Source organism: Lampris incognitus, chromosome 3 (genome assembly GCF_029633865.1).
Source record: "Lampris incognitus isolate fLamInc1 chromosome 3, fLamInc1.hap2, whole genome shotgun sequence".
Classification (NCBI taxonomy): domain Eukaryota; kingdom Metazoa; phylum Chordata; class Actinopteri; order Lampriformes; family Lampridae; genus Lampris; species Lampris incognitus.
Genome location: NC_079213.1, coordinates 86,386,300 through 86,456,618, shown reverse-complemented (window position 1 = coordinate 86,456,618; position 70,319 = coordinate 86,386,300). Strand labels below are relative to the sequence as shown.

Genomic DNA, 70,319 nt, shown 5'->3' with positions numbered 1-70,319 from the left:
AGCACAGCCAGCTCCAACTCTGTGAACTGGTCTCCACACAGCTAACTGGCTGATGCTCTTGCTGTCAACATGTAAGGCAAGACAAACAATGTGTGTGATGAGCACTTAATGATACTGACAGGGGACCAAAAGTCAATCTAGGTGGAAAAAGAGGAGAAAGATTCAACGCGGCTTAAAATCAAACATTTAAAAATCTTGAAGCCCATGAAACAGAATTTTCATGGGCATTCCCTGAATACTCTGGTTCTCATTCAATAGTCCAAAGACAGGAGTGTTAGTTGAGTTGAAGACTCTAAATTGCCCAGAAGTGTGAATTCGATGATTGATTGTTTTCCTGTTGGGAACATCCTCCTGTTTGTGCTCGCTCAGTGCCCCTTGTGACTCTGTGTACTATGTCTTTACATCAAATGTTATGGATACTGTTATTGCTGTGGACAACAATAATGATGCACATGCACATAAACACACTGTCTTTGCGGTGTTCAGTAACACTGGCATCTTGCAATTTCCTCTGGTGGGACGGCAAAGATATTAATTTAAAGATCTGGCTAGAGATTAATTCAGAAAACTCAGTACTTTATACAGGAAACGTACAGAATAGAAATCTCAAATGCACAGACATCAACATATACGAACATACCTGACAAGACTCACCTTGTTCAGGGTTTCTGGTGAGGTATGCAAATTGTACTATTAGCTAAACCCAGAAGCACCATCAGGGAGCGCACCCTTCACACACACACACACACACACACACACACACACACACACACACACACACACACATATATATATATATATATATATATATACACACACACACACACACACATACACACACACACATATGCTTCTCGGGCTGTGAACATTGAACATGGAGCTGGTGTCCATTTGCATGGCCCAGGGTCATCTGACAGCTCTAAACTAGTCTCTCATTAACACCAGGCCATAAACAGCACCTACTGAAAGGGTGTGTGTGTGTGTGTGTGTGTGTGTGTGTGTGTGTGTGTGTGTGTGTGTATATGTGTGACCTTCTTGGCCACGGACTCAGGGGTCCAGGTTGACACTGAGGAGGGCAGACAAGTGTCAGTTCGGTCCTCAGCCACATGGTTCCCTTTGGACATCACCACTGCATAAGGCAGATCCACGAAGATATACAGTGACCTTGGGTGTGAAAGTTGCCATCTACCAAATTAGACTTTAAATGGAGTGCACAATGTTTTGGCCCACGGAGGCCACAAAGGCTGTTTAGACCTGATTTCATGTATCCAGATGTACCAAGACTGTGTCTGAGATGTATTCCATTCACACTTGGTATCAAAATGGGTCTCCAGCGACCACTTACAATCAGATTTTGTTTTCTCGTTCAATATGCAAATAACACTGTGCTGCTCTGGTTGCGGTTACTGGACAGTTTGCTCTTTGTGGTTGTTTGCTCTTTATTGAAGATGTATGATCTCATGAAATGTAGAAAAAATTGCTTTTGAACATTACTTTCAAATTTCCAAATTTATTAATACTCCATCTTAATTTATGGCTGCTGATGTTACGTTAGTGAATGAGTGCAAAGGACTGCACTGACATTAGTTGTGTAGTTATGCCATGGTAGCGGTAGGCTGCCTCCGTGCATAAAGAAAGTGTTTCTAAGCAGTTAGGAAATGCATATATGCATATGCACTCTCTATTTGGAGCATGGTGCGGACTAGTTAGCCTCATATCAACAGCACCATAGTTGAGTATCACCGAGTTCCGAGTACATGGATGAAGAAGTGTTACTGGTCTTCTCACTGCACAGTAGGGATTCACAAACAGGACATGTGAGATTAGAGTATGCAGATGCATATATTCTCTTATCTCAAAGTAATGTGTCCGGACCTGTATTCCCAGTGCTGCTTTCTTTCCTTCGCTAATTTCATTGGGATTGCTGGGATGGGCTCCAGCATCACTGTGACCCTGAGTAAGGAGAACCAGTTTGGATAATGGATGTATGAATGGATGGATGGATATGCTGTTGTGCATTCCAAGACGCACTAAGGGTCTGGCATGTTTTTTTTTTTGTTTTTTGTTTTTACTGGTGTGAGGTTGAAATGATGTTTACGTTTCAACTTTTAGCAAGAGCGCATTTTTTCAATAGTCACTTAGCAACTGCAGCAACGATGAGCAGCCCTTCTTCCAAATGTCTGTTGAGGGCTGCTAGCTAATGGAGATATGCATGGTGGGGAAAGAGGCTGAGGCCATGAGAGGAAGAGGCGCTGATACCTGGGATGCTGTGAGAGGCCACTGTGATTCTCACAGGTCACTCAGGACATTTATCATACTTTGCCACTGGCATCAAAGACCACGGCCCAGCATCTGAGATTGAGATGGCATTGAAGACACGCTGTGACAGTTAATTCATGCCGTTTATCTATTTCCACGATGAGCTCTGACCAGCGGAGAAACATAACACGTGGAAGATTGGGAGGACTGGAAGCCTATGATAAACGAATCAAGAAGCGATGCTAATATTGTGTACCTATATGTGTGTGTGTGAGAGCGAGATATAGGGGAAAAGTGTGTGAATAAGTGAAAGTGTGGCGTATGGGAGTGTCTGGATGTGTTTAACTGCATCCTTGTGTGAAAAACGCTGCTGGTTCTACAGATATTAGCTAAGCATGGTAATAACGTCTCATCTAATTAATTATAGCCAGAGACACAGAGAGGAGTCATCATCTGTGCTCGGTCAGCTCGCAGCCCTGCATCTCTGTCAGAAGATGGGAGAGAGGACGCAGATAAAGCCACACAGCCGTGAAGCACCGCGGCTTTACTTGAAGCCGCACTGTCTCTTCTCAGACTGATTAGCCATGCCTGTTTAGCTGGCTTCGCATTACCATTTAAATAAAGAGGCTGATGACCACTGGTGGAACTTACAAAGAGAAATTAAATTGTTTTTTTCCTGTCTCGCGGCACTCCATCCCTCTTTCCCACGGCTCACGCCGGCCACACGTTTCCTTTATTTGTTTGGATGGTGGCAAACAGTTGATATCGCATGCAAGAGAATTCAAAGGAAAAGTGAGCCACTAAATCTCTGATTGAACGGTAAATCTAATCTCTTAAACGAATAAAAATGACACACAAAGCTACGAAGACTTGAAAACAAACCCTGATATGTTAATCTCTTGAAAATTTAAAGGGAGATTATTATAAACAAACCCGACAACAGTCACGCTGGGCATCAAGTTCATAAAAGACCTTGTGCATAAATAAAAAGGGTAACGACAACATCAAACTACTAGGTATAGCCTCCTAACTTATCCTATAAAATACAATAATACCAAACTCAGACGTGCTGGTATGGGGCCACCTTCACAAATATGGAAATCCAGCTTCAAATGAAGATATTTATACGAATACTTTTAACATTTAGATAAAAAAAAGTTTAAACAAATGAATAAATACATTTTTTTGAAATATCTATTTACTTTCTCTGAACTTAATTTGTTATAATTTGTTACATATTCCTATTTAGCACCCTTTGTGTTGAAAAAAAAGGTAAATTTATAGGATGGAAAACGATTTCATTCATTGTATTCCGATTTGGTATTTTCCTTCTGTGATTCAAAAAAGAATGGAACACAAAAAAAAGAAAAAACGCAACAAGAACGTCAAGAAGCAATAACAAAGCAAGAACGACTATTTGGCTCAGCATTAGCGCGGGAAAGGAGGGGGGCAGCGGGGGCTGCAGCCGCCCCAGTAAAGTGGCAGGTGGCTGTGTAACATCTTCGACCCAACAGTATGCCTAACTTTTCCTAACGTACAAACGCTAAATAAAGAAATAAATAAAACGTACCTTTATCTTAAACAGTGGGTTGGGGCTGCGTGGAATGTACATTTTTAATAATGAAGTGAGTAAACACTCCATTCCAAATCTGTTACACACGCGCTTTACAAAGAAAACAATGACGTCATACTGTAGCGACCGGGGGAGGCGGTCGCCCTAACTGTCCGCAGTTCTGCGCTGGGGGAGCGCCATGGCTGATGGGACTGTTAATGTTAGCTTTAAAATTGTGTTTTAATGATGTGGTGTTCATGTTGTGGTTATTCTTGTGTTATTGTCTTGGGGGTTCCACTCAGGAGACCGTTTACTGACTATCTGACTATAGCACCGTGACTTGGACTGACGTCGCCATTTGTTGTTGTCAGTTCTGGTCCGTTCTGGCCGGTGTGATTGAAAGAGCATTCCCGAGTCGTGCGGCGTATGGGGGCACGGGAATTGTGATTAAAAGAGATCTCTGCCTCTCGACTCATTCTTCCACGCCGGCTCGCCACAATACGTTTCGTTTTAGTTGACAGTTTCCTACTTAAAACATATTCCCGCGCGCCTGATCGCCAGCAGCGTTGAACGTTTTGTTAAAAGAAAAAAATTTTTTTTTTCCATTTCTTAAATTTCAGTTGCATTATTAGATGTTGATTGCACAGGGAAGTCTGTGAAAACCCCAGCCACTGAGGATGCACAAGCCAGTGCATTCTTAGTGCCGGTCCCAAGCCTGGATAAATGGGAAGGGTTGCGTCAGGAAGGGCATCCGGCGTAAAATCTTTGCCAAATCAAATATGCGGATCATAAATAAGATTTCGATACAGGATAGGTCGAGGCCTGGGTTACCAACGACCACCACCGGTACTGTTAACCAGCAGGGTGCTGGTGGAAACTACTGTTGGGCGAAGGAGACGGAGATGGGGAAGGCATGTCCAGAGGCAGCTAGAGAGGGGGAAAGGTAGGCGTATGGAGGTGAGAGTTGGAACTTTGAATGTTGGCACTATGATTGGTAAAGGGAGAGAGCTGGCTGACATGATGGAAAGCAGAAAGGTAGGCATACTGTGTGTGCAAGAGACCAGGTGGAAGGGGAGTAAGGCCAGGAGTATTGGAGGTGGGTTCCAACTCTTCTACCATGGTGCGAATGGGAGGAGAAATGGGGTAGGGGTAATTCTGAAGGAAGACTATGTATGTCAAGAGCATGCTGGAGGTGAAGAGAGTGTCAGACAGAGTGATGAGTATGAAGCTGGAAATCAAAGGTGTATTGCTCAATGTTATCAGCGCATATGCCCCGCAAGTTGGGTGTGAGATGGAAGGGAAAGAATAATTCTGGAGTGAGTTGGATGACGTGGTGGGGAGGGTACCCAAGGAGGAGAGAGTGGTGATTGGAGTGGACTTCAATGGACATGTTGGTGAAGGGAACAGAGATGATGAGGAGATGATGGGAAGGTATGGAGTCAAGGAGAGAATGTGGAAGGATGGTGGTCGATTTTGCGAAAAAGATGGAAATGGCTGTGGTGAATACATATTTCAAGAAGAGGGAGGAACACAGGGTGACGTACAAGAGTGGAGGAAAGTGCACACAGGTGGGCTATATCTTATGTAGAAGGTGCGATCTAAAAGGGATTGGAGACTGCAAGGTTGTGATAGGGGAGAATGTAGCTAGGCAGCATCGGATGGTGATCTGTAGGATGACTTTGGAGACCAAGAAGAGGAAGCGAGTGAAGACACAGCCGAAGATCAAATGGTGGAAGTTGAAGAAGGAAGACTGTTGTGTGGAGTTCAGGGAGGAGTTAAGACAGGCACTGGGTGGTAGTGAAGAGTTGCCGGATGGCTGGGCAAGCACTGCAGAAATAGTGAGGGAGACAGCTAGGAAGGTACTCAGTGTGTCATCAGGACAGAGGAAGGAAGACAAGGAGACTTGGTGGTGGAATGAGGAAGTACAGCTAAGTATACAGAGGAAGAGGTAAAGAAGAAGTGGGATAGTCAGAGAGATGAAGAAAGCGAAGAGAGAGGTGGCAAAGGCAAAAGAAAAGGCGTATGGTGAGTTGTATGACAGGTTAGACACTAAGGAAGGAGAAAAGGATCTGTACCGATTGGCTAGACAGAGGGACCGAGCTGCAAAGGATGTGCAGCAAGTTAGGGCGATCAAGGATAGAGATGGAAAGGTGCTGACAAGCGAGGAGAGTGTGCTGAGAAGGTGGAAGAAGTACTTGAGGGGCTGATGAATGAAGAAAATGAGAGAGAGAGAAGGTTGGATGATGTAGGGATAGTGAATCAGGAAGTTCAGTGGATTAGCAAGGAGGAAGTGAGGGCAGCTATGAAGAGGACGAAGAGTGGAAAGGCCGCTGGTCCTGATGACATACCTGTGGAGGCATGGAGATATGTAGGAGAGATGGCAGTGGAATTTTTAGCTAGATTGTTTAACACAATCTTGGAAAGTGAGAGGATGCCTGAGGAGTGGAGAAGAAGCATACTGGTACCGATTTTCGAGAACAAGGGCGATGTGCAGAACTGTAGCAACTACAGATGTATAAAGTTGATCAGCCACAGCATGAAGATATGGGAAAGAGTAATAGAAGCTAGGTTAAGAGGAGAGGTGATGATTAGCGAGCAGCAGTATGGTTTCATGCAACGAAAGAGCACGACAGATGCGACGTTTGCTTTGAGAATTTTGATTGAGAAGTATAGAGAAGGCCAGAAAGAGTTGAATTGTGTCTTTGCAGATTTAGAGCAAGCATATGACAGGGTGCCGAGAGAGGAGGTGTGGTATTGTATGAGGAAGTCAGGGGTTGCAGAGAAGTATGTAGGAGTAGTGCAGGATATGTATGAGGGAACTGTGACAATGGTGAGGTGTGCGGTTGGAATGACAGATGGGTTCAAGGTGGAGGTGGGATTACATCAAGGATTGGCTCTGAGCCCTTTCTAGTTTGTAATGGTGACTGACAGGTTGACGGACAAGATCAGGCAGGACTCTCCATGGATGATGATGTTTGCGGATGACATTGTGATCTGTAGCAAGAGTAGGGTGCAGGTTGAGGAGAGCCTGGAGAGGTGGAGGTATGCACTGGTGAGAAGAGGAATGAAAGTCAGTAGGAGCAAGACGGAATACCTATGCGTTAAAGAGAGGGAGGACAGTGGAATGGTCAGGATGCAAGGAGTGGAGGTGACAAAGGCATATGAGTTTAAATACTTGGGGTCAACTGTCCAAAGTAACGGGGAGTGCAGTAGAGACGCAAAGAAGAGAGTGCAGGCAGGGTGGAGTGGGTGGAGAAGAGTGTCAGGAGTGATTTGCAACAGAAGGGTACCAGCAAGAGTTAAAGGGAAGGTTTACAAGATGGTTGTGAGACCAGCTATGTTATATGGTTTGGAGACAGTGGCACTGACAAAAAGACAGGAGGCAGAGCTGGAGGTGGCAGAGTTGAATATGCTAAGATTTTCACTGTGAGTAACAAAGAAGGACAGGATTAGGAATGATTATATTAGAGGGACCGCTCCGGTTGGACGGTTTGGAGACAAAGCAAGAGAGGCAAGATTGAGATGGCTTGGACATGTGTGGAAGAGAGATGTTGGGTATATTGGGAGAAGGATACTGAATATGGAGCTGCCAGGAAAGAGGAAAAGAGGAAGTCCAAAGAGGAGGTTTATGGATGTGGTGAGGGAAGACATGCAGGTGGCTGGTGTGACAGAGGAAGATGCAGAAGACAGGAAGAAATGGAAACGGATGATCCGCTGTGGTGACCCCTAACGGGAGCAGCCGAAAGTAGAAGTAGTAGTAGTAGTTGTAGGTGAACAATTCGATGTTAAATAACACTGAAACAATTAATTAGTCTCAAAATACACCATTGTGTTGTAACTTGTCTTTAGTTAGAATGATTACACATTTTTGAGATGCAGCATTACTTTTTATTATTAACTTATTAGTTCACATGTCGAAGCTACCATTAACGTGACATCTCGTGTGCCAGGTCTTCACAGGAGAGAGAGAGAGAAGAGAACCGATAACAGGTAAGTATATAGCTCATCACTTAGGGTCGTACCCCCACCTGTGGCGTTGGGTGGTACTGCAGGTAAGTGTGTCAGGATATCACAATTGTTTTTGACCGCGACAGAGCGCACACAATTGACGTGGTCTATTATCCCCGAGCGACAATGTAGCATAGCTAGTTAGCTTTCTGTTTTGCTTTATGTCAAGGGGCTCCGATGGCAGAAGCAAAAAATAAAAAATAAAATACATAGGTTGTCTAATATTCGCCTATTTCAGCCGTCTTGGACGAATGAATTCGGATTTATTTCACGAAAGGACCGAGCTGTGTGCACTCTGCTGCGAAAATGTTGTGTGTCGAACTTCAAGTGTAAAACGCCATTTTGAAATAAGGCCTAAGAACTTTAAAGATAAGGCTGATAAAGCTGACTCAATCCAGAGGGCAGTGGCCCAGTACGGGAAGCAAAGCAGCGTGTTTACAACCCGATATGCCACCCAAAACCAAGCTACAGAGGGCAGCTATAACGTCGTACAGTGCATTGCTAAACACGGGAAGCCATTCTCTGATGGAGAGTATATAAAGGAGGCTTTCCTCAGCTCGAAATTCATATTTGATGGATTCCCAAACAAAGACACAATCATCAACAGGATCAAAGAAATGCCCGTTTCTGTGAGAACTGTAGAGGGGCATTACAGACATGGCTGAAAAGAAGACACCAGCAAACTCATGCAATGAAAGATGCATCAGTGTTCAGCGCAGCTCTTGACAAGAGTGTGTATGTCAATGACGTCCTACATCTAGCAGTGGTTACCAGATATCGCGACAAACCGGGGTCGCACTTAATCGGTGAGACTGAATTAATCTTCTGTTGTGTCCTAGTAATTTGCACAAATAGGAACGTGTGTGTGTGTGCAGCGCAGATCTTTTGGCATGCATAATCGAGATGGGGAGACAAGCAGCAGCAGTAAATAAATAAACAGATAAATGCTCATTATGAAAATGAACTGGCACTCGGGTCTGTGATTTCTTTTTTCTTTTTTTTAAGTGGCATGGGACATCCAAAAGGTTGTCGACCCCTGATCTATACTCTATAATCTCGTTGGCATAATAGTGCTTGGTAAATTCATTGAGACAGAAACTGACCAGCCATGCAGCACAGGTCATTAAGTATTCATTTAGTATTCAATTTAAAAGCAACTAATTATAGGTTAGGGGCAAAAAAAGTTTTAAGTTTGGATTTAAATGACTCAACAGACTCTGATTGTCTGATGACAGCAGGCAGGTTATTCCACAAGAACAGGTCCTGATAGAAAAAGACACTGCCACTAGCTGATTCTCTTTAACTTTGGGCACACACAGGAGCCCTGTATTTTGAGACCGAAGAGCTCGAGATGGAATGTACGGTTTAAGAAGATCAGACAGGTAAAATGGGGCAAGCCCATTTAGGATTTTATAAGTCAGCAGAAGCACCTTGAAGTCTGATCTAACATGGATTGGAAGCCAATGAAGGGAGGCAATAATTAGTGTAATATGATCAAATTTTCTAGTTTTAGTTAGGATTCTAGCTGCAGCACTTTGAACCATCTGAAGACTTTTAGTACTAGCATGTGGCAGACCTGAAAACAGAACATTACAGTAATAGATTCTAGACGAAACAAATGCATGTATTAGATAGAGTCTCTGCATTAGCCATGGACAGGAAAACCTGAACTTTAGTTATGTTACATTAGTGAAAAAAGGTAGTCTTGTGATTTCTTTAATGTGCTTATCAAGGGAAAAGCTGGGATCAAATTTAATACCAAGATTTTTGGCTACCACACTTAGTGAAATTACAAAGTTGTCGATTGTTATTGTTACTTGGATCAAAGTGGTGTCTGTGTCTAGCAGGGCCAACGTCCAGCATCTCAGTTTCATCCGAATTTAAAAGCAGGAAATTTAGCGATATCCAGTTTTCACAGTAGCCAAGCAGGCGTCTAAATTAGTCACTGATCATCAGCCTTTATAGGCACAAACAGCTGAGTATCATCCACATAGCAATGGAAATGTATTCCATGACTGTGTATAATTTGTCCAAGAGGTGAAATATAAAGAGAAAAAAGTTGAGGGCCAAGGACAGAGCCCTGAGGTATGCCATATTTAACGTCAAATAATTTTGATGTAATATTATAGCAGACACAATAGGTTCTTCCAGATAAGTAGGACTTGAGCTAAGTGAGAGCTAATCCTGAGACACAAAAAATTACAATTTATTCTGTCTAATAGTACAGTGATCAATGGTGTCAAAGGCTGCACTGAGGTTCAGTAGTGGAAGCACAGAGTGGTAATCAGAGTCCATAGCTAGTAGAATGAGTAACAAGACATGGGATACATTCTCCACATTCTTCAAGAAATAGTGAGTAAGGGCCAGGAGGTCGACAGAGTATCGCTTCCTGGAATTTAGATTCAGGTTTAGCAGTTAAATTGAAAATAGACTTAAATATTAAGGGGACTGTTATGTATGCACACATCGACAGTGCTGCATTTGATTTGGTGCTGTTCTATTGTGCTGGGATCGATTGGTGATGCCTGCGGGCTCTGGGTTGTTTGATCGGGTCTGCCTTTGATGCTGTGTCAGTCTAAATAAAGAATGCCACGGAGAGGTTGTGTCGAGCGACAGCGCTGTGTCCTGACGTGATTTCTAAATACAATATTGGCGACGAGGATGGCTGATATCTCTCTCCCACCACCTGCCCCCTTCCTGGCATTACCTGGCGAGCCTCCGGTACCATGGACTCGCTGGCTACATAGTTTTGAAAATTACATCATCGCCTCAGGGCTCGACGACGTGAGCCAGGCTAGGAAGACGGCTCTGTTGCTTCACTGCTTGGGAGCAGAGGGTCATCGTGTGCTCGGGACTCTGGGGAACGTCACAAGCTTTGCCGATGCTGTGGGACTTATGAGCACCCATTTCGCTGCTCCACAGAGTGCCCTCCTTCGGCGATTTATATTCCGTCAGCGACACCAACTGCCTGGTGAGTCTGTGCGGCAGTACGTAGCTAATTTGCGAGGGCTAGCTAGCTCATGCAAGTTTGGCGCGCTTCAGGACGAGATGGTTCGCGACCAGCTAATCGAACACACCAACAACGCAAAGGTGCGTGAGACTCTCCTGCTGGAAAAAGATGATCTGCTGCTGTCCAGAGCAATTACCATCGCACTACAGGTTGAGGGAGCAGCGGAGTATGCTGCTATGCTAAATACACAGCAAGTGGCTACCTCCAGTCAAGCTGCCAACGACTCCTCCCTCTACTCACGGCTGCCCCTCGGGACGCAACCCAGCCAGAGCGAGGCGGGCGCCGACTCCACTGGGGACGTCTTGCAACTGCAACGACGGCGTTCTCGGCCCCGCCCTCAACAGTCCTGTGGTAACTGTGGGTCTCGGTCTCATGTTTCAAGGGCTCAGAACTGCCCTGCCCGTGGCCAGACATGCCGTAGCTGCGGTAAGCACAATCACTTTGCCAACGTCTGTCGATCTTCCCCGGCTGGGTCAGAGGGCCACACCCCCCAGTCTTCAACCGCCGTCATTCACAAGGTGAGCTCTGGGCCAGTGTCATTCAAATCATGCACAGTCAACATTAATGATGTGTGCATCCCCCTGCTGTTGGACACCGGTGCAAGTGTGTCTCTCCTGAATGTTGATACCTACAGTCAATTTTTCGGTTCACTGCCACTGTCCGCAGCCTCAGCTGTCCTCTGTGGGTATGGTGACTCCAAAATCGATCTGGTTGGCTCTCTCCAACTGACTGTCTGCTATGGAACCAAGCTGGTGCCCAATGCAGTTTTTCATGTGGCACGCCGTGGGGCCAACCTGATGGGCCTGGACCTGTTCTCCGCTCTGGGGTTTTCCCTCTTAGACACAAGGGGGGCAGCAATCCTGACTGTCGCCACACCTTGGCAGCAGAAGTGGCCATCGCTGTTTATGGGGCTGGGCTGCCTCTCTGCCTTCACCCATCAACCTCTCCTCAACCCTGCTGTGAAATCTGTCATCCAACCACTGCGCCGCATCCCGTTGGCTCTCCGTGATGGGGTCTCCGCCGAGCTGCAACAACTACTGGAAGCTGGCATCATTGAACCGGTGGACGCGTCACCTTGGGTCTCAAACCTCGTGGTGGCTAAGAAGAAGTCGGGGGGCCTGCGTGTCTGCGTCGATCTACGTGCAGTAAATAAGGCAGTGGTCCCTGATAAGTATCCACTGCCCACCTCAGAAGAACTCACTGCTCAGTTCTATGGCTCTGGGGTGTTCTCCAAGCTCGACCTCAGACAGGGGTACTTACAGGTGCCCCTCCACCCCAGCAGCCGAAACCTCACAGCCTTTGTGACACATGCAGGAGTGTTTCGCTACACCAGGATGCCTTTCGGTCTCAGCTCCGCCCCTAGCTGCTTCCAGAAAATCATGGTCTCCGTGCTGGCTGGCATACTGGGCGTGGCCATTTATCTGGACGATATAGTGGTACACGGGCCCACCAGTGAAATCCACGACAAGCGCCTTAACATGGTCTTCGCAGCCCTGTCCAAGCACAAGCTAACTCTCAGTGCTGAGAAATGTGTCCTCTCTGTACCAGCCATCGACTTCGTTGGGTTCCGGCTGTCAGCGAGCGGTGTAACTCCACTACAATCCAACGTGGACGCCATTCAGGCCATCCCTGAGCCCAGCTCGGCCGCCCAGGTCGCCTCCTTCCTGGGTATGACAAGTTACTACCTGAGGTTTCTTCCCCAGTACTCTGCGACCACAGCCCCCCTGCGCCAGCTGCTGCGTAAGGACGAGCCATGGGTGTGGTCAAAGGCATGCAGTGACGCTGTGCGTGATCTTAAGACTCAACTGACTTCACCACCAGTGTTGGCTCACTTCGACATCTCCAGCTCCACCTTTGTGACCTGTGACGCATCAGCCACAGCGATAGGGGCCGTGCTGTCTCAAACCCAGAACGGTGTGGAGAAGCCCATTGCCTTCGCCTCCCGTGCCCTCAACCTGACCGAGCAGCGGTACTCCGTGGGTGAGCGTGAGGCGTTAGCCTGTATCTGGGCTTGTGAAAGGTGGCACCTCTACCTCTATGGCCGCTCCTTCACCCTCAGGACAGATCACCAGGCCCTGACAGCGCTGCTGTCCACATCTGGGACAGGCCACAAACCCCTGAGGCTGCACCGCTGGTCTGACCGCCTCCGCCAGTACAACTTCAGCCTGCAGTTCACCCCAGGCAGAGACAATGTTGTCGCCGACCTGCTCTCTCGCTCTGTCTCCACCCCAGCTCCACAGACGGACACTGACTGTGTGGAAAAGGACATTGTCCAAATGCTACACACACCCCTCCAGGCCACTGTCTCTCTGCAGGAGCTGAGGGCAGCCTCCGAACAGGACCCTGTCCTCTCCCAGCTCCGCACCTACATCCAGAACGGCTGGCCTCACAAGGTCCCAGAGGAGCTGGCTGCGTTCGCCCGAGTCAGACAGGAGCTCTCCTGCTGGAACGACACCTGCGTGGCACGTGGGTTTTGCACAGTGGTCCCAGCTGCTCTCCGTGCACGTGTTTTGAATACGGCGCATGAAGGCCACCTGGGCATTGTGAAACTGAAACAGCGCTGCCGAGACCTGGTGTGGTGGCCGGGGATAGACAGAGATATTGAGGCTCTGGTGAAGGACTGTTCTGCCTGCCTTGTGAGTGGCAAGACTGGCCACCAGGCTCCCCCACCCCTGCAACCTCTCGCCTGGCCCTCTCAGCCCTGGGAACACCTGCAGTTGGACATTTGTGGTGAGATCCATGGAGTTCCCCACCACCAACGCTTCATGGTGGTCGCCTACGATCTACACTCAAAATGGCCTGAACTCACCACTTCCGGCACTGTGACCTCACAGATCATCATCGACTTCCTGGACTCCCTTTTCTCTCGCTGGGGCCTCCCAAAGGCCATCACCACTGACAACGGCCCTCAGCTGGTCTCTGCTGAGTTCACTGCTTATCTCGACAGCAAGGGCATCCGTCATATACGCACTGCGTACTACCACCCCCAGGCCAATGGCGGCGTTGAACGTTTTCACCAGTCACTGAAGAACGGCCTCAGAGCACACATGGCCCAAGGGTGCTCTTTCACGCAGGCCATCCGTCACACTCTGCTGCACTATCGGGCCACACAGCACTCGACCACAGGCGTCTCCCCAGCCTCTCTCATGCTAGGCCGGGAACTGTGCATGCCCCTTGACAGGCTCCGCCCCTCCACACCTCAGGCACCTCCCTCTGGGGTCAGAGCCTCAGTCACTCGTCAGCAGACGCGGATGAAGCAACGGTTTGACCAGTCAAAACGAACCAGGGTGCCAGACATCAATGTGTCAGACTGGGTCAGGGTCCGCAGGCCCCACAGGGACAATAAAATGGCTTCATACTGGTCCTCTCCTCTCCAAGTCACCCGTCAGCTGGGCCCAGCCACTTACCTCCTCAGCGATGGCACTCGGTGGCACTCCAGTCGTCTACGGAAGGTGTCAGCTCCGCCACACACAGCTGGTGACACAACCATAGCCATTCCCTCAGCATGGCGAGACGCCCCGGGGCTTCATGCAGCTCCTACACGGGCCCCAGACATTCCTGGGCCTCAGCTTTCCCTGCCATCTCCCTCCCCACCTCGGCCTGACCAGCCTCAGGCCGCCCCGCGACCTGTTCGCACACGTTTACGCCCTGGCCACCTAGAGGACTTTGTGTCAACCTTTCATGTTTGAAATCCTGCCGGGGGGGGGGGGGAAATGTTATGTATGCACACATCGACAGTGCTGCATTTGATTTGGTGCTGTTCTATTGTGCTGGGATCGATTGGTGATGCCTGCGGGCTCTGGGTTGTTTGATCGGGTCTGCCTTTGATGCTGTGTCAGTCTAAATAAAGAATGCCACGGAGAGGTTGTGTCGAGCGACAGCGCTGTGTCCTGACGTGATTTCTAAATACAATAGGGACACCCCCACCTTGTTTATTTGCCTGATCTACATGGACATAAGTATAGTCAGGTGGGGAAGCTTCATTTAAAGGAAAACAGATGGATAACATTTTTTTTTAAAAATCATGGAGAAATGTTATGCATTGCAGCTTTAAGCACACCCACAGATACTGTTGTAGTGATGATTAGCATTAGGCATTGGCAAAAGCTAGCACATCCCCCCAAAAATAAAAGAACACAATGTTGACAGGACACTCCCACATGAAGGAGAAGACATAAGATTGATTACCCTTGAAATAGAACAAAATCGCTTGGCTTGTAACAAGCTTTATTTACTGCATTCGATTATCATTAAAATGCTATTAGAGCAATAAGATGGGTCCAATGCTAAACACCACAACACCACAACACAGCACAACACAACACAACACAACACAACACAACATACACAGAGAGAGAGAGAGAGAGAGAGAGAGAGAGAGAGAGAGAGAGAGAGAGAGAGAGAGAGAGAGCGAGCCACGACAGTAGATGGGAAAGACGAGAGGAGACCCAAAGATGCGACAGGAGAGGGGAGGGGAGGGGAGCAGACCAAGAGGAGCAGTGGGAGATGAATATGAACTAGCTGTAGTGATTTGGGTGGCGGTGGGGAGTGATGGTGTGACAGCATGACCGTGACATTGGTCGCAATTGTCAGCCCTCGCAATGGCGACTCACTGGAACCTGCTTCCTTTGGGTCATAATTAGCTGTAAATGCTCTGAGAATGTAAAATTCATCATCACCTTAAATCTTATTCATTGGGGGAGCCATCTGCATTAACAGAAGCCATTTGGAGGCTGTGTGTGTGTGTGTGTGTGTGTGTGTGTGTGTGTGTGTGGGTGTGTGGGTGTGTGTGTGTGTGGGTGTGGGTGTGTGTGTGTGGGTGGGTGTGTGTCTGAGAAAGACAGTGTGTGTGTGTGTGTGTGTGTGTGAGAGAGAGAGAGAGAGAGAGAGAGAGAGAGAGAGAGAGAGAGAGAGAGAGAGAGAGAGAGAGAGAGAGAGAGAGAGAGAGAGAGAGAGAGAGAGAGAGAGAGAGAGAGTGATAGGTCGCAGAATAAAACATTTAAAAAAGGAGGTATTGTAGAAATTAAATATACTGTCTCCAGGCTATTTAACTCTAAGTACAATAATTGATATGGGTTTATGTATGAGTGTTTGTGTGTTTGTCTTACTACACTGGCTTAATGTAAGCATCCTTTTTGCAAATTTACACTGCATCAATTAATGAAATGATAAATTGATGACTTACTCACTCATTCATTAACTTACTCATTCACACACACACACACACACACACACACACACACACACACACACACACACACACACACACACACACACTCAATCAGTCAATCAACAAACTAACATTTTTTGGGGGGGGGGCATACAGGCGAATGAAGAGATGGGTGTTTAGGAGTTGAAGTCGGGGGAATGGCAGAGAGCCATTGGGGTTGGTGGACTTGATTGGCATGCTCATCCATGTGCGTTAATGACTTTGAAGACCAAAGGCAGAATTCATTAGTACCAACTCATTGTCTGTTAACCCTGAAGTCACTTTTCGGATAAATATAGCAGCGGAGATGGGAATAAAAAAAACAAAAGACCATTTGTGATAGTACAGGCCACACTGAAACAGCCACACATTTACCTGCAAACACACAAATCATATATGTATGTATATGAAAATATGCATGTGTTGCTTTGTGATGTAACTGTACATGAATGTTATGCAGGTAATGTGGAACAGAATCACTTTAGATGCATAACAATCCTCCGAGACAATAGACAATTAAGCGTCATCATGTTCACACGAAAATGAACCCACGACGTGCCCAGGATTAAATTACAGCAATACATGTGAAAAAAAAGCCATTTGTGAAACCTGATCGAAAGTATTCTAGGTTTATGACTAAGTAAATCTTGTTAAAATCCTCTTACAGCTTTGCATCACTAGCCAGCGACTGATGTAATGGCCTGTGATCCCAATGCTTCAAATCTTGGGCATGGAAAATACTTCAAAAGACATTAGACGGTGATGCGACCCATAACCAAACAGCAAGTCCACCTTTTACAGTGTATAAATGTGAGTCTAACCTTTTTTTTTTTTTTTTGTAATCATCATTGGCGTCTGTCGTGTCCAAGAATCCATTCCAAGAGGTTAAGGTGTGTGATTGAAACGAAGATGGCTTGACAGTCCAAGGTGAGAATAGAAGAGGCTAGAACAGTGTGGACAGGGGATAGGAGGGGGTGGACCCATTCTTGCGGCTCTCTGTTCTTGGCAGATTTTTCGGCGGCGACGCTTCTCTTCCGCATGCGTTCGTTTGTCTGTTTCGGCCTTGATGGAACCAGCTAGGCAGGCAGCTCTCCAGCGCTTTCGATTTTCCCACTTCTTAGGGTCGATGTTGAAGGTGATCAGCGTTCCCTTGATACAGTCCTTGTAGCATTTTTTGGGAGCTCCTCTTTTTCTTTGACCTTCAGTCAGTTCGGAGTATAAAATTTGTTTTGGGAGTCTGTCGTTTGGCATCCTCTGGATGTGGCCAAGCCACCGCAGCTGGTGATGTTCAATTGTCATCTCGATGGAAAAGAGATCGGCTCTTTCGAGAACTTGATTGTTGGTGACCCGTTCTTGCCAGGAAACTCCCCGAATACTTCTCAGTTTTTGCTGGTGGAAGCATTCTAGTTTATGGATTTGGTACTTGTAGAGGGTCCAGGCTTCACAACCGTACAGGAGGGTTGAAAGAACCACTGCACGGTAAACCATGATTTTGGTTGATGTCTTGAGATCACAATCATAGAAAAAACGGCGAGAAAGTCGGCCAAAGGCAGTGTGGGTAGCTTTCAGTCTGTTTGTGATATCCGGTTCTAGACTGTATGTTTCTTCGAGGATACTTCCAAGGTACTGAAAGGATTGAACTTGTTCTATAGGTTGGCCATGGATGGTGATTTGAAGCGGAACTCCTGGGGTATCCTGAGGCACAACAGCAAGCAATTTGGTTTTCTTGATGTTCACAGAAAAGCCAAAAGTTTCGTAGGCCTGAACAAAGGAGTTGGTGATTGACTGAAGACCTTCTGGAGTCATGGCAGGAGCAGCATTATCATCGGCATATTGAAGCTCAATGATGACGTTGGTGGATGTCTTGTTCTTAGACTTCAAGTGCTGGAGATTGAACAGGCTGACATCGAAGTGGTAACGGATGTTGACTTTACCGTCAAGTGACCGATCTGTCTTCTGCAAGAGAGCAGCCAGGTATAAGGAAAATAACGTAGGCGCTAGAACACAGCCTGGCTTTACTCCACAATCCACAGGGAAAGGCTCGGAACGGGTTCCATGGAAACAGACACAGCCTTTCATGTCATCATGGAGGGCGCGAATCATCTGGATGAAGTGGTCAGGGCATCCAGATTTGGATAGTACATCCCACAAAATGGCTCTTGGAAGAGAATCAAATGCTTTCTCAAGGTCAAAAAAGATGAAAACATTGTCTTCTGTTGTTCTCTTGCCTACTCCATGAGCTGTCACGCCGCAAAGATCATATCGAAAACCGTTTTGGGATTCGGGGAGAACTTCTTCAGGCAGGGCGGTGAGACGATTGAGAAGGATCTGCGACAGAATTTTCTCTAGTGTTGAGAGGAGGGAAATTCCTCTGTAATTGCTGCACACTCCTCAGTTCCCTTTTTTTTTAAAATGGTAATGATGTTTGTGTCTCTGAAATCAGCTGGGGCGGTCCGGGTTTCCCAGATATGCAGGATGATTTCATACAGTCGCTTCTGGAGAGGTAGTCCTCCATACTTGTACAGTTCTGCAGGGATTCGTTGGGGCCAGCCGCTTTGTTGTTGCGCTTCTGAGCGATCACTGTTTGAAGCTCCTTGGTGGAAGGAGGTGCAGACATCCACGGTTTTTGCGGCAAAGTAGGTAAGCCATCAAGGCAGCCCGGAGACGCTCATGACGGTTTGCAGAGGAGCTGGTGGAAGTGCTGTTTCCATCATTGACTGATGGCTACATCTTCCCTCAGAATTGTTACGTTGTCCTCTGCTTTCATTGGTGTTGGTGTGGTCTTGATGGGCCCATAGATGGCATGGGTAGCAGAGAAGAAGTTGTGGAGTTGGTTCTGGTCTGCGTAGCCCTGGATCTCAAGGGCTTTACTTTCCCACCAACCATCCTTCATAGAGCGGAGTTGAGCTTGGGTGTTTGACTTCTTTCATGTAGTGCTCTTCTTTCGTCTTGGAGGTTCTATCTTTCTCCCAGGAGAGATGAGCTTGATTCTTTGTGCTGATCAGGTTGAATATTTTCTGGTTGTTCTTATCAAACCAATCCTGGTGACGTCTTTTCAGAATACCAATTTCGGTTTCAGCTACAGCTGCAGCGAGGAGGGTCGTTTTTAGGTTTATCCAGTATGATATGGGGTTGTTTTCAATGAGGGCAACATCCTTCAGGACTTCTGTGACCTTATTACAGAAGCTTCTTCTTACACTGAGATCCTCAAGCTTTCGGACGTTGATTTTCTTTAGCAGGATGGTCATGGCAGGGCGTCTAGGCTTGGGTTTGAGTTGCAGATGGAGCTTGGAGATGACCAGCCTATGATCGGTCCAACAATCGTCAGCATGCGGGAGTGCCTTGGTGACATGGATGTTGGATCCGTCCTTCATGCATACAATCACAAAGGCAATGAGATGCCAGTGGTGGGATCGCGGATGCATCCAGGTAGATTTCTGGCTCATTTTGAGTTTGAAGATAGTATTTGTGATGGTGAGGCCATGTTCTGCACAGCGGCCAAGGAGAAGGCTTCCGTTTGTGTTGCATTTACCGACTCCATGCTTCCCAATGATGTTGCTCCATGTTGTACTGTCTCTGCCAATGCGAGCGTTGAGGTCACCCATAAGGATGAGCTTGTCAGCTGCTGGAACGGTGAAAATAGTTCTTGATAGGGTGCTGTAGAACGCTATTTTCGCCTCATTGTCAGCATCAAGAGTCGGAGCACAAGCGCTGATGGCAGTCAGGAAGTATCCATTTTGAAGTGGTAATCTGATGGAGATAATGCATTCGTTAATGCAGACAGGTGTTAGATTCAGGTCATGGACAAGTTTGGATCTGATCGCAAAGCCGACTCCATGAATTCGGCGGTCCATTTCTGGTAATCCTTTCCATATGAACGTCTATCTGAGACCTTTTTCTTTGAGTTGGCCTTCATCTGCAAGTCTTGTCTCTTGGAGAGCCGCAAGATCGATGTTGAAACAAGAGAGTTGTTGTGCAATAAGGGCAGTTCGTTGTTCTGGTCTATCAGAGTCATTCCGATCAATAAGAGTCCTAATGGTCCAGGTTCCAAAAGTCAGTAGTGTAAAAACTTCCTTATTTCACCCGCAAGAAATGGATTTCCCACTGGACACGGTATTCCAGTCAGGAGACATGGGAAACAGCTGTTTTTAGCCCACATTTTCTAGGGGGTTCCCCTGATTGGGGGGGGGAGCAGCGCTGTCCCTAAAAGGGCTGCTCCATCGCAAGGTTGCTGCCAAATCCACACAAAGTTTTCCGGGTTCATGTAGAGACGACCATCAGATCCTTGCGCCAATTGTGTGCCTTTGGAGTTATGAGCTTCCAGGATGATAATTCCCTGCTCCCGTTGCTGCGCAGCTTCGCCAATGGACTTTGTGGGGGGGGGGGGGGGGTAAAGCACGGTCCTTGAAGAACTCTCGGAGCCATTCACTAAAGCCTTGATTAAAGTGGTGATCAGGTCACGGTGCTGGTCCACACTGCTTGGCCTGGGAGAATCTAGTTCCATGGCAACACAAGAGTGAAGATGATGGGATCCGCCACAGGTTGTACCCAAGTGATGGTCAGATTGGGAGTCCAGACTGCCCACTTGTTAGGCACTTACGAGCCAGGGATGTGTGGGATTTTTATAACCGCCAGTCCGCGGTCCCGTTAGGCTTTAGCCAGCTGAGTGCTGCCCAGGTTACGCCAACTCCACAAGTGAAGTCCCATCAATACCGCAAGGAGGGGCCTATCCGGGGTTTGTCATGCAAGTAAGTGAATGACCATCGACAAACACAGTGAACTATACTTGTGTGGACGCTTTGTCTCATGGGAACGGAGAATATTTTAATTTCTCTGGTTACAATTCAAAACAATGCTAGAATTCCAAATTTGATGTTTTTTTCATCTGACTTGGTACAGCTTAGAAGAAAACCTTTACTTCTTATGAAGTATTCTGGTGCCTTTACTCACTGTGTGCTGAACCAACATGATGTCAGATCATTTACACAAGCAATCCCGGGGATTTCTCTAAGTGGTTAAAAAAGATTAAATCGTAGCATTCATGAAAGCATTGGTAATAAGAAAATTCTGCTTAAATCCTGGTTTTCACACCACTTCCTCAAACGTAATAGTGATAAAACGGAGGTTCTCCTAGTTAACACTAAATCTACTTTGGCCAAAACTGATAGTTTTTCTCTTACTATTGACAATTCTATAGTCCCCCCATCGCCTCAGGTTAAGAGTTTGGGTGTCATCCTGGACAGCACGTTATCTTTTGAAGCCCACATCAACAATGTTACTCGGTCTGCAAACTTCCACTTACACAATATTAATCATCTTCAGCCATCACTTACACCTAAAAGCACAGCCATACTCACTCACACCCTGGTTACATCCCATATTGACTACTGTAATTCTATCCTCTTTGGTCTTCCCCTCAAGTGTCTTCATCAGCTTCAATTGGTCCAGAATTCAGCTGCCTGTATCATTACCAGAACTCCTTCCATTGATCATATCACTCCTGTTCTTCAGCAACTCCATTGGCTCCCTGTTAAATACCGTATTGACTTCAAGATCCTGCTCCTCACCTTTAAGGGCCTTAATAACTTAGCTCCTTCATATCTTTCCGAACTCCTTCATATCCACATGCCCTCCCGCACTCTCAGATCCTCTTCTGCTCTCCAACTCACTACATCATCGGCCTGCTTGACTACCATGGGGACTAGAGTCTTCAGTCATTCTGCCCCCCACCTATGGAACTCTCTCCCACAAGAAATTCGCAACATTGACTCTCTTTCAACCTTCAGATCCCATCTCAAAATGTACCTTTTCAAACTGGCATATTCAGTCTGATCCACGCTTCATTGAGTTTTGTGCAGAAGTTGATGTTATACTCATCTGTTGTATTAACTTTTTATTGTCTACCCTGCTTTGTTTTGATTTTATGCTGTCTGATACAGTGCTGCTTGTTTTTTACTGTGTTCTGTAAGGTGTCCTTGAGTGCTCTGAAAGGTACCCACAAATAAAATATATTATTATTATTACTATTAAAAACTGACTTTTGGATCGAGACCCTGTGTCCCAAATACCATGATACATACTGTGTTTTGAGTTTGTAATATATTTACTCTGAAAAACTGACCAAATGCAGTTTTATTTCAAAATTCCCTTATGCATACTAAATCTTCTCCATTTTTTGATTGCGCTATCAGTGGACACTATCAGGGGCGCCGACAGGGGGGGACAAAGGGGACAGTTACCCCTGGGCCTCAGATCGGGGGGGCATCAAACTGACCCCTAACCTTAAAATAATCTGCTGGAATATTTTGTCAAAAATAAACATCCGTGAAGATTTAACAAAGTATTTCTCAGTAACAAAAAAGCTTATTATTCTATTATTGCTTATTTTCCTTGACATAGAGGTCAGAACAGATTCACGTCCTCCCCCCCTCCCCCACGTCATGGTTTGGTCCGACTGTCAACAACGTAAACGCCACTCACTGCCTCATGCTCATTTTCCAACAACCATCAGGTGCGAAAAACAGAAAAGTAAAACAACAAAGGAAAAATTATGAAAAAGAGTTAAGGGGCTCTATGGCAACGCATTTGAAAAAAGCTAAAGAGAAAAGTGAGTTTTATCTAGGCAGGCTAACATTACATCTGGCAAACAGCAGAGCTAGCTTACTGGTGGTTAACTAGCTAGCTACGTTACCTACGGGCAATGGCTAGCTAGGCTACTTCATTGATAGACATAGTTTTAAATTTTAACATCCAGTTAGCATAGTAGAGCCGTATAACAGTTTAACACAATGCTTCTTTGACCTCATCAATGAATTTGCAACCCGGAAAGTGCGGCGCTTTTCATTTGTTTAAATATTAGAACTGACGGGTTTTTAGGCCTATTGACAAAACATTCACAATGATATGCATTTAGAGAAGGAGATGAATACCTGATGAATTGTAAACAGCGCTTTTCTTCACCAATGTAAATTGCCAAGATTTATTAAAGCTTTTTTTATTTTACTCCTGCCGCCGTCCTTTGAGTTGCCTGGATCCCCGATATAGCCTACATGATTTATCTACGAATACTGAGACAATGATGATTTATCTGCGAATACTGAGACAATGATAAATATCTGCGAATAGCCTACTGTTCTTTAGACAAGTTATAGCCCACATGGTTTCTTTGTGAATACTGTGATCCTACCTTGAGACAAGTGATATGTAGCCTACATGAGATGATTTATAGTGCACGGGGGGGAGGGGGGATGGGGGGGGGCCTCGCGAGATCATCTCGTCCTGGGCCTCGGCTAGGTTGACGGCGCCCCTGGACACTATTGCCCCATAATGTGTTTTGGAAACAGAGCTGGAAAATGTTTTAAAAAATGGCAGATGGTAATGCGACCCATAACCAAACAGCAAGCCCACCTTTTTACAGTGTATAAATGTGAGTCTAACCTTTTTTTTTTTGCAATAACACTGGAGTAAGTGAATGAATCAGTTGTTGTGTACAAGAGTGTCACTGCTGTGTTAAAGAACAGTAAAAAGAACGACTAATGAAAACAAAAAATTCAAATATATCCAAATTACCTTTCAATAACTGTTTATGTTTGATACTGGCACAGTCTCCTTTGTTGTGGTTCTGTCAGTGCAGGACTACTAACAGGAAATGCATGCACAGCAGCAAATGCAACACTCGCATTACACATTAGTACCAAATGAGTAGTAAGTTTATTTCTGACATACTAACTTTGAAAATAGTATACAAGGAAAATTAGAACGTGTTAGATACTACATAGTGCTAGTGTATAGTATAGCATTTGCAACACATCTGTGGCAGAGTGGGGTGTGGATGTGTCTTCATTTGGAGTGTGGAACCAATTTATCTGTCCTGAGTTAATTAGCCTCACAGAGGACAGCTGGTCCTCTGCCAGAAAATCTTAGTTGTATGAGCTCTTTATATTCAATCATTCACATGAATTGTTAGTTTTCCATTAAACAGTAACTAAATCCTAGACTATTTTAGTGAATCTGCTGACATATACAGGTTAAAAACCATGTTAAAGGTTAAAGACATGGCAGGCTAGTCTTGGTACTCTGTGGTGTTAGCATAGCAGGTTAAACACAGCTGCAGATCAGAACATTAATAACGGATCTGTTGGATGTAGGTGTGCCAAAGAACCGACATTGACAGCACTATTGACAATTGTAACTGCTGGCTCTGTTTGTCAATGCAACAGAGCCATTATTAATGTTATTATCTGCAGCTGTGATTTTTCCTGCTAACATCACAGAGACTAGCCTGCCATGTTTATAACCTGTAGATGTCAGCAGACTCACTAAAGTGGCCTCGGGTTAAATTACTCTCTAAAAAGTGTGTGGGGTAAAGGCAGCAGAAACCAGAAAAGTGCACTTGGTATGCAGCAATTTAGGGGGGAAAGGGATTTAATAAAATATAGTTAAAACTTTTACAGGAGTTTTCTGAAAATGCCAAAATGTTATTGTCTGCTGCTGTTCTTTTTTTTGCATAGTACATTTCCTTACTACTCTTGCCTACCTAATGTGGTCATGTCAGGGCATCTAGGCTTCTTCTAAAAGGGTAACATGAATGTTGAACCACTCATCATTCCCCAAATTCCCTCTGATATTCTTAGGTATTCTACTTCATTATATGTTAAAGGGACATTGTATAATATTTTTCATTAATTTATTAAGATCTGGAGTGTGTACACGGACCTCTGGTGCTTCAATACACCACTTATTTCCATTGCTATTGCCTCAAATGTTCTGGTTCAAGAAGCAGGGGTAATATTGGAGGAATACCAGCCAACGTGACATGAGCCTTTATTCACACAGAAAAAAGACGCTCGCTACGAGGCATGATAAAAATGAACGCAGGATTTTAGATGCTTTTATTCTTCAGCAGTGGCTTGTTGGCGGTACAGGCAACAGCAAAATACATGTGGTCCATTGCTGAAGAAAAAAACTAAAATCCTGCATTTATTATAATCATGCCTCATGGTGAGCGTAATTTTCTGCGCACAGAAACAATCACATCTTGTTCGCTAAATTGATAGAAAAATTACACAATGTCACTTTAAGTCCTATGTGTTTTGTGTGAGCAGTCCACTAAGTCAAATTACCTTTAATGTGTTAACGTACTTAACTAGTAAAGCTGATTCTGATTCTACAGCAGTCAGGGGGCAGGACAGAGACTCAGGTCCAAGAATGAGGACAGAAATCCATGTATGTGGCAGGCTAAGATGGAGTAATAGAGGGCTACACAGTGTGTGTGTGTGTGTGTGTGTGTGTGTGTGTGTGTGTGTGTGTGTGTGTGTGTGTGTGTGTGTGTGTGTGTCCAACATGCATCATGATATCCCATTGCTGGATCTAATGCACCCTTCCCCATCTTCCTTTTGTAGGAAGTAAACGCTGTACCGACTTAACATTTTGTCATTCAAATGAGTAACAAAGTCATACAGATAATGCAGTGCTGCCACCTATTATGTTCTGCTCCTGTTCCTGTGTGTACTGTGTCTGCATGAAAAGCAAAAAATTTTTTTTTAAAAATGAATCAGACAATGTTCCAGAAAGCTCCATAAAAGCATTGAAATGACCATATTCATTAGGTTGTCCACATGTGACATAAATACAGTATGTCTCCATCTATACTGCAGTGTGTAAAGAGGACACAGTGTTCTGCAACAGACAGAGAGGGGCTGTGGAGCCCAGCCCAGTCTGGCCAAGCCCAGCCCGGCCCGGCCCAGCTCAATCCAGCCAGTACCAATCCATCATCACCCCTACTGAATCATCACGCTGCCAATAAAGCCGGGCAGCAATACATTACAGGAATGTGGCAGGCCTTAGCGATAATGACATTGAGCAGTCCCCTTGGGCTACAGGAAAAGCCTGGGCACGTGACACACCTGCTTACGGAGGCAATAATATAAGGAAATGTATTGGTGTGCCAGACGGGGGGGTGGAGGTGGGGGGCAGGAGTGGGAAAATGAGAGAGTGACTGGTGCTCGGTCCGTTCATAAGAAGAGGGGGACGCAGCAATGGCCTTAACAGTGACGAGCAAACATCAGCTTACCGTACACATATAAACAGACCCAGAACCTAATGATGGAGGTTATCTTCAAGTCAGGCTCCTTCAGACAAAGCATTTTACATCCTCTCTGATATACCAAAGCCTATTTCTGTCATTCTAGCCAGTTGGATTATTATGATTTGGTTAACACCGGGAACGCAGTTGTGACAGGGAATGCTGTAAGATGCAGCAATGTTTGGCACAAAGCTGAGCAAACCGATAGAATGCAGGGTTTGGGTACACTCTGGTGTACACACACACACACACACACACACACACACACACACACACACACACACACACATACTCGTAAATCTATGCTTATGGGGCCCCCTCACTGACTACATTCATTTCCTAGCCCTTAAGCCTAACCTTAACCACGCAAACTACAAAATCACATGCCTAACCCTAACCTTAACCCTAAAACCAAGTCCTAACTCTAAAATAGACCCTTTTACTTGTGGGGCCCCATAAAATGGCCCCACAATGTAGGTGGTTTCTGGTTTTTCTATCCTAACGGGGACATTTGGTCCCCATTAGGATAGTTAAACATGGTGTACACACACACACACACACACCAAAGCTCAACTTAAATCTATGGTCAAAGTCACAAAGAGTGTGAGGGTGAGGGGGATTAATCTCTGCGGTGATAGAAGCCGACTACAGAGTCTGTGTCAATGTAAGATTGGTGACAGATGTGGTGAGAAATGGCACTAATACCAATAGTGTACACCGCTGCACTGATCTGTGTACGCTAGACTGAGCTGTCTGAGAAATAATACCAAAGCTCGCCGCCCCCGTCTGCCTCCCTGTCTGTCTGGCATTAGGGTGTCGTGACTCCTGCGTAAGTTGCTGTTGAAACACTAAATCGTTGCGGTCGCCTTAAAATCCCTGCAACGTCAATTTAAAAAAAAATGTCTCACTTGTATTTACATTTTACCTTTGTCGTGAGCGAGTTTCATTACTGCAAGGGCTCGGGAGTGTTTTATGAAACCCATTCAAAACACCTTTGGCAATCAGTACAGCACGAAAGTAATCTAAAGAAAAAAAACCGGACCTTTTGAGAGTATTGAAATATTTGGTCAGTTTAAGAATAATATCTTTTAAGGCATCTTTTTGTTTTTTTTGCGGGCTTTCTCTTCGTTATTGCCCAGATTGAGAAGTGATGTGCCAGCTGTAAACACCTTCAGATTGAAATCTAAATACCAATTCTGAAACATACGTTTATCTTCTATGTCTCTGCTTGACCTTGGGAAGATTGAACATTTTGTCACAACCCTGATTTTACATCTTGCTTCGAAAGTCCACACCGTTATGCAATTTCTTACTGTTAATCTGCCACGTTCTCTTCCTTAGAATAACGAGTGAGGATATGTTTGCAGAAGGCAAAAAGGCATGACAAAGGAAACAAGAGGCTTGTGCTGATAGAATAAAAGTCTGGATTTATTTGTTTGTTGTTGAGCTGTACATTTAAACGTGTACCTGACTGCAGCAAGAGAAACACACAGAACAGAACAGGATGCTCAGCGTCAGAGTTGCTCGCATAGCAGAGGTGTGACTGGTTTAGCAAAGACATGAACGCTCTCTATCACATATACATTTACATACGCTGCAGGGACGATGCCTTGCTGTTGGGCTGTGGTCGGGAGACGGGAGATAAAACCCCCGACCAGGCCCTGTTCCCAGGCTGGTTTCAAAACCATTCTCTCCCAGTCATACCTGAAAGAGTTCAGAGAACGTTTTCACACATCGTAAAATCATAGATTGTGTGTCGATAAATTAAGTCAACTCTTCCCCCAACATCCATTGCAATTTCATTACATCTGTAATGAACAGGTACATATAACAGCCCTGTGTAGTAAAGCTTAAGTATGAATGGGGTGTAGTTCAGTTCTGTACAGATGTGACATCAGTATCGTTTACCCCAACTGCATCAGTCTGTCAGGGATCTGCAAAAAAAAAACAGTCCCTGACGAGCCAGCCACTGAACAGCAAGCTCATCGTGGATCAGCATGGTCATCAGGCAGGAGTTCACATGAGCACCTACTGGTTTTCAATCAGGAAACCATGACTCTCCCCCTGGACAGAAGCTCAGTAACACAGACAGCTACCAAGGGACACCATCCTAGACAAGAACCAAGCTTAGATTTGGTGCTTTTATAAATAGTCCCAAGAAATGGCTTGGGGTCTACTTGCTTCCCAGAAACAGAATCTCCCATATTGTTCCACCTGGCTCACAGCAGAGGGCTTCTTCAGCCCAGCTGATGTTCAGACATGGTCAGAGTAAAGATCACGTGTCACAAACCGACAGAAACAGGAGAACCAACCCCAGAAAATTTGACATACTTGAAAAGGATTTGGTGCCCTGGCTGAGAGCACATCAGAAGAGACTGAGGACATAAGAATTAAAATGGACATCAAAGTGTCTTTCATCCAAGTCTTATATAGTCAAGAGACTGCACTGTGCTCTATCTATGACTCTGGTTCACAGTAATTCATCGACGAGCAAAACTCTCGATTAAAATCTTTTTAAAAAATATTGATGTAAGTACATATTGATAAATATTTTTTTTTCTGATAATTCTATATTCAGCAGCAAGGTAGGAGATTTACAAAAAGAGCCAGACTTACAGCCAACCAACACAACATCAAAGCTCAGACCAACACGTTGCCGACACCCTCCCAACAACCGTCAGCACGGACATATCATAAAACCTCAACGACCCACAACACACTTTGGACACAAAACGACAAAAGGGCTCACTCCATTCTGTCAGGGAGAGCCCCCTTTGGTACTGGTGGTACATTCCCAAACCCATTCACCTTATCTCTAATAGGTTAAAATTGTTCAGCATCACCAAAAACAACTTAAAAAAAAAATCAATGGAAACACTTTCTGAAAATAAGCTGGGGACAAAAGCTACAGCACTAAAACTGCACTGCCCAACTCCAACCAAGATTTGATTGGGAAGTCAACCTGACACACAAGCAGGAAAAGTTATGTTCTCCAAATGTATGAAACATCTGACTGTGGGCAAGTCCTGTACTTATCTAGTGTAGCCTTGTCTTTAAAAATGCATATTTCTTGTGATAATGCATGTTGGGTGGACAGTGAGCACTGGAAGCAGATGCATACACTTAAAATCCACACGTTCTGAGGTACTTCTGAATCTCACAGCAGAGGCTATTACTCAACCACATTTGGATGGATTGCAGGTAGCATGTTCTAGGGTCGGCTTTTCGTTAAAGAGATTTTGGCTTCAGATTTTCACAAACTTGATTGGCTGACAGGATACGGGGTGATCAACACACCTTAATAAAACACATGTAGCTGTATGAGGATAAAAACATAGAAAAAAACTTAGCACCATTTGAGGTCAGAGAGACAGATCAGTTTACAACCTGTTTTGCTGGTAGCACCGTCAGCCATTAAAAAAACCCAGAAAAGCAATACACAGACAGAACACACACCAATCAACTGCACAACACTGCAAAGAGCGGAGATATATACACCCAAAGACACCCCCCCCCGCAGACACCCCCCTCTACAGCAGCAACGTTAAGCAGGTAATAAAACATTTTTTCCTAAGAATGATACTGAGGTGGTTTACAAGGTTTATATGCTGTACATGTTGAGAGAAGAGTCTAATAATCAGATATAACTTCCTTATCAACTTTTAATATACATACATTGTTTATAGTCACTGACAAACAGATACCAGAGTAGCAATGAGGTAGGACGGTGAGGCTAGATGAAGTAGAACTGGTTTTTGTGGATTGTATACAACCTTACTGCAGAACTTTGAATGCTTGGAGCTACTGGAAGAAAAAAAACATATATATCTATATATATATATATATATATATGAACCTAACAAGGTTTCCCTCTCATTATTTTCATTTGTACTAAGTTTGACATTGTATCTGTTGCTTTAACAGTAATACATAATCTTTTCAGTAAGCTGGGAGAATGGTACGATGTAGCTGGTCTGGTTCGGTGTAGGGTACCTTGAACATCATTCCCCTCTATTAACCTGTCAAAGTTTAACACAACATCTGCTTCACTTGTACAGATTTGCTATTTTCTTCCCACTACTCCCCCCCCCCTTAACATCCAGTCCTTACCACCATCGTTGCACTAGAAAGACAGAGGTGTTCACAAGACTGGGTACCGAGCTTTTAATGGTGATGTTCTACAAAGCCAAAGCAGTTCATAGCAACTGTCCAATGGCTCTGCTGGTGTACTTAAAGAGTATTTGTTACTAATATGATGCTAAATCCAAACTGGTTCTCAGCATCTGGCTCATTCCATCGGATAAGGGCTGGTCTTACAGATGCGGAGACATCTAGCTATTAATAAAAATACTCTCGTATATTTCTCATCAACTGAAGATGGTTTCAGATCAGGCTTTATCGAGTTTCAGGCAGCAACCAGCCTTAGATAAACAGCACAACGTTTCAGGTGAATAGGTCTAATAATACTCTAAAACCCGTTTGAACCACACCCCCTTATTTGGCATCAGAAAAAACAAGCAAACAGAGAAGCACGACAACAATGGCGTGTCACAGAATTTCAGCAAGGTTGGTTCACACAGCAAAAAATTCAACAAAAAAACCATCTAAAAGCATTTACTGCATGTACCTTTCTATACATGCTAGATGTAAACCCCACATGTATCGTTTAAAACATGCTAGTGCGTAAACCTCACATGTTGCTTTATACAGAAATGACAAAAAGGACACCATCTATAGGGATACATTTTTAGGAAACAAAAATATATAGCTATTATTTCACTTTTACGGTGGCTTAAGATTCTCAATGCTAAAACCTTGGCAAGGGCCTTTTTTTGTGCAAACCCAGCTGATTCCTAGATCAGGTCAGCATCCCCCATTGTTACCTTTATCTAATTCAAAGCTTTGGCTTACCAGCACCACTCCTCCATAAAAAATTCACTATTATCGATACATAGCGCACATATATACACACCCAGCGTCTTGACACATTATGTTAAAGCACAAAATCCAGTCAATGTGCACAACTGCTAAAGATCTTTAGACTGGAGAGTCACAAAATTGGGAAATTTACCAATAAGCCAAGAAAATGTACAGTCACGTTGTTGGACTATTGCGCCATCCGTTTGCACGGGTAACCGTTTCGACTTTTGGGCAAGAGCAAGTTGTGTTGGAGTTTTACAGTCCAGTTTCTGTGGAAGTGTCTGGACCATCCTAAATTTTCTAAAAATAATAATAAACGAGTGATGGCGAGTTGGCACGTGAGAGGCATCTTTGATCATACTATAGCCCATCTCTCACTCTTCCCTTACAAATCAACAAACCAGAACATACTAAGGTGCTTCATAACAACATGATTGTTGGGCCTCATCATTCTATAAAGCCAAAAGAAAAACAAAACGTTTTGGACGATTACGACAAATACTTTTCTTTCAGATTGGAGATACTGTTCAGAGGTTTAAAGTGCATTCAATGATTTGTGTTGAGCTAGCTATCAACTGCATCTCAACTGCTAAAGTACAATGGTTAAACAAGACAAGAATTCTTGTATAATTTCACTGCAACGGGCCCTCAAAAATTAAGGACAGAGCCCTTGTGATACTTAGTGACTAGTCTATGTTTTGAATGCAGTATGACGTACAGGCTCTATCCAGATCAGGTGTTAAGGGGAGCCTTGTTTCTCATGTCGGGCATGGAGATCACTTAGGCTAATGATAGGAGGGACATTTCTTCTCATTTCTTTGTGGATGCCAGTGATCTACATTTGGATACAACATCAAGCTTAAAGCCAACAAGTTTTCTGACAAAACAACATTAAGGTAAAATGAAACAAAACAAACCGTCAGGTTAAAAAGAAGAAGAAATTTACAATGTCAGTTAGATAACATCAGCCAAGAATAGACCATAAACTTAAAATGGTAATAAGTATCTGAACTAAAACTGAAATATCTGTTTTGATGAAAAATAAAAAGATGACTTTTATGTACACTGAAACATCTCCAAATAGCCTATATATGGTATCTTAACAAAAGGTTGATCAAACTGTAAGTAATAAAAAAATTTTAAAAAAAAAACAGACATACAGAATGACAGACAGACAGAGAAATAAATCGACTGATAAACAAGATTCTAGAATGTGAGGAGGAGAGGCTTGATGGGCAGCTCTGCAGCAGATTCACAGTTAGCCACAGCTAGGTCACAGTTGAGATTTCAATCTGCAGCATTTAGTTCCAGTCTGCAGACATCCACACAAACCATTTGAGATAAAAAAAAAAAAAAACAGCAGAGAATAACAGAAAACAACAAACACAAAAATAGATATGAAAAAAGAAGAAATTTTTCAAAGTTCTGATGGCATGGCTTGCAAAAAGTTGTCACTAGGGCAACTTTACCTTATTTCCCTCAGCGGCATGGCTTAAAAAAAGAGGGGGTTATTATGGGGTGGAGCAGGCCAAGACAACCCTTGACAATGAAGGACAGTGCTCCAGACAGCTTTACCCACAGCTAACACTTCTTTCACACGAGGAATGACCTGAGCTGTGCCCAATTGTCCCGATTTCATTCCTCGACAGCTTTATCCAACCGACTAACAAGGGGACTTTGACCGCAAATGATGAAGCTCAGTTTGATATAATGGCGTCAATCAGTGTCTAGCCATCTCTTACATTCTCACAGCAAAGTGCAAATGAAGCATCACCACATTAAACGTACTCTACATTTACAATCACAGCTTACTAGAGAATCCAGGGGCACAGTGGCCTCCCGTGATTGCCATATCCTTTATAAGGCCTTTCTGGGTATATCAACTGTACCACTAAAACTCCTTGAACAGTCCCATGATCTGCAAGGGACAGCTTAGATTAAGAGTAAGACTAGAACATCACATCTGGTTACAAAGGTTTTCCTTTTATGAACGGTTAATGGTCCTATTGGAGGTTAAACAATAAAGGACCCGTTTCTGTGAAACAAAAGAAAAAAAAGTGGGAAAAAAACAGCAAGTAACAAACCAATTGACTCTACAGGAGAATCCCATTCAAACACGCCCATAAGCCCTCTTTTTAAGGAGGTTATGCTAAAAATCTGGATCTCAGACTGACAGACCACCTACTCATGATTAATCTCTTGGGGCAACAGAATATCTCTGCAATATACTATATGGCTGTTACCAATTAAGACTTGTGTATTTTAGACCCTGTGGGGAAAGTGCTTCAACAAGTTATTCACCCAGTTCCCATTCAATGCATAGTACCAATAACACACACTCGTATCCCTAGCCATTTAGCAATTCAGCCACTAAAACAGTTACCCTCCACATCTTAGACCACATGCAAGCTAGCGTCATCGTCAATGCAACATCTAAAGCTTTAGAGGACTTTATCAAGGGAAACAATCACTTATTTCTCAAGTGTTTAAAGATCTCAATTATGTTCTGACACAGAACAATAGTGTAAGTGCAGATTATTTTCTTTTTAACGATCACATTTAATAATCTCTGCTTTAACAAACACAAACATCTCAAAAACAAACAAAACAAAACGTTCTCCATACCAGTCCCACTTACAGCTTAGAAAAAATAACCAGCTCTTTTGACTCAAGCTCCGGCTGGAGTGGTTGGTGGGTAAAGCTGTCAGTCAGCCAATAGCCCAATGGGGTGCTAAGGAAGGGGATGGTTGGTCTACTCAACAGATAGAGAAGTATATGTAGTTGATCCTGTTTCGATCCAATTTTGACAGACAAATTCAATTTGTTGAACAGAGACACACCCCTTCCTGAGATTGCGACAAACACCCCAGCCATCCCATACCAAGTGCCCCTCTTCTTTACACAGCTGTCCACGAAGGGGGGTAGGGCTGGAGTGCCAGCATGACAACGGTTGATTACTACATGCCATCATAAGTGAAGTTCTCCATCTTAACCGTCTGCCTGATGAGCAGCTTGGATTCCCGCCGCTCCTCATTCTTGATGGACTTGTTGATGTCCATGATCTTTTCACAGATGTATTTGTTCACTTTGGACAACCTCTGTGTGATCTCCGCACTGTCAGCTGTTTCTTGAGAGACTCGGTCATAGAGACACTCTGTGGAAAGAGCAAGGGTTAAAAAAAAAACAAAAAAAAACAAAAAACAAACAAAAGCAACAACGAAAGGAACAAAAGCTGTACATTTAAACGGAAATTATCTTATAACAATGGTTATAATGGCAAGGTCTCATGGAAATTGTCAGTTGTTTTTCCAAGTTTTTTCATATTTCTTTTTTTTTTTAAATAACACATGCCCTCTGTAATTACACTGACTTCAAATTGCTAAAACATGAGTTCTGGGTGACAGCCTTACCTCTAACTATCTTTAGCTTGCTGGGAGAGAGTGGAGGTTTGGGCAGAGCATCTTTCTTTTTCTTGGTAGCAACTCCGGTAACGCTGCGGTTCTTCAGCGTCTCGGTGCCCCAGATCATCACAGCCAGATTCTTGGTGAACTTGGAATCTCCCTGGGTCCGCTGTAGTTGGTGCCACTTCTCCTCCTCTACCCAGATCCCTCCACCTAGGTGTACCTGAGGAGGGATGGAAGTGAGGACAGTCAGCAGACCAAGTACACCATGCTTTGTAGTGTGTATTGGTGTCATCGTCAAAGAGAAGAATTTTTTAAAATATTTTTTTGGTCAGCACAGTGCCAGCAGAGATAAGAACACCAAGTAAAGTGTTGCTAGAGTCAACTTAGTATGGTTTGTTTCATCAGTGTGAAAACAAGGGTACACAACCCCCGTAACAGGCTACAGTGACTACACCCCCACACTGGTCTGAAACCACTAAAAGATTACAATAGACAAGAATAAATCAATGGTAGATTTCATCTAACCAGCTCCTGTTCAGCTTAAATTAGAAATCCCAGGAAGCACAAAACTCACCAGCTAGGATACATAAAATAAGCTCAGGCCACTGAGTGCTTGTAGGATGGATTATGTTCACTGTGTACCTAGCCTGTTGCAGCTCTCCACACACCGCTGCAGCACGTTGCATAAGTCTGCACCAAACAGGGGTCCAAGCCGATTGCCATCCTAGGCAGCCTGCCCTGGGCATTCTAGGTGAGCTAATGCAGCAGAGAGCGTATGTGACTCTCCTGTCTTCTCTCCTCTCTTATCACTGCAAAGTCTTTAGGCTTGCATCCAAAAGGCTTTTCCCTGTGCAGCTAATGTGCTTTAGGCAGACAAGATTTTCACTATCCCTCAAGTTAGACAAGATTTCTCCTTGCCTCCCACTCTATCTCCTCTCCCATATCTCTCTCTCTCTCTTTTCATTCTAGGGCTAACCTGTCAGTCACTTTAAATTCCTCTGGTGCAAATAATTAATATAGGGGCCCCTGATGTAGGAGAGCTCTAATTTGCTTGTGTTCTTCACGCTTGAAGTGGTTGCAGGCCCTGGAGCTTGTAGTACCAACCCCCCCCGTCATCAGACACAGGACACCGGCTGACTTACAGCAGTGAAGAGAGCAGAGAACCTTAACAGGCTAATAAACACTGATGTTGATACCGGCTGGGCTTGCACGAACAATGATAATCTTCTCAGCCTTGTTTACCCACTGAGGTAGGGCAACAGTGGGGGTGGGGTTTGATTTCCTACAACAGTATGCTCCCAGGTCTGTATGTGTGAGGTGAAAACAGCATTTCCTATGAAAATTGGGTTACTTCTGGTCATCCACAGGCAAGGAGCAGTGGGGACACAGGAGAGGTCAGCCAAGGAATTTATTGATATTAATTTACAGGACTTAACCTTGGAAAGAACACGGAGGAAATGTTGAAGAGAGAGGAGGATAATTGGTGAACAAAACAGAGATGACCACCTAGTAAGAAAGATGGCAGGAGTAAGGGGGAGGGATTATGAGGTGAAGACAGTGAGCGGAAAAGGTTGAGACATAGGTGTTGGTAAAAAAGGTTATTAAATAAAACAGTAAACAACAGGTTCAGTGAGACTGACCTTCCCTTCATTGCAGGTGTACACTGTTCGAGGTGAGGGTGACTGGCTGGAGCTGGCATTGGCTTCTTCTCTGCATGCCTCCTGGGCCTCAACTGTGGGCTCCACCACTTCCGCTTTGATTGTCTGAGTGCCATTGTCATGCATTGGCTCTGGAAGATGATACACGGGAGAAGATTAATGTGATGCAAGACTGTGCCAATGGATATTTCAGTCACAGTTTGGCATATGTGGGGAAGCATTTATCAATAATTGGTAAAATATCAATGGAAGATAACACCGCTTGTCTTGTGCATTGGTTATGTCTGCTGTGTCTGTATGCTAGTTTCCATAGAGGGATTAACAAAATTCACCTCATCTTAAAACATAATAGTGCCTAAATATATCTGCTCACATGCTTCCTTTTCCCTAGCCAGCTAGGTTTTGACTCCAACAGTATCAAACAGCATGTGGCCAGGGAGTTTTCTGGTCTTTAGCCTTGGACCGGTGCCTGTCTGATTGCTTCCCAGCTTGGGGCTAGGCTTCCCGGCGCCTCGAGACAGCCTGATATTCTAGTCCAGTAGTTAAGCTGGCTTGATGGCAGGCCTCAATAAGCTCTTATGTAGCTGATGAGTTTTAATATTGGTCAGTGCACTATATCCTCTACCCTATAGCACCATGGGGTGCTCTAATCTTTAGCCTGTCCATTAGATGGTCTAACCAGTAGCTTGGTGCCTCTATGTGGCCCCACAGTGGGGCTGAGGTTAACACCAGGAGCTGGCAAGGCTAACACTTGGCTTACTGCTGTGCCCAAAAATGTAATCAAACTCTCCTCTTCATCTGAGACTCAACATACAGAAGCAAAACAGATCTACCATACAGATGGGTCACATTGCCGCGTTTGGTTTTTGTAATGTCATTCATAAGCTGAAGTGAGAAAGCAAAATATTTGTCTAAAAGGGAAGACAATGTTTGCAATGTTTATCAGTTTTAAATAAATGGCTTGTTTGTGGAATAACCACTGTCTGGCCATGAAATAGTAGGAATTAAGTCTGAATACCTCCAGTCAGTGATCAATCTTCACTGCTGTTTATCAACATTGGCCTCCTTTACTGATACTGATACTAAGCTTTCCTGGGGATACACAGCCTTGCTGCTTCCTTTGTGACTATATATGAACAATTACTCTGATTCTGATTACTTATCTGATTCAAGTCCAAGCCATATCCATTGCAGCACAGAAATAGAGCCTTGGTCAAGTCAAAGTCAAGTTCAGTTTTTGTATGCTATGCATATATTCATAATTCATAGGTAGTATTCAAAACACAGATTCAAAAAAAGAAAAGGCTCCAATGAACTATTTTAGGAACTTTTTTTCTCTGATCTTTGTTTCACAGCAATAAATGTAGTGAAATTGTTGCTTCTTTATTCCTTTCAATAAAATAAACACAGCATATTCCAGTGCTAGCTTATCCATGCTCATGAAAATGCAAAAAAACAAAAAAACAAAACAAACTTCAGGTCCTTAAGAGCGATAAGTGCAGTATACTGAGTTGAGTAAAAAACAAACAAACAAACAAACAAACAAACAAACAAAAAATCAAAAAAACAACACCAAAAAAAAAAAGAGGACATTAATTTGTAGACCAATATTCATTAGATCACTTCCCAATCATGGTCATTGTATTTTCTGGCTGTAGAGATTGGGCACTTTGAAATTGCCGAATCTTGTTCCTTTAGATGCCAGATTTTTTGTATGCATAATATATATATATATATAGAGAGAGAGAGAGAGAGAGAGAGAGAGAGAGAGAGAGAGAGAGAGAGAGAGAGAGAGAGAGAGAGCTTCTTTTTTTTCCGGAAACCGTCAATGGTGCTGATAAAAGTGCTCAACAAATGAGGAGCGGAATATCAATATAGATGTAGGGGAAAAAAACTTAATACATGGTAATAAAAGCTTGTTTCGTGCGTCGCGCACTCATCAGCTGCTAATTAGCTTATACTGCCATCTATTACAAGTTTTTTTCCAGCATATATATATATATATATATATATATATAAAACACATTATGATTGGACTGAAGTTATTAAGATCTGTGACACATTCTGCCATTTTTTCAGTTTAACTTTGGGTGCAGGCTGCAGAAACCTCTGTATGTGTGTATGTGTGAATGAGTGAGGTGAGTGAGTGACAGAGCGACCAGGTGCACATTGTATGTCCATTTTCTCACCACTTCCCAGTCTCATGAGGAGTACGTCCTGGAGCCTCCTGTTGAAGTCTCTCAGCTCTTTGACCTCTGTAAGCAGGCTGCCATAGTCCTTCAGCTTCTTGGCCTGTTGCACCAGCTGCCTGCGTGTCCTCTCCAGCTCCTGCTGAAGCCTCCTCATCTCCTCTTCCTGCTGCCTGTAGCTGTGGACCAGCTCTTCATACAGGACTCTGGGTACCACAGCTGTAGCCACCTCAGATACACAATCCGTCTCCACCTCCAGTTCTTGTTGTTGCTGCTGCTGCTGGTGATGATGTTGATAATCTGCCTCCATGTCCTCCTCCTCATCCTCCCCGTCCTCTTCTTCTTCAGCCAGTCGGTCCTCCTCCAGGTCTTCTTCTCCCTCCATACAAGAACTGGCAGCATTTCTTTCCAAGCGAGCAACTACTGCTGCCAGGCTCTTGGAGGAGTTAGACATGGGGCGTCCTTGGTCCAGTGACACAGCCTGTGGGAAATAAAAGAGAAAGTTAAGTTAGGCTAGAGAAGAAGATTATGTAATTGTACTATTAGGTGGATGCAGGCCTCTTCATATCTGATGGAAATTAACACTATTTTCCTCATTCTTGCAGCAATGATGAAATGCAATTTCTGACAAATTATGTGACTAAAGGTGTTTTCATTTCATGCTTTGAGTGTGTTAACACAAAAACAACCACATAACATTCTAGAAGTGAGAGTACAGGCAGATTGCACAACAGTTTGTTTTGTCTGTCTGCTGATGAGTGTTCTGGCTATCTTAGTAGGGAACTGGGAGGAGTGGAGTCATAAGGTTCTTTGATGAGCCGCTCAGAGGATTTGTCTGTGAAAGGGCAGCTGTCCAGAGTGCTGAATTTGTGTTAATCCAGCATATGGTAAAAATAGTGTGGGGGATATTGGGCACTGGCCAAGCTTTTACTAAAGCATAATTTTATCATAAATGTATCATAAATGTATTCCTTGCAAATGTCAATGAGACATTTTTGCTGCCAAGGTTTGACACAAACAAGCACACAGACCTGTGCATACACACCTACACAAATAGCACTGATACCAATTTCATAGAACAAAACTTGATCAAGAGTACTAACTTATGTACATTGCTAAAATGGTAATCATCCTAATAATTTTGACTATACTACTTTATGCTTGGGTCGGGGGAGTATAACGGTAATACAGTAACACAGGGTATTTAAAAATGACAACAATATCCACTTCAACACCTACATAAAAGATATCTTGTGTTTTTTTATAAAATGAACATCAGTTTGTTTAAACTATAAGCCAACTGTTCATCCATTCACAGTTTATAACAGTGCACATGTGCCTTTTTGGTCAGGATACAGAAAACTACATACATTGATGAGCCAAAACATTATGACCACTCACAGGTGAACCGAATAATGTTGCTAATCTCCAAACAAGAGCACATGTCAAGGTCTGGGTAAATTAGATGGTAAGTGAACAATCAGTTCTCATAGTCAACGTGTTGGATGCGGGAGAAATGGGCAGGAGTAAAGACCTGAGCAACTTTGACACGGGCCAGACAACTGGGTCAGATCATCTCTGAAACGGCAAGGCTTGCGGGGTGCGCTCGGTCAGCAGTGGTGAATACCTACTTACAGTAGTCTGAGGAGGGATAAGCCTCAAACTGGTGACAAGTTTGTGGCTTGTCCAAGATTCTGATGATTCCCGATTTTCAAGGAACAGGTATTTCTCCTGTTCCTTTTTAAAAACTGTACTTTTACTCTTTATTCGAGTATATTTTAGGGCCAGTAATCGACTTTTTACTTCACTACATTTGCCATTTATACCTTCGTTACAAGTAGTCTGCTCAAAATGTGGGGATTGAGTGTCGGGGAGGGGCGAGCAAAGAGCACCTGTACTGCAGTTGCCAAGTTGCCAAACAAGCACCACCCGATGATGATGGAGCAACCAGATCAAGAAGCAGGTTCCAGTAACAATCCCTGGACACATCTAGCCACAGTTTTCATACCAAAATCAAAAACGTTACATGATGAAGTGCTTGCCATGCCTCCCGAAAAACACAGAGATCGCTGCTTTAAAAAATTATAACCTCCGCAAGCACATCGAAGTTGCATATATTGTGAAAATGTAGTTCGTAAGCTAACATCAGTTATTTTAATTTTCATGTGTCACGTTAATCTTTGATGTTATGATAATGACATTAACTTGTATTTTTATGCATGCTCAATAATCCAGGTGAGGAAACCACAAGAAGTTGAATCAGTTCATCTGGACACGTTTACTGTAAGAAACGTTTCATCACTCATCTAAGTGCATCTGACTGGCTGAGACTGTGTCAGTCTCAACAAACAGCAGATTACCCCAACCTTATAAACAGACACAGTACAAACCATCTAAACTAGGATAGTTGCCTAACAATCAAAACCAGTGATCTGCTGTAATAGCTGCAATAGCCATGGTCATTAACCCGTGCTATTTCAGAGGATAGCACGCGTTAATGGCCACGGCTATTACAGCAGATCACTGGTTTGGATTGTTACACAACTACCCCAGCTTAGATGGTTTGTACTGTGTCTGTTTATAAGGTTGGGGTAAACTGCTGTTTGTTGAGACTGACACAGTCTCAGCCAGTCAGACAGTAGAAAGTGAAGTTACCGTGGCTACCAGCTCCACTTGTGAAGAAGACTTTTTTTCAACCATGAAGCCCAAAAACTCAAGATGAACTGGATGGCTACCTTGCATGCTTCTCAGAGAAAATGGATCTTCTGCACTCCTTTCCTGCACTCAAGAAACTCTCCATCAAGACAAACACGGCGCTACCTACATCTGCAGCTTGTGAGAGATTGCTCAGTTGTGCTGGGTGCATCTTCACAAGCAGAACAACAACACTGGGGGACAAAATCTTTGAAAACCAGCTTCTGCCAAAGCTCAACAAAAAGTTCACCAAGTGATCCTATGTTCCACATGGGGCTGTTTTGCTCTTGCGAGATTTGGGAGTATTTTGCAGCATTTATGGGACATTGTTTTGCCGAGTTAATTTTACATTAAAAATACAAATTACCTTTAGTTTGAAATGACAAACTCAATGTTAGTGTCAGAGATTTATGCACATATTATCCCAAATTAGGGCATGTTTCTTACAAAACAAGGGGGAGATGGGATTTTCACTTTGTTACTATTAGTATGTTCAAATATAAAATAGTTCACCTAGTGATCTGATTTAAGAAGGAAAGTCCTACAGGGAACTGTTTTGCCTTTACAAACACATTTTGGCAACATGCATAGATGAAAGAGATGGAAACTTCATATTGCTGCTGTTTATGTTGAATGGTTATCTTGTTTATCTTATCAGAGTTTACTTCATTTATTTTGTTCTCAGTGGAAGAGCTACAGAGAAAAGCAGTAGAAAAGACAAAGAAATTGGGATGTCAATTCTGTTTTTTTCAAGCAAGTTCATTTAATTTGTCTACTCTGGGAAAGACAGATAAATGTAGAAAGAGAAGGGTGGGTGAGGCTATCCTTTATTATTTGATTAGCCTACCTGCTCTACTTCATTAAAAAAAAAGTTTTATTTTTATTTTGCACTGGCCCGCACACCCTAAAAATATTAAAATAGAAAGTAACGTACTTTAAGTAATTTATTAACCTGGTACTGTTTTACTCGAGTAAGTTTCTCAAATGGTAATTTTCACTTTTACTCGAGTCATTTTTATGGGAGTAATTGTACTTTCACTTGATTACAGATTTTCAGTACTCTATCCATCCCTGCCCATTTGGTCCAACCGACAGAAGGTCTAGTGTGGCACAAGTCACTGAAAATATTATTGATGGTAATGGGAGAAATGTGTCACAACACACAGTGCATCACACCCTGCTGCGTAGCCACAGACCAGTCAAGAGTGCCCATGATGACCTCTATCCACCATCGAAAGCACCTACAATGGGCATGTGAGTCTCGAAACTTGACCTTGGAGCAGTGGAAGAAGTTAGTTTGGTCCAATGAGTCCTGTTTTCTTTTGGAACATGTGGATGGCCGTGTACGTGTGTGCCGTTAACCTGGGGAAGTGATGGCACCAGGATGCACTGTGGGAAGACATCAAGCAGGTGGAGGGAGGGTGATGCTCTAGGCAAAGTTCTGCTGGGAAACCCTGGGTTCGGCCATTCATGCGGATGTCAATTTGACACGTGCCACCTACCTAAACATTGTTGTAGAGCAAGTAAACCCCTTTAAGGGCAATTCCTGAGAGTATACCCTGAGTGGCCTCTTTTCGCTGAATAATGTACCCTGCCACACTGCACACATTGTTCAGGAGTGGTTTGAGGAACATGATGAAGTGTTCAAGGAGTTGCTCTGGCCTCCAAATTCTCCAGATCTCCATTCCAATACCCAAATTCCCCTCAGGAATTAATAAAGTATTCTGATTTCGATTCTGATCTCAATCTGATTGAGCATCTGTGGGATGTGCTGGACCGACAAGTCCGATCCACGGTGGGTCCACCTTGCAATTTACAGAACTTGAAGGATACCACAGGAGACCTTCAGGAGTCTTGTAGAGTCCATGCCTCGGTGGGTCGGCACTGTTTTGACAGCATACGGAGGACGAACACCATATTAGGCAGGTGTTCATAATGTTTTGGCTCATCAGTGTATGTTTCACTTTCTGTGTATGTTTCAGGGTGGACCTTCACAACTAACTGTAACAGGTGCTTTCCCCAAAACAACTAAATAGCCTACAAACTGGACAGCATACGATGGAAAACTTGTAATGGTGTGGTGGCAATATACACAGCCAAAGAAATGGTGTTATTTCTCATGGTGGACCAATAGTCATTTATAGCCATAATCCAAACAGCTGATCAACTTTATCAGCTGCCTGGGAGGAAACTCCTTTCCAAAACATCCATTCCAGACTTGTATAACAAAGTTTGACAAGATATACATGTGGATTCGTGAATTAACAACTGTAAACAATGGCTGTGCTACAAAGACAGCTCCCTCCAGTCCCCTCCAAAGTCTTGTTTTAAAGTCTTTTACTTTTAAAGCTGGTAATACTGTAGATCCTAGTAATATTGGGAAACTGATTGACGGTATGAAAAAATGTATACCGCCAAAAGCTGAACCCAACTTTAAACTATAATAGAATTATGGAAAATATAGTATAGACTTGTTAGTGTTTGTCTATGAAATGCCATCATCCGGTCAATTGTTAAGTTTTTTTTAATCATGTCATTAGTTGCAAACAAACTCTCACACACTGTCTAACTTACAATTATACCCAAAATAATTTATTTGCGACATCGGTGCTAGACCTTTATCATGCAAAAAAATTGTATCATTAACAAATTAACATTGTTTTGGAAAAAAAGACCTAAATAACAACAACTAAATAAACTGGTAAGTTTTTGATATCATTGTTACTCACGTGAAGCATGAGGACCATCTGAGCCTAGTTGAGGACTGATAACCATACAAGCCTTCAATTACACACAAACTTAACCACCCATACACACCTGTTCAAATGAGTTATGACAGCACCGGTATCTAACTTTGTTGGTCCTACCTTTTTATGTCGGAGTGGCAGCCTCTCCTCCCCAAAATGGTTTTCAAAAGATTTTCCTGAATTCTTGTTGGACATCTTGGGAATTTTCATCTTCTTTTGCATTATACTGTCTTCAAATTCTTCTACCGTCTCTGTGAAATGCAGAAATAAAACTTGGAACAGACTTTGTGGTAATCTGGTTCCCAGGAAGCCATAGGAGGACTCTTTGTGGCCCTGAAAATCCGTTTTAGATACCTAGTGAGCCTTTGCATTCATCTAAGTCATTTAAGCAAATGATGGTCAGGCTCTTCATTGCAAACGTTTGCTACATTAAATCTCCCTTAGTACTCTGATGATATTCAGTTAGCCTAGATTTTTTTTAAAAAGAAAAAAAGGGCAGCTTTCACAGCAAATAGCCACAACCACTCTTGCGGGTTCATGAAGCACTTTAACACAACTGACACTCGGAAGGATTTAAGATCAGTTAGATCTTCAAAACCACCCTGTTCAGATTGGAGGATTAGTAATGTAGCTCAATACTCCAGCCAGGAAAACAGCCGTTACTGCAGCCATGCAAGACATGTCACTTTGGTACACCATTGTGGATACACTGAAATTAAACTGATAACTTTTTGAGATGGTGCTTATATCATAAGCACCCAATTAATACACTGAAAACAAGAATTATAAGTGCGTCTTACATCTTGCCATAACTTAGTACAATGCGCAAATCGGCATCCACGAAAGCTGACCAATCAATACTGCACCTATGGCTTTTCTCGTTTTTCAGACAAACAAATGGAATTGGGGGGGATTAAGACAATAATGTGTTCACAACAATACAAATTAGTGTGCGGGCGCAGCTAGCTCGCGAATGCGTCAGCTAACTGGCTAACACGGAAAATAGCTAGTTAGCTAGCGTTAGCTAACATTTGTAAACAACCGGTGTGGACGACTAACGTCGCATGACACGTATTAAGCGGAGCAACGAGAACTAACGTAACAACAGATTTCACCGCTGTAATGACATTACGAGCATACAAATTAGCAACCAGATGACAGTCCACGGCTAACTCGCTAACTTAAACGATTCTAGCTTGCTAACTCGCTAGCTAGCCGCAAAAAAGGGACATTGTTGTGATCGGTGACAGATTCACCATGTCCGTGTCTTGACAGGTCGGACAAAAGGACGCGCACTTACAGTTTTCCGAGTAACATCCACATCATGGTTGATTTTTTTTTAAAAAGGACAACGTTATTAGAAAAACCAGCGAGGCGTTGGCCGATCTACTTACCTGCAAGGGCAAGGATCTGTGCTTCACACGGCTGGCCTGCGTTGCCATTCTCCTCAGTTCTGTGAACCAGATACACCTTCTGATGATCAAAATCACTTTTGTGCAGAGGTCTGAAATCTGTCACGTCTGAAACGGATAACGCGTAGCACATGTCGTCTTCCAAGAACCGAACAAAAGCATACATTATTTACTTTACTTTGGTCCTACACTTTGGATGTGGTTGACAGTTTTTCCTCTACAAGTATTAAAAACATATATACACAAAGGGGGGGGTTAGGGAGGGTTTCTGCGTTCGGCTGCTCTTGTCTGGTCCACATCACCTCACTGGGGTTCATCATCCAGGCATGAGTAATAGAAGACGCATTACCATATCTCGATTAACAAATCTTCGAGGGATGCTGATTATTTTGTTCGGAAACATAACACATAGCATTTTTTAACCGTCTTTATAATTATCGTGTTCTAATTTTTTTGTTTTATTTATTTTAAATAAACATTTTTGGCGAAAAAAAACTAGCAAGGTTCACGTTTGCGTGTGTGGGTGGGTGTGTGTGTGTGTGTGTGTGTGTGTGTGACTGAATAAAAAAGTACCTAATGAATAAAAGTATTCAACTTTGTACTCGCTAAACTTATGGAAATATTTGCTTTTCAAGCATTTTCAAAACTTTTGATTCACGACATTGTAGCATTTCCATTGGTCTGGGACATTAACCCAATCAATACAAACACCAACTGCTCAATCCCTCTGTATCGTCTTGAAGCGGTTTCAAGGTACCACCGAGAACAAAGCCACCGGGACGATTACCTGCCGGGACCGAGCTGAGTTCACCGGGTCTGGTTGTCCATGTGTGTGGCTAATGTTTGCCGGTGGGTGTACAGTTTTCAACAGCTACGTTTCACAGCAGACAGACTTGAATTCATCTGCTTGAGTGGAACTCTTCGTTATTGTTATAAAACAGTCAGGCGGTTAAACAATGGGATGAATTTCTTTGAGTTGTTACTTTAATGGAGAGCATCACGGTCGATGAACGACACTAACAATTTCGTTCTGCTTCGGCTGCCGTAATTGAAAAGTAACTGATGCAGAACTATGGCTAGCTCTTTTCTTTCTGGGTTTTTTTCCTCCCCACAGTTTGAAGCATTGAGTGGGTTATGATTATTTCAAATACCAGCTTCCCCTTGAAGTGTGTTCACAGTTCTCTATGGCGTTCCCCTTTCCCCAGCCCCTCTTTTAACAAACAAAACATCAACAATAAATCAAGACATACAGTGTTACCAAGTGGTTTTTCACACTTGTTTAAGTTTCATCTAGCTATGCAATACACTTTACTGTTTGCATCACAACAGGTCATATAACTGCAATTTTGACAGATGCAAAACATTTTTCAAGAGTCATTGTGTTGGATTTTCAAAATGTCTTAAACACTTGTATATCTAAAGTTTCACAAGCTGCACACAAATTATACTAAAGACACAGGGGTGTTTCTGAAGTTTTGTGAACCGTGTTTACCTCGCTCTCTGGCACGTCTCTAGACATCAGGTCTTTGGCACCGTTTCAATAAACTATAACAAGAATGAGGGCGATAGGCAAGAGATTTTAGCGGCTCCTCGACAAAACCGAACTGAGGATTACTGATAATCTCATCTTCTGTTCAATGGCTCTCCTGTCCTTAAGGCTGGGTCTGTCACCATAAGGCTTCTCAGTTTCTGGAGATTTCACTCTGAAACGGTCAAAGCCTAACAGAAGACACATGCCAGATTTAAATTCACATAATTTTATTAGTATAGCCTACAGTAGTTTAATGGATTTCTGAAGATAACAAGCTTTCTCTTAAGTATGGAGACCAGAGAGGGACGATTCTGCAATGCCAACAAACTCACAGAATTTGTTCGGTTCACAGTGAAAGAAAGGATTTCTGTAAGATTTATAAATGTTCGATAGAGCTTTGCAGATCCATACTGAATTTTGTTCTCAAATCACTGTTAACAATGCTGGCTGTGAAAATCTCTGTAAAACCCTTCAGAGTAATACCCATTTTTCATCATTTCTAAACAACCATCAAACAGAGCTGCACATAATTTGCAACCTCACTGCTGTTATTTTTTTAGTCTATTACATTATGATCACTTGGCTCCATTTGCACAAACAACAGGACTGACTATAACCCCAGTGATGCTCCATTATTTTGTTGGATGATGCAGTTTGCACAGTCTTGCATGATTATACTTTCTTAAGCAGTTTCAACCACACATTTTAATGGCACTTAGTTTAGACTCAGTTAGGTTTGTATCTGAGGTCCCCTTCTCCTTGTGCCACATGTGCTGGTATGTGAACAGGTCATTTATCTGAGTAGTCCTTGGTTCAGAACAGGAGCAGAATATGTATGACTTAACTGAACTTTTGGAATATTTAACATTTAAAAAAATACAGTAGCATTCTGAATTCAGCTGAATTCAATTTTAAATTTGCATATATGCTTAGACACACACATACATACACACACACACACACACACACACACACAGAGTCTGTGACACAAAAATAATTCTACATACCTTTTGCAAGTCTCATTTGAACTTTTCTCACTTTCAACAATGATGAGACATAGCACTGTATGTTCACCTACAGAAGCACGCCTGTTGCAATTTGCTGCGTTTCTATGACAATGAACATATCAATAAAGCGCCAGCCACTATTCCCCTAATATAACTCCATTGTCCACACTCCAGTCAGCTCTAAGTTCTGACTTTTCCAAAACGTTTGGCTTGATAATTAGCAGCACACATATCAATGCAAGTCAGTCAACCTTTTGTGAGAATAAAAAAAACAAAAAAAAAACAAAGTCAGTCATTCAAAGCTGGGTTTGATCTACAGAGGCAGTTGGTTTGGTGTGGACTTGAGTCAGGACAGAAGCCAGACATCATGTCCTGCCTATTAGCTCCACACTGCCAGGCTCATCTATCTTTATTGGTCATCCATTAGCCTGTATTAGAGAGAGACACGGGGTAATAACAGTAATGATGTTGATGATGGAATTAGACTGCAGGGACACACGTCATCATCATGGTCTTCTGTCTGGAATCATAAAGACTGCCCACCGACCGACAGATGGACGGAAGTACAGAGAGAATTAAACAAATGCCTCTATGTTTCTGATCTCTGCATGTGTGTGCGCGAGTGCATGTGTGTGTGTCTGCTTGTATGTGTCATAGAGAGAGAAAGACAGAGATGGGGAGAGTAGGGAGTTAGAGGAGGGCTTGGGATTAGGTGAAAAATGTCCGCAGTGCTTCGGGGGGGGGGGGGGCATTAACTTTAGCTCACACCGGCAGCCAATCTAAACACAGCACCTGGGCCAATCTGCAGGATGGACAGATGCTGGTACAGGTGTGTGTGTGATGATGGTTGGCAGAGGCTGGCGCCAACCAAAGCGATGGCATACACAAGACAGAACGAGCAAAGGCCTCAGCTCTGCCAGGCAAAAGAGAGGACAGCTGGGACAGAAGGATCATTAAGGCAACTTTCTGGAAAGACGCTCTAAGATCAGGGAGGCACTGAGCAAAATGAAGATACGGATGTCTGGGTCCAAGATGAGGGATTTAGAGAAGCGTGAACCTCTTTTGGAGGCAATGTGCTGCCACGATCAATCATGACTGTTTACAGTCCAGAGTTATACCATTTTCCTATTTGGGTTGGAGGCATCTCACTGGTCTTTTGCTTATTTTGCCTCTTAATTAGCTCCTCATGAATTGCTAATCAACCATGAAGAAGGCAGTCGCCAATTTAAAAAGTGATAGCCCATGAAATGAACAGCAGAGCTTCATACAAGCACATCAATTACTAATGCTAGTGGGCCTGAGGACAGACCTTTGAACACAGTTAGAGAGAGGGAGAGGAGAAGAGAGGAGGGAAAAAAGAAAAACAGGGAGAGGGAAGACTCGCAAGAGATAGACAGAGACACCGAGTACACACAGAAGCAAAACTTTACCATGAGTAAATCCTTCATTAAGTATTTAGAATGGAACCAGTGTTTGCCCTGCCATCCTGTAGTGTTTTCCCAGTGATCCACCCAGGAGACATTGATCTTCTAAAGGAACATAATGACCACCACAGAAATAGTGATCATATTTCAGCACAGGCCAATTCAGTTCATTAGAGCCGCTCTACCTCCTGCCGTGGACATTTATTGATCTGGCCAGTGTCACACGGCTGTTTTTCTCTACTAACTAGATGGGGAACTCACAAAATTGTAATATATACAGCAGCAAAAGTCAACCAATAGACTACAGGGAGCAAACAAGCAAAAATACATAAAAAAGGCAAGAAAGTGTTTCATATCACTGCGGTGACTTTTCCAGAATATCTGTGTGAGACTGGGCCTTGCCTGTTTGTTATCTGACTGCCCTCAGGACTGTCTTACTGGCCCACTGCCTGGTTTCTATTTGTCTGTTTGAACGTGTATATTTCTTTCTTTTTGTCTGCCCATCTGACTAACTGGACCAAGTGATTGTCTGCCTTCCTTACAGACTTTCTTTCTCTTTGTCCTTCTGACCGGGTATCTGACTGTCCAACTGCCTGACTGTCAGTCTTTAGGACAATGTTACTGACTGTACAGCTGTTTGTCCAACAGTTTTCCTTCTTTCTTTCTGACTGTCTGTCTATCCTTCTGTTGGTCTGTCTGGGCATCAAATGTCAGACACGACACAGAAAATCCTTAAAGCATCATGGCTGTCCCCGGGTTTCAGAGAGAAATTTTCTCCCGTCTCTAATACCGTTTCCACCACCTCCTCTCCTCTAATCTCCACTTATCTGGGAGCCAGGTGAGCTGCAGCACATGGCTGGTGGGCAGGCTTTGGTCGGTGGGAATACAGCTCATCTTAATGGTATTTCTGCACCCCCACCCCCACCCCTCCAGGGCTGCTGTCAAACAGAGACGGAAGGCAGCCAGAGAGCCTCTTACCACCACCGTAGCTGACAGCAGGGAGCCGCTGGGTTTGGAGTAGAAACCACAACTACCCGCCATGCAGTGGAGCAGCCAGGCTCACAGGTGCACAGCATCTGACAGACAATAGAGGATAAAGCTGTGACCAAACGCTTCCTAGCCAGAGAACAGAGGCCAGCGGTGGGGTAGGTGGGTGTGTTGAGGGGGCAAAGGGCTTTGAAAAACAGCAGTCTTTACTTCACCGCTGACCACATACACTCCCAAGAGTGAACTCATGCACGCGCGCACACACGCACACACATGCACACACACACACCATCATCATCATCATCAGCGGTCACTCAGTGTCGAGTATGACTGTCCTCCTTCTGGGGCCTAGTGAGTCTTCAGGTGGGCGTAGAGGCCGATCCTTGAGCCGTATATTTTGGAGCAATGTGGGAAAGGGTGTGACGGAGTGGTTGAGGATGTGGTTTTGACCTTTCTGGTAACTCGCTCCTTTCTGAGTCTGTACTTGTTTTCAGCAGCACAGTGGAGGTCATGGTTGTAGCGCCCAGCACCCTCACGGACGCCTCCCTGTTTTTTGCTGCTTGTTCCCAGGTGTTAAGGTCGATGCAAAACCTTTTGATGGGGGCCTTGATGTTATTTTTATATCACTTCTTTTGTCCTCCTGGGGCACAGCGTCTTGTCATGAGTTGAGAATAAAGAACTTGTTTCGGGAGGCGAGAGTCAGATATGCGGAGGATATGGCCAGTCCATCTCAGCTGATGTTGTGCAATGATGGCAGTTATAGTAGGCAGTTGGCCTCCTCGAGGATGCTGAAGTTGGTGTGCTTATCCTCTCAGCTGATCTTAAGGATCTTCCTGAGGCATTGCTGTTGGTATGCCCCGAGTGCCTTCAGGTGACTGCTATGTGTGGTCCAGGTTTCTGACCTTTTCAGTAGGGTGGGCACCACTATCACTTTGTATACAAGAGTTTTCGTTCTAGCCAGAAGACTGCAGTTTTCAAGAACCCTTTTACTCAATCTTGAGAAGGCCTGGCTAGCACAACTGAGATGATGGTGTATTTCGATGTCAATGCTGGCTTTGGAGGAGAGAAGGCTGCCAAGATATGGGAACTGTTCCACTTTTTTGAGTCTGATGTTGTCTACAGAGATGGATGGGGGCAGAGCAGGCATATTTCTGTTGGGTGGGGGTTGGTAGAGGATATGGGTCTTTTTTGTGTTAATGGCCAGGCAAAACTGCTTGTATAACTTTGCAAAGGCATCCAGTATGCTCTGTAGTTCCTCTTCTACAAGGGACACTAAGGTGTTGTCATCGGCATACTGCAGCTGTATGATGGATGGGTTGGTGGTTTTACTTTTAGCACTGAATCTGTTAATGTTCAGAAGCTTCCCATCAGTTCTGTTTGACCCGTGAGGTGGAGGATGGTGGCAATGAAGACAGAGAACAGGGTTGGGGCAATGACACAGCCTTGTGTAACTCCTGTGTGGACCTTGAAGGACTCTGTCCCATCTCCATCACTGCTGAGTACTCTAACTGACATATTTTCATGTAGTAGTCATAGTACTCTAATATATTTGTCAAGGCAGCCTATTTTTGACAGAACTAGCCATAGGGCCTGGTGGTTTATGGAATCCAAAGCTTTGGTTAAGTCTATAAAGGTCATGCACAATGGTTGATTCTGTTCATGGGCTTTTTTCTTGGAGTTGGTGAGCAGTAAAAATCATTTCCATGGTGCCTGTTAGGATGAAAACAGCTCTAAGATACTGGCAGAATTTCTTCTGATATTGGGAGGAGTCCTTTGGCTAAAACCCTAGCCACAGCTTTCCTTGTGGTGGAGAGCAGGGAAATGTCACAGTAGTTTCTGCACTCAGCGTTGTCCCCTTTCTTAAAGATAAGAGACGATGAGTGCGTCTCTAAGTTGTGCAAGGATTTCCTCTTTTTCTCATATTTTAAGTAGCAGGGAATGGCTGTCTGAGGATGCACACACACACACACACACACACACACACACACACACACACACACACACACACACACACACACACACACACACACACACACACACACACACACACACACACACCTGTCAAGGACATACAAGGTCTCTGAACACAAATCCCTTCCTATGCAGTATCAGTCTGCAGTGTACTGTACACTTGCAGGAGGCTGAGATTGATTCACTTTAATAATGAGTGGGGGTGCCACTCATTGTGTCTGAAAAATCATGTCAGAACCAAACAGTTAAATAAGTTTATTTTATTTATTTATTTTTCCCATTTACAATCACTTGCTGCTGTGTTATTATTCCTACTCAAATCTTATTTTGAAAGAACAGCAAGAGTCAAAAGTACAAAAAATTAATTTGTTTATGCCATAACATTTTTTTTACTTCCCCTGCCCTTATTGTATTTCATGTTTTTATTCATGTCCGAACCAGCTTTTCATCTTAGCGAGCAAATCTAAATGGAAAGCCAATGAGTTGTGTGTAGAATACGAAACCCGCTTTTGGTCCGTTCAACTTAAATAGTGCTGACTGGAAAGCCCTTCCATTTCACAATGAAATACAACATTTGTTACACTTCATGGTGGCCTATAAGCTCACCTCTTCCTGCAACTAACCCGGCCAAATAAAAACATCTCCCTGACTGTGGGTCTTCAGTCAAGAAGCAGAAAAGTGCCCATATATATAAAAAAAAGAGGGCAGGGACACATGACATCTTTGAATACATATTACTCAGCTGGATGGGATGCTGGACACACTCTAAGCTGGGCTCTTGCCTTCACGGTGACACACTAAGGCTGGCAAACATCAAGCATCGCCTCTGCCATCCAGATGTGGAAGAGACTAACCGATGGGATGGCAGAGAAAACACACATACACATACAAAGACACACACATAAAAACAGACACACACAAACATGCACGTATAAACACGCCTTCGCTCACACACACACACACACACACACACACACACACACACACACACACACACACACACACACACACACACACACACACACACCAGACAGCAGCAGGATGATGTCTAATGAGTAAGGTCACCCTTCAATTGGTGATCCTGGATCTAACCTCAGCACTAGCAAGCATCTACCCTGCTGATGTGTCCTTTAGCAAGACACTGAAGCCCTTCCAGCTCCAGGGTGCTGTTCTGTACGTGACCTGTCCTCTCTATGGAGGAAGGACCATGCAAAAAGATAAAGTTCCCTGTAGGGAATGAATGGATTGATGTTGTGAAAGTGGGCCCTGTGATGGACTGGCCCCATGTCGTCCTGCCTTCTGCTCAATGCTCGCTGGAACAGGTTCCAGTCCCCACTGACCATGAATTAGATTAAGCAGGTATTGAGAATGAATTAATTATATACTGCTTATTATAATTGATTAAAGGGAGAATTCCCTAATTTTCAACCTTCTACCCATCTATCTGTGGCATGGATAGCACATGAAATACACCTACAGTTGTTCCCGATCATTTCTGCATCTCTGGAGTGGCAGTGAAACTTGAGTTTTGGTCGCGTGACACATCGTGACATAATTTGGCGGCCAATAAAACTACAGCCTAGCAGTGTTTCTTATACTGTACTCTACTCTGTTCAAAAAACACATCCTCATTCTGTCAGCTAAGCAACGTTTCTGTTGGTGTAAATGATGTCCTACAACACCGGAGCAGAGGCTTTTATGGATGACTACACAGATACTTATGTGTGATGCATTATGGTATGTGCAGGCACTGTAGGAAAGAATCTGTGAGCAGAGTTGATTTCTCTATCAATATAGTACACAATGAGGACTTTATTGCTTCAATCCACTAAATTACTCATTACTGATTGCACATACACAAAACTATCAGTGAAATTTCCCTTTAAAACACAAACGCACTCCCTGGCATACACAGACAGTCCACAGTGACGATGGAAAGGCTGGCACACAGACTGAGAAAAGGCTGTTGATGACCCTAAATACCGAGACCACATCTCCCAGCAACATGCAACCAGCTCACCACTTTGGCATATTTCTCCTATCAACAATTTGCCCTGGTGACAGATTGCTATATCAACTGCTCACCCAAGCAACAGCACCCAGTCGGCAGCAACAGGTACCCACGTTATCAGCATACAGTGTTCATACATAGCATAGCAGCCTTAGGCCCTGCCACAGACTGGACTCAAAAGCTAGAGCAGTGATTGTAAGGCAAGCATGCAAACACACACACACACACACACACACACACACACACACACACACACACACACACACACACACACACACACACACACACACACAAAGATTCAAACACTCTCTCTCTCTCGCTCTCTCTCTCTCACTCATTGCACACAAACCTACACACAAAAGCACAAACACTCGAAAAACTCAATCCACCAGCCATAACACAGAGACAGAGTCACATCAACCTCTATTATCCAGTCCCCTATGCTGCCGACACAAAAGGCTCCCTGGAACAAAAATTCAATCAGTCCTCCCTGGGAGGATTTTCTCCACAGCAGTGCTCAGCAACACTGGTGGCTCTGCCACTGACAAAGAAATAATCTGGGAGCCCCCAGCCCGCCTGCAGCCTGTTTACCACCCGCGTACACATCGCACACTTTCACCTTCCTCAGGAGAAACACAGACAGACGGAAAGCGGCTACGCTTCTCTGTTGTCATTTACTATCCTCTAAGATTTCTCTCTCTCTCTCGCTTTCTCTATCTCTCTCTCTTCATATATCTCTCTCTCATTTTTTCACATGCTAAAACACATTAACACATGGTCAACTATGTGTACAGTTCATAAAATTGCAGTCTTTGTGCAGCAAACTAACTATTCACATAAAGCAACAGTGATGTCGGCATAGGATAAACAAATGTATAAATATAGAGAAATGAACAAAATGAAAAAAACAACAACCCAGAACCCTCAGGGGTACAGGCAAGAGACAAGTTTTTAAATAATAGTTTGATGAAAAACATTTTCAGAATGTATTCTCTATTGTACTCCCCTCCCCCACGCCCACTCCCCCTTCCCTCCGGCTCCTTCCTCGCACAGTCCTCCATTCTTCGTCTGGTAAATTATCACATTCATTCACCATTCATTAGCATGCTGCTGCTTATTTAGCTACGCTGCCGAGAAGCCTTCAACAAATTCAACTGGAAAATAGTCAATATGAGTCGACCAGTGGCACACACACACAAACGCACGACATGCACACACACACGCAGTTTAATTTGTTTTGGGCTTTTTAAAAAAAAATACGACATCAAAATAATAACACAGTCTCCAGTTATGAAATGGAGGATCTATATGGAGATAAAATATGTGAATTCACAGAGAAAGGATGTAATTAGGGTAATAACAGGAGGTGTTGCCTTCACAGCTGCTGGTTTACACAAAGGCCTTACAGTATTTTGTAAATAAGACCATCTCGCATTCCAGTCGGTCATTCACTCACTCATTAAGGTGCCAAGTCTGTGTGCAGTGATGAACACAAAGCTCTGCAGCCATCCAACCACACTGCCATTTAGTCAGCAAACCAGCCAGCCAGCCAGCTTGTTAGTTCACTCAGATGAGGACTACAGGCCTGTAAAACAGGCAGGTGGCCGCAACAGGGAGTGCCTAGGTTGCCTTTACACCTTTCTCTCCTGCACTCTGGTCCTCTTTTCTGGGCCACCTTAGCACTGGTGGTTCAGCCCAGGCCAGCCAACAGCCCTCTCCCCAGGCCCACAGCCTTCCAGACGGGCCTGACCCCAGATGACACTGGTTGCATGCCCATTGGCCTGTCCAGGTGTTGATCCACCGAGTCCTCACCTTTACCCTCCTGCAATCACACAGAATGTTCTGCGTGTTTGTCGGGTAGGGGTGTAAGTTTATGCGAAGCTCCAAGATGCAGGCTTTATATCTTTAGTATCTAGCTAGCAAGCAACGAGATCTGTACCATTCCTTTTCGGCATTCAGCATAACTTTGCTGTGCATAGCAAATAGATTCTGGCAAAAAAAAAAATTGTCTACTGAAAGGGCCTTCTGCAATGTTGAAAAGAGGAAGAGAGAACTGACTTTTAATACTTGTGTACATTTCATCAGGAGAGGACAAGTCCTACCTTAATTGGGCACAAAGGAGCTGTATTGACAACAATATTACTGAAATAACAATAAGCACAGCTAAAATGTGTTTAAAGCTGACGTGCAAACACACACAAAAATTATGTAGAGACAAAGAACTAATTAGTTGCCTAGGACTCTGTGAGGGAATGGACAGAGGGGTATAAATGAGTTGGACATGAGAGCTATTGAGCAATGCAGAGAAGACCAAACTCTGAGACACAGAGGTGCACAACTGTGACGTTGATCTTAAATGTTTACAGGTCAACCACAGCACTTGTTGGCTAAAAGCAAATGAACACTGCAAGAATTTTCGTTTTTCTTTAGATTATTTTTTGCCATTTTCTGGCTTTATTTTGGTAGCGATAGTAGAGCGAGACAGGAAAGGCAGGGGAGAGAGAGGGGATGACATGCAGCAAAGGGCCCAGGCCAGATTTGAACCCAGGCCACTGCTGTAAGGACTCAACCTTATGTGGTACCACTCCACCAGGTGAGCCACCGGGGTGCCCCTGCAAGAATTTTTCAACGTCAATCCCCCTACAACAGGCCAAGTAATTCACAACTATCATAAGACCCTGTGTTTTAGGCTATCTGTTAGCTATATTTTAGAACAGGAGTTCCAAATGTAGTCTGGTCATCTGTGAAAGTGGAATCAGGAATCAAAAACACTTTATTTGTCATTTTATTTCATATACTTCCATTCAAACAGCGTTTGAATTTCAGTCTGATAGTTTGGTCGGATGTCTGTTCATTTACAGTCGATGACTGAAGTTACAGGTTTTACCAAACATCTCTTGAAAGTAGTATTTGGCTCACAGCCCTGTGATGGCCTGGTGGCCTGTCCAGGGTGTCTCCCCGCCTGCCGCCCAATGACTGCTGGAATAGGCTCCAGCATCCCCGTGACCCTGAGAGCAGGATAAGCGGTTCAGACAATGGATGGATGGATACTTCCATACATGAAATGAAACAAAATACCGTTTCCCTCAGCCCACAGAAGTGCAACACTAAGACAAAAATACGTATCCAAAAACTACAAGAACTTCAAGAACACACATATCCAAACTAACGCATATATCCAAACTAAAAAAAATAATAAAAAAAATCACTGTCCAAGGGAACGAACACCAGCCAGGATGACTGTTGGAACTGCCAGTCTGCATGGGCTAGCAGTTAGCTTAGCCTGCCCTGCTTCTGCGTCCCGTCAGACCACCTTCGGTGCTTCCTCCTTGGGCATAGCTCCAGGCAGGGGCCGTGGTCCTTGGGCCGACCGGACACAGCAGACCAGGCTCCCCCAGCCGATCCAATGCCAGCTCTCCCAGCCAGACACCCTTGACACACCTCCTCGCATGCCAAACAACGACACCAAAAACAGCACAGTCAACGCTACGTGAGGCCGCAGCCAGACCACCCTCGATGTTATCAGAACTGCCAGTCTGCACGGGCTAGCAGTTAGCATAGCCTGCCCCGATTCCGCATCCTGTCAGACCGCCCTCGGTGTTACCTCCTTGGTCGCAGCTCTAGGCAGGGCCATGGTCCCTGGGCCAACAGGACGGAGCAGACCAAGCTCTCCCAGCCGATCCAGTGCCAGCTCTCCCAGCCATTAAACAAAGACAAAACTTAGATTCAGACATGGACAAAGACACTGCATGGATGATACAGGGTGAGGCTGCCATGCATTTATTTGCACTGCCATCTTCCCACACTGGTTCTGGGTGAGGCGGCTGCAAATGTGAATTCGCACCGCCGTCTTCCCACACCGGAAGTGGGAACAGATGGCTGGCAAAGTTCACTAAATAAACAACCAATACCAAACATTAACCAACATTTGGCTTGTGGCGTTCCCCTATTTTGTATCTCAGCCAAAAATTGTGGGAGTAATGCCATGTTGGGGACATTTAAGTGAATTTTGCAAATGTTTTCCTTCTTCATGTGTCGACAGTCACGTTTTGAAGTACCAAATGACCTCACTGTGGGCTGCAGTGGCTTCAGCACCTGTTTCTGAAAGATTTCTTTTTCAGGTTGACTTCAAAATGAATTGATGAATACCGATGAAAAAGAATGGCAGCATTTGTAAGTTGTTTAAGACTCGGTACACACTTTAAATACCACACTCTAGAATTGCGGCAATGTGACCTCTCAGCTCTGAGAAATCTGAAGGCGGGTACACAAAGAAAACTTGTAGGAATAGAAGTTCTAATGACAAAAAAATATCTATTCTGTTGTAACAGAAACAGCAGGGAGTTGTAGATGCAAGAAGAGAGCGATATACAGCGAGAAAGAAAGAAGAGAAAAGAGGAGCAAGAGGAGATCTTAGGTCTGTCTATTATCTTCTTGTATCTTCATTGCTTTCGACACACTCAGATGCACACACACACACACACACACACACACACACACACACACACACACACACACACACACACACACACACACAAAAACCATCCTCTCAAATCTGCCCAGATCTCATGAATATAATTGACCTTTTTTTTCCCACTGTAATGTTGAGAGCACATAAGAGAGAAGAAACCAAACAGAAGCAAGCTGAGTTAATTTAGAACAACACATTATTGGGTGGTGTCTGCAGATATGGAAAAGGACAATCTAATCGATAAGCCAATAGAATGACAATGGCCTCTCAAAATCAATGTCTACACCCCATTTTCTCACTGTGAGAAGACAAGGCTTTCATTGCAGGTGTTTTTGTTGTTCTTTTATGCTCCGTCTCCAACAACATTTGTGGCATGTGTGTGTGTGTGTGTGTGTGTGTATGTGTGTGTGTGTGAGTGTGTGCCTAGCTGCTATTGTGCTGGAACAGTTGCCAGGACTAATCATTATTTAGTTGTGGTGGGGCTGTAAAGGTCAGCAGTCTGAAATGTCAGGCTGTGTTCAACAGGAGCCAGATGTAGCCACGCGCCACTCAAGTGTCCAATTAAAGAGGGCCGAGCGAGGGTTGAGAGGGGCAGCCTGTGGATGTGTGTGTGTGTGTGTGTATATATGTGTGTTAGCGCATGTGTGAAGTGAAAGGGAGAGAGTCAAGAGATATAAGTGGGTTTTTTTATGTGTGTGTGTGTGTTTGACGCCTGCGTCAAGTGTGCCTTTGACGAGTGCGTCCACGTCTGTTGGGGCCATAAGCACAGCCGCAAACACACGTGTATGTGTATCGGCATTTGAGTGTCAAGTATTCTGCAGGCGTGTTAGCTAATGAACGCCTGTAGAAACTGAGGCATATAACAGAGGCCAAGCTGAATCAGCAACACAATGTGAATGTGCGTGTGCGCACACACACACACACACACACACACACACACACACACACACACACACACACACACACACAGTGTGTGGTGAAGCCACTTGATCTTGATCCTATTATCGTGCTCATACCCCCTGGCCCCTGCTGTCTCCACTATGAAGAAGGAAAGAGATGGAGAGATGAATGAGGGAGAAAGAGGAGGAGGAGGAGAGGAGAAAATCAAACAGAACAAACTGATATGAAAACAAACAATCGTAAACGATAAGTAGATGGACTAGATGGGAGAGGGGCCAGAGAAGAGAAGGAGGGGGGGGACATGTGGAGTGAAGAAGTGGAACAGCCTTTAATCCGAAGGTAGAAGGAGAGAGTGTCCTGTCTGTTTCTTCCTGTCAGCCTCATTCATCTGAAAACATGACTTGCTCTCCATACAGCCGTCATAATAACCTTCGATGTACTGCGTGCGCATGTATGTGTGTCTCTGAGCCTATGTGTTTGTGTGATCACCCACTGTGAATAGTAATGAGCAGCAGGGCAAGGTAAAATATGTCTGCCAAGTTTAGAATATAACAGATTTGCCTTCAAGGCCACATATAATAAAAGGCTGAATAATGACCTGCAATAATTCACGTAGCGGACTGAGCCGTGCTCCTGTCATGGTTGGAAACCTTTCAGCAGGAAATAATGGAGCCCCTTCTATTCTGTGTAGGGCAGTCCTCTGAGGACAGTAGGCCTGTTGTTGTCTGTCGGAGGACGAGCAGATCCAGCGACGCTCATGGGTGATATGTGAGAAAGGTCTTGGGAGAGAGATCCCTCCTCTGTTGCTCTCCCTGAGGTTTCTTCCTATTTTTTCTCCCTGTTAAAAAGTTTTTTTTAGGGAGTTGTTCCTTATCCGATGAGAGGGTCTAAGGACAGGATGTTGTGTTGCTGTTAAGCCCACTGAGGCAAATTTATAATTTGTGATATTGGGCTATACAAATAAAATTGACTTGATTTGATTTGATTTGAAGGGTTGTTTTTACATTGAACTTTGTTTAAAGTGGCCATATCATGCTCGTCCCAGCTCTATATTTGTATTCTGGAGCTCCATTTGCGTAGCTTTGCATGATTCATAGTTAAAAAAGACAAAACAAATTTATCTTATACCGGCCCTCTATGCAGCCCCTCGGTTCACCCACTGTCTCAAACAAGCCATTTTAGCTGTCTCTTTAAGCCCTCCCCCTCCCCCCCAGTAGTCCACAGCAGTCAGTGCTTTTAGCACCGCCTCATCCTCAGGGGCCAACAGATCTCGACGGGGTAACAGAGTTCAGTATAACACCGGTGTAGGAGGTTCCTTTTCTCCTTCCTTAGATTAGACACTAAGGAAGGAGAAAAGGACTTGTACCGATTGGCTAGACAGAGGGACCAAGCTGCAAAGGATGTGCAGCAAGTTAGGGCGATCAAGGATAGAGATGGAAATGTGCTGACAAGCGAGGAGAGTGTGCTAAGAAGGTGGAAGGAATACTTTGAGGGGCTGATGAATGAAGAAAATGAGAGAGAAGGTTGGATGATGTAGGGATAGTGAATCAGGAAGTTCAGCGGATTAGCAAGGAGGAAGTGAGGGCAGCTATGAAGAGGATGAAGAGTGGAAAGGCAGTTGGTCCTGATGACATACCTGTGGAGGCATGGAGATGTTTAGGAGAGATGGCAGTGGAGTTTTTAACTAGATTGTTTAACACAATCCTGGAAAGTGAGAGGATGCCTGAGGAGTGGAGAAGAAGCATACTGGTACCGATTTTCAAGAGCAAGGGCGATGTGCAGAACTGTAACAACTACAGAGGTATAAAGTTGATCAGCCAAGCTAGGTTAAGAGGAGAGGTGACGATCAGCGAGCAGCAGTATGGTTTCATGCCACGAAAGAGCACCACAGATGCGATGTTTGCTTTGAGAATGTTGATTGAGAAGTATAGAGAAGGCCAGAAAGAGTTGCATTGTGTCTTTGTAGATTTAGAGAAAGCTTATGACAGAGTGCCGAGAGAGGAGGTGTGGTATTGTATGAGGAAGTCAGGAGTTGCAGAGAAGTATGTAGGAGTGGTGCAGGATACGTATGACGGAAGTGTGACAATGGTGAGGTGTGCGGTTGGAATGACAGATAGGTTCAAGGTGGAGGTGGGATTACATCAAGGATCGGCTCTTAGCCCTTTCTTGTTTGCAATGGTGATGGACAGGTTGACGGACAAGATCAGGCAGGAGTCTCCATGGATGATGATGTTCGCGGATGACATTGTGATCTGTAGCGAGAGTAGGGTGCAGGTTGAGGAGAGCCTGGAGAGGTGGAGGTATGCACTGGAGAGAAGAGGAATGAAAGTCAGTAGGAGCAAGACGGAATACCTATGCGTGAATGAGAGAGAGGACAGTGGAATGGTGAGGATGCAAGGAGTGGAGGTGACAAAGGCATTTGAGTTTAAATACTTGGGGTCAACTGTCCAAAGTAACGGGGAGTGCAGTAGAGAGGTGAAAAAGAGAGTGCAGGCAGGTTGGAGTGGGTGGAGAAGTGTGTCAGGAGTGATTTGCGACAGAAGGGTATCAGCAAGAGTTAAAGGGAAAGTTTACAAGATGGTAGTGAGACCAGCTATGTTATATGGTTTGGAGACAGTGGCACTGACGAAAAGACAGGAGGCGGAGCTGGAGGTGGCAGAGTTGAAGATGCTAAGATTTTCACTGGGAGTAACGAAGAAGGACAGGATTAGGAACGATTATATTAGAGGGACCACTCAGGTTGGACGGTTTGGAGACAAAGCAAGAGAGGCAAGATTGAGATGGCTTGGACATGTGTGGAGGAGAGATGCTGAGTATATTGGGAGAAGGATACTGAATATGGAGCTGCCAGGGAAGAGGAGAAGAGGAAGGCCAAAGAGGAGGTTTATGGATGTGGTGAGGGAAGACATGCAGGTGGCTGGTGTGACAGAGGAAGACGCAGAAGACAGGAAGAAATGGAAACGGATGATCCGCTGTGGCGACCCCTAACGGGAGCAGCCGAAAGTAGTAGTAGTAGGAGGTTCCATAAGCAAACTATAAACCTACTAAGTAACACAAATTTCTCTCCCTTGATTGGAAATGGCAACTTCTCAAATCCATCCGTACATGTTTGAGCCCAAAAACAATCTGGAATATGAGAGTGGACAGCACGAACATCTGCAGCAACACATATTACAGCAGGACGTCTCTACTAAATATTACGCTCATCACTTGTTTATTGTCTTTCGATCACGAGCTGTATATAAAAGATTTTCTATATGTGCCCGTCATTCAGTGTACACGAGGGGGATGCGCTAAGATGCCAAATGAAGTGGAAGACATCTGCTCTCAGGAAATAAAAATGGTTACGTAGCTGGTAAAATTTTATTCTGCTGTCGCCAATCGGCTGTATAATATCTCCCTGCATCATCAGTTATTTGTATGCTGGAGTACATTAAATGCCTATAATACTCCAGTAGGCTGTTTGGTGAGAAGGTGTACATACATCTAGCAGGAAGACCGTAGTTTGACAGGCATTCGGCTTGGAATGTCTTCGCTTGAGCATAACTGCTTTTGATGTTATAAACATGATAGTTGATTGCTTATTACTTTAAAAAATCGTTGTTGGGGGACGGCGACATTTATCCTCGGCGGTTGTGAAAATAACGCCACGATTTTGGGCGGATATGGCTGAAATAAAGGCATATGTCTGACTGCTCGGTGTACGGCTGTGTAGACGTGTTCCCTTGTTTACATGCGCCAGATGTGCGTGCGCAGATTGTGAGGCAAAAAGGGGCCGCGAGTCTTGCGTTTGTAAACATTACTACGTTCATTTCGAAGAGATCATCAAGGAGAAATTGATTTAAAACGAAAGGAAATGCCTCACGGTTGTTGCGTTGTCGGTTGTACAAATCGTGAAGATGGTAAAACAAGCATCTGTATTTTTTATCGCATGCCGAAAGGGAAAGCCCCGATCGAAAAACGAAGACGACAGGCGTGGATTCATGCCATCCGTCGGGAGGACTGGAAGACGTGGTCAGACGCGCAAATATCAAACACGAAGATTTGCGGAGAATATTTCATATTTGGCATGTATCCGTTTCTTACACAAATAAGTATTATGACTGAACATACTTAAGTAAATGTGACACTGTCCTACTAGAGCAACTGCCAAACCAAAGTTGGAGTTTTTAATGCCTAGCCTTCCTCAAGTTTGACAATGATTCATCGGCTTTCTTGTGTCATGATGTTTGAGGTCATAATTTGAGTCCAGCCTCGATCTCATAACTTTACAAACAATTCAACTTTTGTTTAATACAAACAATTCAACCATACGAACGATTAAACTACGAGGGCTTACCTTTGATTTGATGAAGCAAAACTTGTTTTCCTTCGATAACGGAGGGTGAAAGCAGTCTTGGACATGTCCACCAAGAAAGTAATCGTATCCTTCTGAGACTTGTATGCCTTCATTGATTCTTCCGTAAATATACGTGGTGTGTCATGACGTATTAAGTCACGTCCCTCCAACCGATGTTTAGCCGCTTCGTGATATGGCCACGCGTGATTTTTTCGTACCCGTTTTCCGGGAACTCTGCCTCTGATTGGCTAGTACTCGTTGCCTCCGTTGGTTAAGATTAGGGTTGGGGTGGGGTTAGGGATAGGGTTAGCCAATCAGAGATAGAGTAGGGGCGGGTCTTCCCGGAATCCAGACGCAGAGCTCCCGGAAAACGGGTACGAAAAAAATCACACGAGTTTCATAGGTACGCCCGTTTTTTTCTAGGCCATTTTTTGCCAAACGTTCTGCGCGCGCGTCTTGTTCACAACGCAGCTTTTACGTCACGCGATAAGGGGTCTATACTGTTTAGAGAAAATCGCCGTTGGCTTCCTAAATCTTTAGCTTTATTGTATACGCCCACTGTCTGCACTGAAACTGTATTCACGAGCAATTTGGTTCGATTATCAATACAAGACAAACATGTCAGTGATATAACAGCTTGTGCTTCTGACTCTTCAACACGGCCCTTTACAGATGGAAGAGTCCTTTAGCTTCATACTGTGCTCTGTGGAGTAAAGAGTCCTCTAGGAAGTGGCCTGAACAAATAAACATATTTAAATAAAGAAGCATATAGCTGTTGTTGGCTGGAAAAAAGAAACCTGTATCCGATATTGTCTGGTGCTTTCTTCTTTAGGAAAGGCGGACAAATTGAAAATCTAGCATTGAACTGTGCATGGTTCAGTAAAATGAAGGGGACGGGGACGTCCGGGTGGCGTAGCGGTCTATTCCATTGCCAACCAACACGGGGATCGCCAGTTCGAATCCCCGTTTTACCTCCGGCTTGGTCGGGCGTCCCTACAGACACAACTGGCAGTGTCCGCGGGTGGGAAGCCGGATATGGGTATGTGTCCTGGTCGCCGCACCAGCGTCTCCTCTGGTCGGTCGAACCACCTGTTCGGGGCAGAGGGGGAACTGGGGTGAATAGCGTGACCCTCCCACGCGCTACGTCCTCCTGGTGAAACTCCTCACTGTCAGGTGAAAAGAAGCGGCTGGCGACTCTACATGTATCGGAGGAGGCACATGGTAGTCTGCAGCCCTGTCCGGATCAGCAGAAGAGCAGCGACCGCGATGGCTCGTAAGAGTGGGGTAACTGGCCGCATACAATTGGGGAGAAAAAAGGGGGGAAATGAAGGGGACATAAAAGGTTTGGGCTGTACTGCTGAGGAATAGTTGTAATAATGAATTTTAACCACTGATTCATTTCGTCTTCATTTGGAAGTCCACAGACAGGGAATTCTTCACACCGAAGAAAACTTCGTCTTATCGACACTGTGATACGCGTTAACCAAACTATTCCTGGTGTCGCACCAAATTCTGTGACTGTCCGCTCAACCAAACTAGTTTGAGGGCGGGCCAAACTAGCCGCTACGCGGGCCTTATGGGAATGTGTGTAACAATAGGAACTATTGCTAGGAACCATTGTTTAGTTCCTTGTTTACACAGGGGTCGTTTAGGTTGTTGCACCTGGAATAACGGACCGAGCATGATGCATAACCTTACGTGCAGAAGATATTATTAAAGTTTATAGCCCCGTGGGGTTGAAACGAGTTGTAACGTCTCATTAGTAGAAGGAAACAACACACTTTAACATGGTGGCAGCGGCGGACGACTCGGTCTGAAGTTTGGTGCGGAAAAGTTTCTAGGAGCGGGAGAGTGGTTAGTGTTCCTAAGCAACGTTCAGTATATGTTAGCATTAGCTGCTAGCGTGAGACTGCCGTGTGACATGGATGGGCTTAAACCACCGCAAACGTTATGTCTGGACTCAAGCAACCTTTCGAGGACATGGAAGGCCTGGAGGGACGAGTTTGCTCTGTATGTGGATTTAGCCATGGCTGACGCCGATGACAAACAGAGGGTGAAACTGTTCAGCTATCTTGTCAGGGAGAGCGGCAGGGAACTTATGGACACGTTACTGGGCGACACACCGAAGGATGCATGGACGTTAGATGACGTTATCAAGAAGTTTGATGATCACTGCGACCCCAGCGTTAACGAGACTGTGGAACGTTATCGTTTTTTTTACAAAAAACCAGGGCACCAGTGAAAATATAGACCATTATGTCATGGAACTGAGAGTGTTGGCAAGAACATGCAACTTTGGGACAGTGAGAGACTCGTGTAACGGGGGCAGTCCTATGCTGTTCTGTGCTGGTCAGCCTGCTGCATGCCCGTCACTCTCATCATTAGCTCCGCGTTGTGTTCTAGTTGGGTGGGGCCCCAGGTGTTGTGGGGGGCCCTCAGTCTCTCATCATCATCATCATCATCATGATCAAGGAAGGAGCGGGGACACACAGGACTCTATTTGGCCCACCTTGCCATTTATTTTGGCTTCAAACCCTTCGACAAACGTCCAGTCCTCCAGCGGGAGCGGTGTTTCTTACGGACGTGGGGGTCGAAGTTCAACCACTGCCCAGACTCCACTCGTGTGCGTTAGAAGTAGAAACCGTCCACGGGACTCCGATGTAAGAAAGGATAAACAAGTATTTTATCCCACAGCTTGCAGTATCTTCTTACAGGGATACTCAAGGTTACGTTCTCCTCAACCAGCAAAACTGTCCCACGGTAAGAAACACGTGTGGCTCGGCTCGATTGCTGCTGGAGACTCCTCCCACAAAACAAAAATGGCCTCTCCCGCGTTCCCTCTTCCGTGTACCCACAAGACCTCTCTCTTAAAGCGACAGTACACGTATATGACGGTCGTTGGAAAACATACATAAAAGTAAATAATGACATAAAATAAAATGTAGTAAACACAAATAACAGCACACAGACAGGATTTGGTGATATTTCATACTCAAACAAAATAAAATAAAAACATTAATTTTAACCTGGTTACATTCACCCCTCCTGAAATTCACCAACATCCTGACAGCAGGATAAAAAGAGAAAGAGGAAAGGAAAAGCCCATCACTGACTACTGGCACAAATGAAAAGAAGGACCTAGTCCTCCAGTCAACTTAGGAGCTACCTCGGTTATGAGGTTCAGAAAATAATGAGGTTGATCAAGTCTCAGTATTCCCCTAGATCAATGTGACGCCTGATACGCCACACCATGCACTTGGCCCAAAACAACCCTGTCTGATAGACACCTAATAACTCACATTAAACTAGTGTGAATGACTCCAACCTCCATCAAAGTTCAAACCCTCACACTCCGTAGAAATGGCATCTGAGCCATAGATTCTATTAACCTGTTCACTGACCTCACCACCCTCCCTGTGCGTGTCCTAACCCGACCATCGCTCTCTACTTGTGTGCGTGAGACAGTGCGAGCTGCAACATCTGTATCGAGTGAGTGTGGTGCTTCTGTGTGCGAATCAGTGTGAGATATAACACCAACATCGAGTGAGTGTGATGCCTCTATGTGTGGTGCATGTGTGTTGGGTGGAGTCTGAGCAGTGGCCCCCACAGGACTGACTACCAGACTAGACGGAATGAACTCTTCCGCTTCTGCCCACTCAGATCTAGGCGAGTCTCCAAGTGATGAGACTGCTAGCCCCACTGCATCCCCTGAGACCGTCAGGCCATCTGCACTGTCCTCCTCATCGGACTCTGCGCAGTCAAGCAACTGACTGGTTGTACTGGACTCCTCACCCTGATCTAACTCAGGAAGGGGCAAGAAGTTGACCTCCAACAAACGGTTCCTGTGCACCACTCTGGTGTGCCCCTCTGCATCCTGAATCTTGTAGACGTGGATATTGGGGTTGACACCGACAACCGTGTACACTCCGTTCTCCCATTTGTCAGCCAACTTTCTCTTCCCTCGCTCACTCTGGTTCGCAACCAAAACACGATCCCCGACAGACAGGACAGTGCCCTTGGCATGTCTGTTGTACTGTCGCGCCTGATGCTGCTGCTCAGCCGTGGAGTGCTTCTGAGCGATCTCCATTGCACTCCTTAGACAGGAAAGCAGAGACTGAGCATAAGAGTCATAGTCAACAACGTGAGGATCATGCAAAACCTGCCTGAACATAACATCCACCGGCAGTCTTAGGACACGCCCATACATCAGGAAGAAAGGTGCATAACCCGTGGTCTCGTGAACAGTGGCATTGTACGCGAGCATGAGAGAATGGATCTGCTGAGGCCACTGTTGCTTCTGCTGAAGCGGAAGGGAACGGAGCATATTCCCCATCGTGCGATTAAAACGCTCTGTCCCGCCATTACCCATAGGATGGTAGGCCGTCGTGTGGGACTTCGCTAGACCCGCCAACTTGAGAAGCTCTGCAATCAGGTTGCTCTCAAAGTTTGTGCCCTGGTCAGAATGTATTCTTTCCGGAAACCCGGAAACACAGAATACATGATCCCAGAGTTTCTTGGCGACCTGCTTCGCTGTCTGATTGGTGCAGGGGAACGCGTGAGCAAGCTTAGTGAAGTGGTCAGTAACCACTAAGACATCGACTGACCGCTGCTTACTGTCCTCAGCGGACCAGAAATCCATACACACAAGCTGCATCGGTGCGGAAGTTTTAATGCTCTCCAGGGGCGCGCAAGCAGCTGGCTCTGGGGTCTTCCCAAACACACATCTCCGACAGCATCTGACATATGCTCTGATATCCCTCTCCATGTCAGGCCAATAAAAACGCTGCCTTGCAAGAGAGAGAGTACGGTCCTGGCCCTGATGACCAGCGTGATCGTGGATGCCAGACAGTGCCTTGTCTTTCAGACTCAGAGGTAAAACATACTGAGACCTCCTCTGCTTGGACACTGGGTCCTTTGTCACCCTGTACAAGACACCATCATTGACTTCCAACTTCTCCCACTGTTTCAACAGCCTGAGGACCTTCTGGTCAGCACCATGCCTCTCACGCCTCGATGGCCGCTTCCGAACAGCGACAAAGGGCAACACCTTGGAGATGCAGGGGTCCTGCTCCTGACTCAACCTGAGCTCCTCGGTGGATAACATTGGCAGTGTATCCTGACCACCCGACAGATGCTGAACGTGCTGGACCAAACTGAGTGCTGTGAATACTGATGCATCAGGCCAGTCACATTTGGCTTGACAAAAAGCCCTGACCTCAGCTGCATCACAAGCAAACCCAGATCGCGCACTACTCAGTGTTTGGGACTGGCAACTGAGTCTGAAAACATCCTGCACAGAGTCCCCCTCAACCCCGTCGGCTTCCTGAACAAGGGCCGGGTAGGGCTCCCTAAGTAGCCTCTGACTGACGGGCTTGGAAAAAGGGTCGCGACTCAATGCATCCGCCACCACGTTTTTCTTCCCTGGCAGGTGTTTGAGATCGAAGGTGTAAGACGCCAACTTAGACACCCAGCGGATCTCACACGCGTCAAGCTTCGGCTTCGTTAGGAGATAAGTCAGCGGATTATTATCTGTCCAAACGGTGAAGCTTTGACCCTTCAGCCAGTGGCTGAACTTTTCACAAACACTCCACTTCAGCGCCATGAACTCCAGTCTATGAGCTGGATACTTCCGCTGTGAGGCACTGAGGGACTTGCTTGTAAAACCAACAGGTCTGGCCTTGGACTCTCCTCGGGGCACTTGAGACAGCACCGCGCCGAGTCCGTCCAAAGACGCATCGACCGACAAAATGAAAGGCACCTCAAAGTCTGGATGGGCAAGCACCACACACTCCAGTAACATCGTCTTCAACAGATCAAGTGCTTCCCCACATTCCACCATCCAGTCTGCGGAGGTAAGCTTACGGAAGCTGCCATGGGGCTTCTTATCCTTAGCCGACCTCCCCCTCCTCTTTTGTCCAGCTGTAAGGGCGAACAGGGGCTTAGCCACGGAGGAGCAGTTCGGGAGGAAATGCTGGTAGTAAAATACCATACCAAGGAAAGATTTGATCCTACGAACAGAAGGCGTGCACCCATCACCTTCCATGAGATCCTGCACTGTCATGTTGGAGATGACCTCTACTTTGGAGGGATCGACAGACACACCTCCGCCATCAACCACGTGGCCCAAAAACCGCACCCGCTTCTGCAGCAGATGACACTTCTTCGGAGCCAGTTTCAAGTTGTTCTCCCTCAACCTCTGAAACACAGTGCGGAGCCTCGACAGAGCCTCAACCTCTGACGGCGCGAAGACAAGAAGATCATCAAGATAGCACAAAAGCTTCGTGAAGTTCAGATCCCCAAAGATCCCAATCATCAATCTCATGAAGGCTGCAGGGCTATTACAAAGGCCCTGTGGCATGCGATTGTATTCATGCAACCCAAGGGGAGTCGTGAAAGCAGTGTACTTCTTGTCATCTTCATGCATTGGGATGTTGAAGAAGCCAGAGGTGAGGTCCATCGTACTAAAGAGGCAGTTACCACCCAGCGCGGCAAGACAGTCCGACTGGTGTGGCAAGGGATGAGCGTCTTTCAA

The 70,319-nt window shown here is 44.6% G+C and overlaps 1 protein-coding gene across 2 annotated transcripts; it reads right to left on the bottom strand.

The window, feature by feature from the left end:
• Positions 1-33,999: 33,999 nt before the first annotated feature.
• bend5 (BEN domain containing 5) lies at positions 34,000-45,312 on the bottom strand. Of its 2 annotated transcripts, XM_056276566.1 has the most exons (7): positions 45,129-45,312; positions 43,855-43,985; positions 38,614-38,774; positions 38,294-38,514; positions 36,087-36,235; positions 34,453-34,666; positions 34,000-34,196 (listed from the first exon to the last, which is right to left on the bottom strand). In XM_056276566.1, exons 1-7 carry the CDS (start codon positions 45,310-45,312, stop codon positions 34,000-34,002), a joined length of 1,257 nt encoding a protein of 418 aa, XP_056132541.1. The 2 variants fall into 2 exon arrangements, with proteins under 2 accessions (XP_056132541.1, XP_056132540.1); XM_056276565.1 differs by having other exon boundaries at positions 38,294-38,774.
• Between the last annotated feature and the right edge of the window lie 25,007 nt (positions 45,313-70,319).

Coding starts and splice junctions, on each gene's coding strand:
- bend5 (XM_056276565.1), bottom strand. CDS start 45,312: ATGTATGCTTTTGTTCGGTTCTTGGAAGACGACATGTGCTACGCGTTA. Junction 38,775..43,854: donor TGCCACTCCGACATAAAAAG/GTAGGACCAACA, acceptor TATTTCCCACAG/GCTGTGTCACTGGACCAAGG. Junction 34,197..34,452: donor CAAGCTAAAGATAGTTAGAG/GTAAGGCTGTCA, acceptor CTCTTTCCACAG/AGTGTCTCTATGACCGAGTC.